Genomic DNA, 72,089 nt, shown 5'->3' on the forward strand with positions numbered 1-72,089 from the left:
CCACTTAATTCTTTCCATTAGAAGGCTATTTCCTAGGTTCCATGGATTTTATTTTTCCCATGTTTATAGGAAAGCTAACAGAGCTGCTAACATTCTTGCTTCCACCCAAGATTCGATGGGGTGTTTCGAGTTAGATAGTGGGTCCTTCTCCTATAACCTTGTTTTTATTATTGCTCAGTATTGCAAAGGCTTTCTCTAAGGTTGTAGCTAGTTTGGGTCTGTCTTAACCTTGTTGACCTTTCAAAAAAAATGCTCCACTCTCATCTTCAAGGCCAATTGAAGGCCTAGATCTCTCCTTCACTATTGAGAATTCAACTTCTGTAGTGTTAACATTACTCTTTTATTTAATAAGCTTGACCAATCTAAATTTAGTTGGGAATGGAATGTATGGTGAAATTCCAATAAACGGCTTTTGATGAGACTATCGTTGTTCTTCTCACTGGAGTTAATAATAATCTTACGTTTACCTTACTTGTGGGGCAGTAGGGGATCGAACCCAAGAGAAAGGAGGAATAGTAAGCTAAGAAGATAAAATTCAAATTAACTAAAAGGAATTAAAACTGTTTTTCTTTGTATTTTTAAACTTATAAGAAAATGTAAAATTACTAGAAAAGAGACTAAAGTAAATGAAATTAAAAGCAAGTAAACTTATGAAATTAAAACACCATTAGAGGTGGATCTACCTAGAACATGTTGATGAGCAATTCTTAGTTTCAAGCCTTTTTGTAACTCAATCGTAAGGGCTTGGTGTTAGCTCCTTAGATCGGAAAGTTTTGCAAATGAAATGAAATAAGGGAACATAAACAAAGTAGAATTCTTTGAAAACTTTCTACTACCAATTATCTAGTTTAAGCATACTTTATCTTGATCTAATCTAAGCATAAAGTATCTATATTAAGAATAATAGGTGCAAGAAACTTAAAGAGAATTCATAAGCATTTTAAATAAAAGAAAGGCATGAAATTAAAAATAACACAAGAACTTGCTCTAGGTTTTTCCACTCTCCAATGGAGGGGAACTTAGCCTAATGTCATTGCAAGAGAGGGAAGATAAGAGATAAAAGAACTTTTCTTCATTTCATGGAGAAAATTACAACTTCTTCTTCTTCTACTTCTTACAAGACTAATTAGCCAAAAGGAAATAACTAGAAAATGAAAATACAAAAAATAAGAGAATAGGCAAAGAGCCTTAGATTAAAGGAGTCTTGGATAAGAGAACCAAGATGGGCCCCTTTCTCTAGAAATGAAGGTTCTATTTATAGAGAAAAATGTGTGTAGAAGAGTCTAAAAGTAGCCTCCACTTTTCTTTGCACAAAAAGACAAAAGAGGAGAATATGAGTTAAGGATTAGGGCATTCCAAAGGATTAGGGCATTCCAAAGTGTTAGGGCATTCCAAAGTGGGCCCAAATGCTTTTGTCTTGAGATTTTGATTCCAAATTGTTGATTTTCTGCACAAGAAACACACGTAATTAGATTTATCTAGTAATTAATTTATTTATATATAATTAAGCCTAATTAACATGCAACGTGGTGGTTTGAGGCTTATCATGATTATTATCTTAATATAGAGAAATAGGTACAAAAATCAAGATAAATATCCGAAAAATGTGCATATAATTGAGTGTTTGGAGAAACTCATCACACCCCCAAACTTACCTTTTTCTAATCCCTAGAAAATAAAACTGCCACTTTCGCAGGCACCTCGACTGCATTTAACGAATGCAGCAAGCCCTTGAACCGTTAGGTTACCCCTAGTGGACGAGTTTGACTCGTGAAGGTTTGCAGAAAATATACCCACAAAATTTGAAAACAACTTTGAAGTAAAAATAGTCAAAATCAAAACTTATATTGAAAAGCACAAGTCTTTTTTTTTTGTTTTGTCAATCAATTAGAAGCACTGCTTGGTATAGAGTCCCAACCCTTATTTCTCTACGACAAAACTTAGACTTAAATTGACCTTTGAGCGATAGTGATTCTAACTTAGAAATTTAAGAGATTCGATTTCCCAAAATGAGTTTCAACCTTCTAACTACTCAAGAATAACTGGAGTAACTTAGGGTTTAATTCTAAACTTAGCATCCTGTCTGGGGTAGTGAGAAGTGTGGATATTCACTTTAATACCTCTAAGGGGCTTTATCTGTGATATTCCAGTATACTCACATTTTTACACTTGATGGCTTTCACCCTACTAAAACTTTACATAAACTTTTGGATCTTTGACTTTTCTTTTTTTTTATATTACTTCTTCACTAAAAATTAGACAGCCCTTTTCAAGGTACCCAGTCTAATTCAATGGTTGCTGTACAAGGTGTATACAATCCAGTTCTGTTTTTCTTCTAATCAACCAACCAATTGAACAAGGAAGTCAAAGTTCATCAAACCTAGTTTTTCCTTAAACTCTAGGTAGAAAGAAGGTAACAAGCTCTTTTAATATAATCTAGACTCTTGGTAACCTTATTAGAAGTGACTATAAACCAAAAGATAACTTTGCTTTAATTTTTGCCTAAGAGAAACATAAATGAGGACTCCAGATCATAGCTTCCAATGAAAGACTGATTAAATATTTTCACTAAGTGCTTAAAAGATACAAGCTAAGACTTTGAGAAAAATACAACAAAGTTGCCAACCAAATATTTTTCAATTTTTTTTTTTTTGTATAAAAGAAGAAAATAATAAGTGGAAATCCAACCCATACACCCCCAAACTTAAACATTATATTGTCCTCAATATTTCAACATATACATGTAAAGGTAAAATTGAAATTGACAAAATGAAATGAAGTGGGTTAGATAGCACCTAAGAAAGACCTTATAGTCCTGTTGATATTTAACACAATGTCCCTTGAAGTGCATGAATTGCCTCCCAGAAGCGCTAAGTTTAACGTCTTTAGCTAGACGAAAACATAGTTAATTTTGATAGACGGGATCATCGAGAAAAAAAACTTCCTCCTACGGAACATACTCGAGAAACGGTTTGAGACGTTGGCTATTCACTTTGAAAGTGGATCCGTCCTTAGGATTAAGGACTTCAACAGCACCATGGGGATAGACTGTTTGGATAATATATGGGCCAGTCCATCGAGACTTAAGTTTTCCTGGAAAAAGGTGGAGTTTATTATCATACAATAAAACTCTTTGATTAGGAATGAAATTCCTCCTAAGAATGTGCCTATCGTGAAAGAATTTGGTACGCTCTTTGTACCTTTTGGCACAATCATACGAGTCATTTCTAATCTCTTCTAACTCGTCTAGTTGTAACTTTCGCTTCTCACCGGCTTTATCAAAATCAAAGTTGAGGCACTTGATCGCCCAATATGCACGATGTTCTAATTCTACAGGGAGATGACAGGCCTTGCCAAAAACTAACTTGTAAGGAGACATCCTTATGGGTGTCTTGAATGCAGTCCTATACGCCCAGAGTGAATCACTCAATCTCAAAGACCAATCTTTCCTTAAAGGATTGACTGTTTTTTCTAAGATAGTCTTTATTTCCCTATTAGAAATCTCTACTTGCCCACTTGTTTGTGGGTGGTAAGGTGTGGCAACCTTATGCGTTATGAGGTATTTCTTCATCAACGCAGCAAATATCTTGTTGCAAAAATGCGAGCCACCATCACTTATGATAGCTCGTAGAGTACCAAATCTTGAAAAAATCGTCTCCTTGATGAATTTTATCACAACTTTGTGATCGTTAGTTCTACATGCCACAGCTTCGACCCATTTTGACACATAGTCAACGGCAAGTAGGATGTATTGGTAACCCTGGGAGATAGGAAAGGGTCCCATGAAGTCTATACCCCACACATCAAAAATTTCGATGATCAGGATAGGATTTTGAGGCATTTCATTTCTCTTAGAGATTTTTCCTAATCTATGACATCTATCACAAGATTTGCTAAACTCGTGGGCATCACGAAAAATACTAGGCCAGAAAAAACCGCATTGTAAGATTTTAATGGCGGTTTTCTTACCACTGAAGTGCCCTCCGTAGGCATGATTATGGCAAAACTCTAGGATACTGACTTGCTCATAGGTTGAAATACAACGTCTAATGATTTGATCGGGACAATACTTAAATAAGTATGGTTCATCCCAGAAATACCATTTTATTTTTGACGGAAGACGAAGTTTCTCTTGACTAGTCATTTTGACTGGGAATTGACCTGTAACTAGGTAGTTGACAATGTCCGCATACCATGGAGCATTGGCTTAAGAGATTTGCATAAGTTGCTCATCGGGAAAGGATTCAGAGATGGGTAAGGATTCCTCGGATGGCTTGTTAACTGTGACGCCCCGCCAAACGCTAACACAAATCCCAAGGCCAAATCCCAAGGTACTAGGTGGCACATCGAAATTTCGGCATGGTCTCCTCTATTTATGTTAGCGTTTCATGGAACTCAAACCTGATAAACCAATTTATAACAAAACCTGTATATAAAAATGTAGATAAAGAAAAATAACAGCGGAAGACTAATTACATCTAACATGTAAGTAGATCAGAGTGCGGAAGATTTATCAATATACAGGCTTACCAAAACACTCTCACTCTAACAGAGGCCTAAACTCTCAAATCCAAAAACTACATACATCTTGGATGAAACTGACAACACTAAATGATGTGGCCCTAGTGCTCACCAGGCAATAAAATCTGATCGTCGATCTGATCGACCAGATACTCCTAAATTACTGCCTCTACGCCTGCCTCGACAGCTGCAAGTGCTGAAACTAAAAAAAATAGGAAGGAAAGGGTGAGTAACAATGGTTACCCAGTAAGTCCACAGCCAATTCCTACTAATAACCCTATCTAAGCATGATCGAATAAAGCATACTGAACATTTTAATACATGCAAGGTCTTACAAGATAAAATATGATCAACTGGTACATATAGCTAGGGATGAGCAACTAAACAGTTTAAAAATTACACATAACATCAATCATCCATACTCATTATACATTTTCCATTTTATGCAAATAATGTTGACAACATTAAAATAATAGACATGCTTCTCAGTTTGTAATTCGAAATATAACAACAGATACATAATACAAGTGGTGGAGTATTGGAATTAAAGAGTTGGGATTCATGACTGGATCGCTCCCAGTCAGGACATGATATTCCCCAATAACATCGTAGTTCCTGATTTTGTGGCTGGTCGTGTCTACCACGCTTGCGGAACCATTTATCCGGCTCAGGCTGGCCGTTTGACGTGACCGCAAGCAATGGGTCTCTTTTCGATGTGTCAGAACGTTCGACTACTACTAGATTGTTAGTGATCACTGACTAATCATCTTCGTCTATGCCTATCAGGCGTGCATGTGATTCCCAAATGACACTCCACTCGTATACGACCACCTTTACAATACACGTTCACTGGTAAAGATAAGAAAGGAATGGACCTGGATTCCAGTTGTGACTCCACTCTCATACGCGTCCCATACCACGTATGAGTTTGGTGGTCCCTACCGTACATCCCAGGATAGTGTACCCCTCCGGATGATGTGACACACTATCCCTTTAGGCATTCACAAACCCTTTAACAACTCACAAAATAGCTACGTACATATATGATTTTTCATTTTAAAACAAAAGAGAGAAATTAACAGAACAGGGTTGAGAACGGATATCCAGTTCCTACCATGCAACCGTGGCCACTCGGCCTAAAATAAATAACAGTACTCAGCGCACGCGCTAACATAATCGAAAATAAACATGCAACCCTTTCATTAATAACCTGGATATCCTTTCACCAACCTACATATAACATACAATGTAAAATGCAGACATCACCCCTCGGGTGTGATTCTGACAATTTACCGTTTCATCCCTTTCCCATTCTTTCAACATTTTCATTTTTCATCTTTTCAAATCAACCATCCATTTCCAATCTTTCAAGGTCATTATTTCGGTCTTTCCATTGAAAATCTTCAAAGTTTATTCACAAACAAGGTCCCGATGATGCACGGGGCAAAAGCTGTTAAAAATAATGAAAGCTGGTGAAAATTTAGCTAAGTGTCGGAAACTCAATTTTTCAAATTTTTTCGAAATTGAAAATGGATTTTTCTAAATGAAAGTCTCGCTTACGAGATTCGACACCATATAGTTTTTGTAATCTAATTCAAAGTAATGTGAAAATTATTATATTTTGAAAACTTGTCGAAATTTACGTTTTGTTCTTAAAACCAAAATTTGGATTTTGATCCTTTGAGATTTTGATCTTAAAACCATTCCCATTGTTCCGAAATGGGGGGTAAAACCATAATTTCATTAAAGAACTTAAAGTAAATGGAAAATAAAAATTAAAGAGGACATTTACTACAGAATGCCTTCGGTAGGTTCCGGTGGCACCGACCCTTCCCACCTACAGCCTGAACCTCACTCGCGATTTTTGGGTTTTTCGATCCCTTTTTTCGATTTCTTCTTCCATTTTTCGAACCATTCGACCCACCCACGATTTTGTTATCAAAATTCGATAAAGCATAAACAAAACACCTACTTCTACCATGAATTTGAAATCAAACACCAATTTCTACGATTTAAATGCAAACAATAAGTTTTGTTTCAAAATCCTAAATGCACATTTCGGAAATCTAAAGCTACCAATAAGAATTAGAAGTCCCTTACTTGGTTGTAAACGCTAAGGGTACAAGCTAACACTACAACTCAAGGTTGGATGGCTCAAGAGTCAAGGTTGGGCTGACTTGGATGCGAAATAAGCAAGGGTTTGCAAGGTATCCGACAATGACATTCTCCTTCGCTTCTACAATGAAGTATATACCTAGCTCCTAACTCGATGAAGCCCTCGGATGGAATGTGTTGAGGTTTACTCGAGCTACCCGACTGGTTTTGATGGAGGATGGGGAAAACGAACAAGAATGAACAACCAAAGGTGGTGAAGTTGTAGCCCTCGTCGTGGCCGACAACTTTGCCTTCTTCGTTGAGGTTCAACTCGGCTTCGTTTGCGCACAAACTTGATGACAATGGGTCGAAACCCTTGGATTGAAAGTGGCTGTCGTTTGGGTTTCTTAGAGAATGAGAGAAAAATGAAATAAAAAAAAATCAGATTTTTCTTTTATAACACAGCTAAGGGCATACTTGTAATTTTTCTCTTATTTCTAGTTTCGATCGTAACTTAACTCTTCGGACTCGGAAAACGACAAACGAATATACCATTTCGAATAATTTTTCGATTCGGATCTAATGGTGTCATCAAATCTTTTCGATTCTCACTCTAACGAAATTCCACTATTTTGGGTCCCACTTAACACGAAATTCGAGGATTCTATAACTTCTCTATCCGAATTCGAATTCGGACTTGCTTACAGGCTAATGTATATATTTCGATCCTTTTGAATCTAATGGCGAAGTTGATTTGCCTCGAAATTAATCATAACAAAATCCGAGTATTTTACTCTAAGTCTCTCCTTCGATATTTTCTTCCAAATCTCACCATTTAATTTTCTTGAGATATGAGTTGAAAATCCGGGGTGTTACATTAACTATCCTAGACAAGTGATCAGCTACGACATTTTCTGCCCCTTTTTTGTCTCGAATCTCGATATCAAACTCTTGTAGAAGTAGAATCCAACGGATTAATCTTACTTTAGCATCTTTCTTTGATAGAAGGTACTTCAATGCTGCGTGGTCTGTGTAGATCACAACTTTAGATCCTATAAGGTAGGGACAGAATTTTTCAACGGTATAGACCACTGCTAGCATTTCCTTCTCCGTTGTAGAGTAGTTAAGCTGAGCATCGTTAAGGGTTTTACTAGCATATTGGATAACATGAGGTTGTTTTTTAATTCGCTGACCCAAAACAGCGCCTATTGCATAATCTGAAACGTCGCACATAACTTCGAATGAAATGCTCTAGTTTGGAGGTTGAATAATGGGTGCCGAGGTTAACTCGGACTTGAGCTTGTTGAACGCAGAGAGACATGACTTTGAAAAGTCGAAAGGAACATCCTTTCCCAATAGCTCACATAAAGGCTTCGAGATTTTCCCGAAATCTTTAATGAATCTACGATAAAAACCCGCATGGCCTAGGAATGACCTAATTTCTTTGACCGTTCTAGGAGGTGGTAATTTTTCAATTAGACCTACCTTTGCCTTATCTACCTCAATCCCTTTAGCAGAAACAATGTGCTCTAGCACAATCCCCGATGTTACCATGAAATGGCATTTTTCCCAATTGAGGACTAGATTGACCTCTTTGCAACGTTGAAGGACCAAAGTCAAGTGATGGAGACATTCCTCAAAACTTGATCCGAAAATTGAAAAATCGTCCATGAACACTTCGAGATATCTTTCTAGCATGTCGAAAAATATACTCATCATGCACCGTTGAAAAGTAGCGGGTGCATATAAAAGAAAGGCATGAAATTAAAAATAACACAAGAACTTGCTCTAGGCTTTTCCACTCTCCAATGGAGGGGAACTTAGCCTAATGTCATTGCAAGAGAGGTAAGATAAGAGATAAAAGAAATTTTCTTCATTTCATGGAGAAAATTACAACTTCTTCTTCTTCTACTTCTTACAAGACTAATTAGCCAAAAGGAAATAATTAGAAAATGAAAATACAAAAAATAAGAAAATAGGAAAAGAGCCTTAGATTAAAGGAGTCTTGGATAAAAGAACCAAGATGGGCCCCTTTCTCTAGAAATGAAGGCTCTATTTATAGAGAAAAATGTGTGTAGAAGAGTCTAAAAGTAGCCTTCACTTTTCTTTGCACAAAAAGACAAAAGAGGAGAATATGAGTTAAGGATTAGGGCATTCCAAAGTGTTAGGGCATTCCAAAGTGGGCCCAAATACTTTTGCCTTGAGATTTTGATTCCAAATTGTTGATTTTCTGCACAAGAAACACACGTAATTAGATTTATCTAGTAAATGAATTTATTTATATATAATTAAGCCTAATTAACATGCAACGTGGTGGTTTGAGGCTTATCATGATTATTATCTTAATATAGAGAAATAGGTACAAAAATCAAGATAAATATCTGGAAAATGTGCATATAATTGAGTGTTTGGAGACACTCATCAGCTTTCTCAATCTAACTAGGTTGGTGTTCCTCAGCTTGAGTTATAATAGATTTAGTGGTTCCATTCCTTCTCAAATATTTGGCCTTAAAAGTCTAGAATTCATTTAAGTACGAAATCACTAAGTGGAAATCTAAGTGGTGCAATAGAAGATCTTTTAAACTCGAGGGAGTTGGATGTGTCCTCTAACCAACTATTTAGAAAGATCCCTATGGAGATCGGAAATCTCAACCAATTACAGAATTTGGACTTCCATAATAATGACTTTTCTAGTGGAATCCCAACATCATTTGGCAACTTGTCGAAACTTGTTTCTTTGGACCTTAGTAGCAATAAAATACTGAGTGAATCCCAAAATCAATTGTGCATCTAAGGGAACTGAAACACTTGAACCTTCAAAACAATTCTCTATCATTAGAAAATCCAATTTAAATTGACAACTTGTCCAACCTTACTGAATTAGACCTCAGTGACAACAACTTAATCGGTGAACTTCTAACATCTTTTGGGAATTTTGCCCAACCTTGTTGATTTACTCAATAACAACAAATTATCATGTAAAAATTCAATAACTCTTTATTAACATGGAAATCAATTTCTTGATTTAACAATTAATTTTATTTTTTTTACATTCCTAAAAAAATTATTTTTACAGGAGGAATTCCAGTAGAGTTTTTTGTTTTGTTTTGAAATTAAGCGATTTGAGCAACTATCTCTTGGAGGAAACAAACTCTATTTGAGTGGTAACTCAAATATCTAACCCAAATTTTCTTTGAATAGTGTATACTTGGGATCTTGTGGCATCGTCAGAAATTTTCTTGTCCAATTGGTTGTCCAACCAAAAGATCTTTCTTCATCAAATCTAAGTGATAATGAATTAGAAGGGACAATCCTTCAATGGCTCGATTTGAATATCATGGATATTTTTTTCCACAACAATAAGCTCATAGGTTCTCTCCCACCTCATTTTTTCCAACCTTACTTAGATATGATTGATATTTCAAACAACAACTTTATCGACCAACATCCAAAGAATATTGTTGATGCGACCAATCTTCAAATCCTTTGGCTAAGTCAGAATAATTTTTTTGGTTCATTGCTACATTCCATGATGAAGATGCCTAAGAATACCTAGACTTGTCCAATAACGAATTTTCAAGTTACAAAAGCCTTAAATTTCATTATTTGAGGTACATAAACCTCTACTCCAACAACTTCTCTAGTGAAGTTCCAATGAACATTGGAAGGCATCTATGTACAATCAAGTTTGTCCGAAACATATTCTCATCAACCAAGAACTTGACTATAATGGAAAACCTCCAATACCTTGATCTCCATAGCAATAAATTTCATGTGAGGTACCAAACTTCCTCTCTTGAATCTTAGGTTTAAAAATTCTAATCTTAAGAGAAAATTATTTACATGAGTCAATCTCTCATCTACTATCTAATCTATCTTACCTTCAAATCATCGACATTTTTGGCAACAATCTCAATGAAGAAATCCCACGGATGTTTGGAAATCTCATTAGGATGATTAAGGCCTTTGATCTTTTTGATCTTGTAGCAGAAGTCACCTTCGACACAAGCCTACCATATTTTATGACAAGAAGTCACATGAACATAAATTGGAAGAGCACAATTCAAAATCTACCTAGCAAGAACCTCAGTATGTATAGCTTGTTGGACTTGTCAATTAATTAGTTGTCTGGTGAGATCTCATCTTCTTTAGGTTTTCTTAGAGGTCTTAAATCATTTAACATTTCGTATAACATACTCTTTGGGAGCATCCCTACGGAATTTTGGACTTAGAAAATCTTGAGAGTTTAGACTTTCATAACAACTCACTAAACTGAATGTAAGCAATAACGAACTTGAGGGTCAGATTCTAGAGGGTGGTCAGATGAATTCGGTAAACGGTCTTAATGCTTGTGTTAACAAACAGGAGTTGTGTGGAAAACTAATTCGGATTCCATGTCACACTATAATCAATCCACCAAGTTATAAAGAGAAGAAGGAGGAGAAGGAATCATGATCTTTGTGGGAAGGTTCATGGGTCAAATTTATAGTTGGATTTTTTTGCACAATAATAATTTAATCTTCCACTTAATCAAAATTTTCACCCAAAATTCATAGAGGCATTGTAGACACCCCATTTTTGCACTTGCCTGATTAATCAACTTGTCAACCCGATTGCAACGGTTCCCAATGATGGATGATTATTCCAATGCTTTATTTTGTTACCACATATGTTTTAGAAATCCGGATGAGGTATCTCAAATTAATAAAATTGTAGAAATCACGCTATACTAGGAAAATATAATCCCAAAAGCTTAGAAATCATCATTTTTCAGACAAAAATAAGCTTCACGATAAAAATCACTAAAAATGACCAAATTACCAAAATACTCCTAATCTTAAAATATCCCTAGAGCCTACGTTACACTTAGAAAAACCCATTCAAACACATAAAATAACAAATCGAAATTAAATAAATCATTTCGTCAATTTTCACAGAATTTGACAAAATTACGAAAATGCCTCTCATAAAGTTCACGACCATTTCACACAAAAAATTTCATAAATGACACAAACCAATATTTTCATTGAATTCCTTACAAAAAATCGATTCTAAAACATCCTAGAACATAAAAAATCGACTTAAAACGCAAAAGTCATCTCCGAGGGCAAAACAGTATTTCATAATATTTATAATTAAAAATTTTTGAAATTAATAAATAAAATATTAAATAATTAAAGTGAAACATTAATAAAATTAATTAAAAATTTTTAACTAAAAAAATCGATCAATCAGGCTCTCAGGCAAAATTGTTGAGGGTTGCTAAGATATTTCTTCAAGGACCTCCATTTGGGGGTCCAAAGAATTAAAGATATAATAGAAGGGGGTTCTCCAAAAAATTAAAGTCAATCAAGCAAGACTAAATTCAAGGTATTAAAGTCAATCAAGTAAGACTAAAGTCAAAATAAAAGTCAATTAAGTAAGACTAAAGTCAAGATATTAAAAGTCAACCAAGTAAGATTAAAGTCAAAATCTTAAAGTCAATCAAATAAGACAAAAATTCAAAATCCTAATAGAGTTCTAATTAAATAATAACTCTATTTAATATAATTCTAATTAAAATATAACTCTACCTAAAACAATTCTAATTAAAATACAACTCTACCTAATAGAATTCTAACTAAAATACAACTCTAACTAAAAGAATTCTAATTAAATACTAATTCTATCTAAACAAACCCTTAAAAAATCTATAAATAGAGGTCCTCACACCCTATTTTCGTATCTAAGAATAAATCATGGGAAAAGTAGGTCAAGAAGCCTCCCCAACCTTCCCAAAACCCTAATTTTGAAGCCCTAACTCCTTACCTAACATCCATACCTCAACTTTAGCTCAAAAAACACCCAAAAACCCTTTCAAAATACCTTCAAATCCATAAGAAAAATCAGAAAACTCACAGATCCAAGAAGAAGATACCTTAACTCGGAGATCAGAAATCAGATCCAGCAACAGAACGAAGTGAGGAATACTGTACAAGGAATTGTTCTATCAGATCTGAGGGAACAAAACTGTTGCGTTCGGAAAAGGTAACTATTTTTGTTTTTCTTATTTATTATTATTTAGATCTTGTTAGCAATGTAATTTTATTTGGGAATTAGTAGAGACCGGCGTTTGCCGGGCGGGGTTGGTGCCTAACACTTTCCAACCCCGTAACTTGATCCCCGGACTCAGTATTTTTTTAGTAGATTAGTCGTTTTTATCCATTTTGAGTCTATATTCGATTCGTAGACCGTAATAACTAGGTAGCGACTCCCAAACCTCAAAGGTTAAAAGCGGATCCGCGCATCCCGCGGATCGAGGGTGCTTTTAGGCATCGACTGGGCAATCAATGCTTCTAGCAACATAATGGGATAATGATTTTCGCAAATTTATTTAGTAAGTATAATGTGTAATGTGTTTGTTAATATGATAAAGAACAAGAAATTGTGAACTTATGTTCTGCTTGGTATATATTATAGTATATAAATGTTTAGATTTCAATATTTTGTCTTATACTACAAAAATAAATTAAGTGGTCCGTATGCCAAGGTGTAACATTGCCTAAGCTATGTGATCACTCAAAAAAAAATTTATTATTTTTATTAGGGATATTAAATTACTCATCAAATTTAACAATCAAATAAAAGGTTTTCATAAAAATTGCAAACCTCAATATAGGTAAAAAAAGGTTTGTAAGTGCGGACCACCAAAGGTATTGGGGGAACATGTTTTGTGGGAAGCGAAATATTGAAGCAAATAAATAGTGTAAAATCTACACTACTAAGGTTAACATCTTTTACAAGATGTACCATTAATAGGGGTGACATGCATTCCTCTAGACAATAGGGATCCTTAAACACTCGTCCTTTCAATCCCATAGTCCTGATTGTGATTTTGATTCACTGATCTTTTTACAATTTTATTGCAACCAACTAACAAAATTTTAATATAATTGAAGGTTATAAGACCACTTAGAGATCAATTAAAAATATTAATTAATTAATATTTTAATTAAATAAGCATCTTACAATCTTACACATACATATAGGGTTTTTTTATTGTTCATCAGTGCTTTTAGATTAAATTAGGACCAAAAACTTATCAAATTTGTTGAACCATGGTTGGATCCTCTTTCAATATGGTCAAACTGAGTTATTTTAATAAAAAAAATTAAAATTTATGTGATTAGTTTGGTTGTGGAATAATTAATTATTAAATCTTCTATCATATGGTAATTCTAAGATATGAAGATATATCCTACCAACTCAGCCATCTAGTTTCAATACAAGTAGAAATTATTCTATATTCATAGAAGAAAAAAAATGTTATAACAATATTATAAAGATTTAATTAATAAAGATTCTTCTCAAGGAATTATATCGTCTTTCTCACAAATTTTATCTTGAAAGTTAAAATAGTCAAAAAAAAAAATTTTACAGTGATTGTCGTTAAAGGAAAATCCACAGGGCTTTCCGATATAGTCTAATTCTATCTAAAGCAAACAAATTTCTTAGAGAATCCAATCATTGAAAAAAAAATGTCTGAAAACTTGAATTCATCTTTGGGTCAGGTTTGACTACCAACGTTTGGGAGTCAACATTGAAAGCCAAAATTTGTCCTATGAGTTAAAAGTGTCAAATTGGGCTGATTTTTGTGAGGATGATCTCCTCACCATAGAGATCATATCCACCAAAAAATCAGCCCTATCCGAAACTCTTGACCCATGTAAGAAATTTTTTGGCTCCCAATGTTGGCTGTCGAACGAGACCTTCCTCTTTTGTTATCCAAGATACCAATCTCTTGAGAAATGCTCCTAATTCTATATATGTATGAGAATCTCATGGATCTCCCTCATATATAAATTTGTGGGGGTATATCTTTAATTAATACATATATACATACATGCATGATATAAAATGTATAAATACCAAACCTTTTAAGAGAGAATAATAATAATAATAATAAGATATTTTGATCAATGAAAATAAAGCTATTTTAATTTTTTATCATTTTCAAAATTAAAATGAGCAATGTGCTATTTTGGTATATGTGGGGGATTTTTTGGATCTCCAACTCCTCGAGATCCATATTACAATTAATGTGATTCTTTGATCTTTTTCTCCAATTATCGTCTAAGTTTTCGGTTGTCTTCTTCAATGAACCTTCATTTTCTGAATCATCTTCTCTATTGATTTTTACCTAAAAAGACATCGATGTGACGACGATTAAGTTAGTACTTGATGAAAAGTACAGAGCAATGAGTATAAAATAAGAGTAAAATAATTTTGTGTGACTTGTGTCTTGAGTGTAAGAAGTCTTCATATTTATAGATTAAACTTATTAAAGAAGGTAGTAAACTCAATTGTAACTACTCACTCATGTTCTCTAGTATTTATGGTAATAAAAGCCTATGATGTTTTGATGATAATGAAGACCTACTCCTTATAGTTCTTGTAACCTACATGAGAAGTGGTCTTAAATATATAATTATCTTAACTTGGTGGCTACTCCGTTCTTAAGTTGACTCGGTCAAATTATGTAGTGGTTTTTTCGAGTACCATGTGTAATTTGTGCTACTTTGATAGCTTGGCATAATGTTGCTTCTTTAGTTATTGTGTGGGTTTCTCCTTAGCCTAGGTGGTTGTACCATGCAATGTATAATATTGAGAAGATAAGTCGACATTGATGGCCAAACCTTTTAGTGTTTGTGGAGCTTGTCAAGGGGATGGGTTGGCTTTGGTGGCTAAACCACTTAATATGAGTGGACTCATTGATCGAGCCTCTTAAGGGTCAATAGGCTCGTTTGTCAAACCATGTAGTATGAAAGGGCATGTTGGTTGAACCTTCTAGTATGGAGGGACACATTTGGTCGAACCTTGTAATGTGAAGGAGCACATTGGCTGAACCATGTATCATGAAACATGTTGAGAGGAGAAAGACACCCTAGTTGGCCGTTACTTTTCATGGAGTACATTAAGGAGAGGGGTCGGTCAAGGGGGCCGAACCTTTTAGTGCATGATGAAGGATCGGCTAAGAGGGTCGAACATTTTTTAGGGAAGATACAGAAGGGTTGACCTTGGGGTCAGAACCTCATTGAGGGAATACATAGAGGACTTGTCTTCGAAGCCAAACGTTTTTAAGGGAACGCGTAAAGGGGTCAAACCACCTAAGAGAGCGAGGGGGGTCTGCCATATCAGTTGAACCTCCTAGAAGGAACAAGAAAGGGGTCGACAAGTTGGCCGAGCCACCTGGTGGAAATAAGAAAGGGGTCAACCAAGTTGGTCGAACCAGCTAGAGGGAGCAAGAGAGGGGTCACCAAGTTGGCCAAACTACCTAGAGGGGTTGGCCAAGTTGGCCAACCATCTAAAGAGAACAATAAAGGGGTTGAATGATGTGGCAAGGGGTCGACTCCTTGGGAGGTCGAATCTCCTTCGAATGAAATAGCAAGGGTTCAGCTCCTTGAGGAGGCTAAACCTTCTTTGGATGAAAATAGTAAGGTGGGACGGACTAAAATGTCAAACCTCATGGTGATACATTATAAAGAGAGACGAACTAAGAAGCCGAACCTTTTGGTGGTGCATTATAAGGAGGGACGAACTTAAGAGACCGAACCTCTTGGTGTACGTCATAAGGAGGGACGGACTCTAGGCCGTACCTCTTGGTGTGCATTATAAGGAGTGACAAACTTAAGAGACTGAACCTTTTGGTATACATCATAAGGAAGGACGGACTATAGGCCGTACCTCTGGGTGTGCATTATAAGGAGGGATGAACTAAGAGGTTGAATCTCTTGGTGAGGCATTCTAAGGAGAGATAGACTTACGAGACTGAACCTCTTAGCGTACATCATAAGGAGAGACGGATTATAGGCCAAACCTCTTGATGATAGGGGGTTCTACCAAATTGGCCAAACCTCCACTTGCCTTTTTTAAATCGGATCCTTAGGGTCGGATTTGATTTGGTAATATTTGATTACCTTGATTTGGTAATTTTTGTTAATCCCTAAGAAGAAATATTTTTTGTTCCTACAATATATTTTCAATTTTACTTACCGATTTGATAATTTGCTCTTAAAAAGAAAAATGTTTATATGCTGGAGATAAAATATGTAACACAGCTAAAATATTTTTAATATTAAAAACCAAAAAATACCCTTGATTTTTAATTGGATCATTACCATTGCAATATTTGTATTTTGCAAACCTTAAAATCAAAGTACAATTGCATTTTTTTTTTAATCTTAGTTTCCTTTTAAACAGATGACTCTAAAATAACAAAACAAGAGACTAAGTAGATTACATCCTACCTAATTTTAATTATTAACCATATAAATTATATATTTGAAAAACATATTACTCAAAAATATCAACATAAAAAAAAATTTCTGTAATTTTGTTTGTTACTTGAGAATCTAACCACTGAAAAAGGTAATAAATTGAAATTATTATGCAATATTTCAACTTTTTTTCTTCTTGTGTGTGTACAATACCAGTGCTCATTATAATTGTTCTTTATTTTTATGGTAAATTATACTTTGACCCTTTATAGTTTGGCATAATTTCATTTTGACCTCTTAACATTTTGATAATTACACTTACCTTCCCTTTTATTGACAGGGTTAAAATTTAGATATTATTTTACAATTTTACTCTCTTATTTTATGTTAATTTTTATTAGAAAAATCAAATTCTAAAACAATAATTAAAATTCCCCCACCTAGCCGTTCATTGAACCCATTTTTTTCACTGGCATATTCTTGTTTATAAAATAGCATAACATTTTAAGAAGGTCAAAATGGTATTTATCAAAGGAATTTAACTGTTAAGTTGATGGAAGGAGGTAAGTGAACCCCTTAGGTAATTATAAGGGAGGTAAGTGTAATTATCAAAATATTAAAAGTTAAAATAGAATTATACCGGACTAAGGGGGGGTCAAAGTGTGATTACCCTTATTTTTATCTACAAAGATATTTTAGCTTGTTCATGTAAATGAGGGTAAGTTTTGTCTTGTAAAAGTATAATATTTAATGGTGTAAGATTTATTCATCCATCAAACACTGTTTAACAATATAATTATGAGTGCTGATTTTGTAACTCAACCTACCACGATAACTCAAAAATTCACCGACGTGGCATGTGCAAAGAATCATAGATTTTTTGCTTTGGGATACACAGCTGCACATGTTTATAGGGATGTGCGTTTATGTATTCCGAGGTAAAAAATCTACGATTCTTTGCACATGACATGTCGGTGAGTTTTTGAGTTATCCTGTCAAGTTAAGTTATAAAATCATTACACTATAATTAACGTCAATGTGCCCCCGTTAGAATCTTTTTCCCTCCTAATATCCATCAAATTAACTCTTTTGAAAATTATATTATATCATTTGAAGTCGATAAAAATAGTGTGTAAATTCTTCATTTGCTCTTGAAATTTCTTTTTTAGCTAAGAAAATACCATTGATAATCATCCTAACATAAAGCTAACAATAGCGGCAATAATATATTCATTGTTCTAACAAACAAAGGCCGAATAGCTATATATTGACACCAAAATTTGATCTATCAAAAATGCCCTCACGTTCGCATTTAACCTTATTACAATCAAAGTCATTTTAATTTCTCTCTTATTATTCCTATAATCACTTTAGTTAGTTTTTTAAAAATTATATAAAAAATATCATTTTCTAAGGTTATCTTCATTATTTCCTTAATCAATATTTTAAATTACAAAAGGACACATATGACGTTAGTATTTTAAAATTACAAAATACCATTTTATTTTATTATCTTCAAAATCAATATTAACACAATTATAAAAATGTCATTTGTTATTTTATCTTTAAAATCACTTTAATTAATATTTAAAATTATAAAATGTCCACACATTTAAATTTAACTTTACTATTATTAAGGTCATTTTCATCAAAATAAATAAAATTATAATCCCACTACCTTGTAACCAATTAATTTTCTAAAATTATCAAAATATCCTTTTATTATATTAAATAATAAAATTTATCCATTTAAAATAACTTTATAAATTAATTATAAAAAGGTAAATCTTAATTTTTGTACTATATGTACCTTTGTAAACTCCACCCACTATTGTGTTATTTAATGAGAGAGTGGATGCCAATAGATCAACTCTGGTACAAATACTAAAGAGTTGTGCAGGAGTGACCTCAAGATTGAACCTCATATCGCACACTCTAACGTGAAAGTGTCATCTAAGATTCCAGGCCCATACACTTTCAGATCAGGGTGTGCGACGTGAGGTTCAATCTTGAGGTCACTCCATCATTATTCAAGATTAAATACACATTGTTTTTATGTCTTCTTAATTTTAATTTTAATTAAATTTGTATGAAATTAAATCTATTAGACATACATAATGGTTTCCATTAAAAAATAAATTGACCAAGAATTAGGATAATTGGTTCTTGGCTCAATTTAAATGTGAATACAAAGAAGATAATGGACCCATACTCTTGGACACATAATTAAGGAGTTATGATTCACTCATCCCATAATGTAAAGTATACGCATCCATGTTTATGATTTATGATCTTTTGATGGGTAGGTCAACTCTTCGAGTCTGAGAACTCACTTATACTCTGAGAACAGTATAAATGGCATAAATCATAAGCAAAAGCATTAAAGGTTGGTGAATATTTGAGCTACCCTTTTATTGTATTTTCAAACTGATGATACAACTCTAGACCATAGTCTTCTATGAGAGATTTTTAAAAATGACCAAAATACGGGATCTTCAACTTATTGCCAAAAAATCCTTCATTTTTCCATAAACGTCCCTGGTATCTAACTTCTTGTATTATTTTCCCCCCTCAAAATCCATCTTCTTCAACCCTTAATTTATCTGACAAAGTCTTATAAGATAAAATATTTTTTAGTTTCATCTCATTGATTTAAAAGACGGAAAAAAAAAAAAAAATGAATTTGAGTAACTCAATCGTGTGGACGGCAAGTGGTGATCTGGCAACCAAAACCCAAGGTTGAAGATGAAGGGATTTGGAGGAAATCAAGGACTTTTGAAAAGTTATTATTGCAAGGGTATCTCAAATATTTATCAAAATCCAGTGGGGTATCTCCGAATTATCAAGTTTGAAATATTGACTCACTCATTAGTAATCCAGTCGAGAGATGGTGGTCCCCACTCCTAAATCTTAACCGTGTTGGCAGTCGAGATCTCTGTCTCCCGATATCTGAGTCTCCACTCGAGAGTCATCCAACCAAGCCATTTTATTTTAGGAGAAATTACTTAATCCACTGAGAGGGATGTCTTCCTAAATTTTCTTATTTTTGAGGGATGTCTCTCTGAATCCCCTTAGTTTTGGACTAATTAAGTCGTACATGATCTGTACACGAACATTATTTTTTTTTCCTTGCATATCCCTAAAAAAGATTTAGGATTCTGTGCCCTTGCCACATCAGCCTTATATAGACTGAGAACGATATAACACGTCATTTTATCATGACTCTTATTTTTTTTGCATGGTTTTAGAGCTGCTATTGGCACCCCAACTTCTAAATTATCTATCACACTCCAACTAAAGATTAAATGACAATCTTCCAATATTACTAAGGTTTGACTCAAATTATAATCTCAATATTATAACATTACTTTAAACAATTATAATTAGGCTCATATAAAATCCTAAACTCAAAAAGTAAAATCTATTAAAAAGTGAGAGAGAGTTTCTATTGGCACCCAACTTTTACTTATTCTCAACCGTTCATTTATTTTCTTTATTTTTTATAATTGGGGTGTAATAAGTAAAAAATTATGGTGCTAATAGCAATTATCTATTTTTCCTTTCTTAATGCCCCTCACCTTAGCAAAAGTTTCAAATTACCGAAGCTACTTGTTTCTCACCTTTTTAACATACTTGAGTTTTTCAACAAGGATCATGATCCATTCCAACGGTTTACAGTTGCGAAGGACAAATGTAGAACGATATACTCATAATTTCAAAGATTGAGATATAATTTTAATTATATTTCGATAATTTGTGACAATGGTTGATGAACGAAAAACAATATATTTGAAATTTTGAAAATTAAGTCATGACACTTGATCCAAATGACTGCTTTGCTATTATAATATATGCATTTTGGGTATTTCGGGAAAATCTAATCTGCGATGAGTCTGGATATTCAACAAAAAAATGAGAATGTTTAATCATTGAGATTAAAGTTTGAATCCTCGACTTTGATAATTTTGAATATCTTTTGTTTCATCTTCTTCAAACTCAATGTTAAATATACCTTTTTGAAATACAAAAGTTACATATTTGATAATGACGAAATAGACATTCAGATCAAATATTACAATTTGATTAAGATTAGAGGTAATTCTCAAAACATAACCAACTTTTGATGAAATTTCTCATTCTGACGCACTGATCATTTTAATTTTGAAAATACATCTAGAGAAATCGCAAGTATTTTAATGTGACGATCTAGTTGACAAAAAATAGTGAAATTGCTGGTATTTTTCGAAAAACAACAATCTTGTTGGTTTATAAAAAATGAGGATTTCACTAAAAAAGTAGTAAGATTGTTACTTTAAAAAGGTTGTGATATCACTAGGCATGTTTTCGAAATTAAAATGAATAGTACTCTGAAATGGGAATTTTCCCATAGTCATGTCATGTTCTCATTGGTGCACCACTAGTCGGATGTGGAAAGTGTGAAACCATGATGTAGTAACGAGAACAAAAAAATAATCAAGGATTTACATGGTTCGACAGTATGCCTACGTCCACAAATTAGAATTATTAAAAAATCAAAAAAGAACAATACGATAAAAACACCTAAGGTTTTAATCACAAACTCAAGAAAATCCTCACTAATTCCCTTTTTACCCATGCTTTAAATTCCAAATCTCCCCTACCAAGGACCTTTTAGTAATCCTCTTATTCTCCTAAACTTGACCAAAGGTTTTGCTTGGTCTCCACCCAAGAATAATTACCCTCCTCTAACCTTGATTTGTTGAGACTCATCAAAGATAAATCCCTCTTTTACCCTTCTAATCTTTTTCAAAGATAAAAAAGATTTCATGGTATTCAAGGTAAATTGATCACTTTCCAAATCTTATGACCACTTTGCCAACCCTAGAAAAGTCTCTAGAATTTGTACCCAATGACCTTTGTATTCCTAATTTGTTAGAGAGCTAACCTAAGAAAGTGACCGAAGAAGACAAAAAGCCTCCACTTAATTACATGTCATTTGACTTAGATATCTCACAATTGACCTAAATTATAATGTCTATGACCATTTTACCCTCCTCAAAGAATTCTCTAAAATTTTGGTGCAAAGACTATCATAATCCTTAATGATCAAGATTGGTGTGACTCTACCATTAAGGCTAAGGTTAAAAGGTGAAATTGATATTTTTCATGAAGATTTTTCCTAAAATATTTAGGTGATTAAGGTTTTAAGACAAGTTTACCCCAAAAAGTCTCCCAAAATCCTATAAATAAAAGACATTTCCAAAGTAAAAAAAAGAAGGAGCTCATTTAGTAATTCAAAATTCTTCCCAAATCTCTCTAAGCCTTTTTATTTTCTCAAAACCTCTATCAAAATCCCTAGAAGTCAAATTCAAGAAGAAGAAGGAGTAAGGAGAAGACCAGGGTAAGGTTAAACCCTTTATCATCCCCTTCAATCCTACTATTATCATTTCCACATTCTTATTTTTTTAGTATTATATTCCTTGCTAGCTTTCCTTTATGCTTTTAGTAATGTAGATCTCTTAATTCCTAGTTAGAGATTTGTGGATAGAGAGTAATCCCTTTTAGAGGTGATCTCCCCCTTTAAGTCCTCAATAAACTCTTTGAGAGTATTAGAATATATTATTTACTTATGTGATTTAAATTCATAGTGTAGATGTTTTATTTTATTTACTTTTTTGCATTTAAGTTTCCTAGAATAATAGTTCTTTATTTTATCATTCTTTAATGACAATAAAGTTAGAGAGTAACTCCTCTTAGAATGTAATTTTCTCTTGATGAGTCCATCACATGCACACACTTTGCATGCACTCACTTTTAAAATGGCTACAAATAAGAATGTAGTCCCTATGGACCTATATTCAACCTTTAGAGCCAACAAAAATAATTTTAAATTTTTACAAAAATTTCATACATAAGGTTTGGTTCCAACATGATTTTATTCAATCCATGAATATCACTTAAGAACAAAACTAACAAATAAAATCTCTCAATAGAACACATGAATTTGTTTTGAAGCTTTGAGACTCAAAATGTTAAAATCCAAGTGAATTCTCGCCAAAGTCCTTGACTCACAAAAAAATCCAGTAAGCACCTACTTTTAGTAGGGGCTTACTCATCATCTTAATTTGTCCATTTTCTAGAAATAAATTATAGTTAATTTTCCTTATTTCTCTATAATTCTCTCTATCTTCAAAAATTCAAAAAATAGTTTTAATGCTTATTTTATGGTCATATTAGTAACCATCTTAGGATGGGAGGGACAAAGTATCTAACATCTTCCTTGTCCTTCAATCGAACTCCCTTACTTAAAACTCTAGGTAGACCTTACCTATTTATTTGAATATGAAAATCACTACAAGCCTAAAAGTAATTTAAAAATCTATTTCAGTGGTATATATTCACACCCAAACTTTTTACATGGTGGCGACTTTTAGATGAGCTTAAACTTCCCCAAAAGTTTCGAAGTCCACGTATCTACAACAATTACTTAACAATCTCCACCTTGACTTGTATTTTGTTACATTGGAAAGAAAAAAATCTCATGTATCTCGCACAATAAATTAACACATGTGCCCGATATGCAATTCCAACTCAAACGTAATCAACCCAACTTAGTCACTTGTCTATTAATACCACAAATAATCATTGGTCTTCTTGATTCACCAGTTACATACTATCGAATCATCATAGTCCATCTTGACTAGATGACATGGCCAATGTACATGTGTAGCTGCCCAAGCCGACTACCTAGTCAAATCGAGAGAGGGACCTTGACTCGTCCTCTCAAATCATAGGAAACACCTCATGATCATCTGCAACTTGAAAACTCAAATTTGTTTCTACTCCATCTGTGAAAGATACTCTATGTAGACGTCTTCTACTTTATACACTTCGTTCCAACCTTTTGTCGAGGTTATGTAAATACCATACATTAGTGTATTTCCTTCCAAATGATATAACTTACCAGACTTTTCTCCCCTCATTAGGACTATGCAACCATATATGATTTTCATAATTCCTCCAGTTGAATACTTACAACCTATGAAGTCCAACTTGCCAAGTGATATTAGATTCTTTCGCATCTTTAAGACAAAAGTCATATCACCTAAAGAACATACCGTTTTATCAAACATTTTTATTTTTACTGTACCAACTCCTTTAACATCACAAATCGCTCCATCACCCAAGAAAACTACACATGTCTTCTTTCTTGGAAAATAGCAAAATATTTCCTTCTAAAGCATATATGGACTGAACAACCTAAGTCTAATATCCAATCTTTCTTAAGAAAATTGTGCATATCTTTGGAGATTGTGAAAATATTTTCGTAGTCATCATCACTTAATACTGCAACAATTGTGCTAACAAAACTATCTCCATTTTTTTTGTTTCTTTTTCGTACGAGTAGGACAATCCCTTTTGATGTGACCATATTCTTTGCAATAATAGCACTGCATGTTGCCCTTCCTCTTTGTTTTAAATCTATTCCTATTATTTTTAGGTCTTCTATCCGAAGTCCTTTATTGCTAATTCCATTCACAAATGATCAATCCTTGAGCATTATCTTCAAGATTGGGTCTTCTTTTAATATCGTTTGATATGAACATTGTTTTGATATAAATGTTATTTTGATATTTTTCAATTTCATCGTATCTTTCCCATATAAAAGTGTAGTCACCAAAATGTAGTATAAATTCGAAAGTGAGGTAAAAAACATAAGAGTTTTGTTTTCTTTTTCCAACTTTTATTAATTTTGTGCAATTGATCTAAGATCTGTTTGAACACATTCATGTGCTAAAAAAGATTCGCACCTCCGTCATCTTCAAGGCATATAATTACTTTTTCAAAAATAACTTATTAGTTAAGCTCTTATCAATAACTTATTACTTTTTCAAAAATAACTTATTATTTTTTCAAAAATAACTTATTCGGAAGTGTCATTTGTGCCAAATCTATGCCAATAAAATCAATGCACCACCTTCAGAATTGCACAATATGACTTCTCCTTGGCCCTTCTCACTCTAGGGCATGGATGTCATTGGACAAATCAATCCTCAAGCTTCCAATGGGCATCGCTTCATCTTGGTTGCCATCAACTACTTTACGAAATGGGTAGAAGCAGCATCTTACGCCAATGTTACAAGGAGCAATGTCTTGAAGTTTGTGAAGAACAACATCATATGTCGATACGGCCTTCCAAGCGGAATAGTAACTGATAACGCCAAAATTCTTAAGAACAAAGACATGTCTAAGATGTGCAAGGATTTTCAGATCACTCATCACAACTCAGTCATTTACAGACCAAAGATGAATGGAGCAGTCGAAGCCGCTAACAAAAATATCAAAAAGATCATCGAAAAAATGGCCGTTACTTACAAGGATTGGCACGAGATGTTACCCTTCGCCCTACATGCTTATCGAACGTCAATCTGAATTTCGACTGGGGCAACGCCTTATTCATTGGTTTATGGAATGGAACCAGTCCTGCCTGTTGAGGTCAAGATTCTCTCCCTTCGGATCTTAAAAGAAGTTGAATTGGATAAGGCAGAATGGGTCCAAGTCCGGTTCGACCAGTTAAATTTAATAGAGGAGAAACGACTTTCAGCAATCTGTTATGAGCAAACTTATCAACGAAGAATAGCACGTGCATATAACAAGAAGGTTCGACCTCGAGAATTCGTACCAGGAGACCTAGTTCTGAAGAAAATTCTACCAATACAAGAAGATGCGAGAGGGAAGTTTCGTCCAAATTACGAGGGACCATTCGTTGTCCAAAAGTTATTGTCCGGAGGAGCGCTGATTCTCATAGAGATGGACGGGGAAGTCTTTCCACAACCGATCAATGCTGACACCGTTAAAAAATATTACGCCTGAAGTCATCCTTTGAAATGAAGAGATGCCATCTTTCTACTACCTGAACAACTATCTACCCTTAGTTAACCCTTTTTGAGCCATCACATTCATTTCTTAACCTAGGACCGGGACAAGTCACTGCTATCAAGAGAATAAAAAAAAAAAAAATCAAAAGTCAAAACAAAAATATCAAAGTATACTCTTGGCCCGCATGAGGATAAACTGTGAACGACTAAAAGTACAAAAAATTAAAAAAGTCAAAAACCTCAAATGTCTGATCTCAAGTTTTCGACCCAAATCTTTTACCTAAACAAGTTCGTATGACGGTGGGAGGAGACATAGATCATATTTTCGAAACAAAAACAAACAAATCCCATGTCCAATCTACTCCTAAATAAATTTAGATTCAGCCTTTCTTATCCTTCCATAACCCTAACCTAAGCCTACGTTTCGTCCTATTTAAAGTACTCTCAGATCAGGGAATGATTCAAGGTAACTCAATCATGGTGGAAGCACATCATGAGGAATATTATTAAGGGTAGTCAATCTCGCCACTCGAATCAGATTCCAAGCCGCCAAAGTCGTTGGAAGACCCGAGAGGGGAGGTCAGATCGAATATTTGAAAAAAAAGAGCGACTCAAAGTGTAGAATCATCAATCTTGAAGTTCAACTTGAGTCACCGCACCATGAAAATCGTCGGAGGAACTCGAGAGGGGAATCCAGAAATGTTACTCAAGAAAGAGCGCCACTAGAAGAGTAGAGTGTTCGATCTCGCAGATCAACTTGAGTCACCAAGCCACAAGGGGCACACCGAAATCGAGAAAATATCTATAAAGTAAGCATAAACTGAAAGGGCATGGTGAAAACCCGTTAGGGCATTATGAGTAAAAAAATCAGTCTATGGCAAGATCAAAACCACCAGTACGATGAAAACCCAAAAAGGGCGTCGATGCGCAAAAATGTGGAAATCGGGTCTGGTGAAAATCGTAATTGGCACCAGGGGAAAAAAATGAAAATAAATAAATAAATAAAAACAAAAAAACAAAAAAAATTATTAAAAAAAAAAAACAACTCCTGCCCCGCAAGAGTATAAACTGTGAACGGTAAAAATCTCGAAGTCTTCAATGTTCCAACAGATGCAACTAAGGTAACTCAGTCAAAATTCTCAGTCTCGGGGATGACTCTAAAGAGGCTAAGGATTAGCTGGCACTTGTATCCTCGACATTTGGCAAAGGCACCATGATCGTTAACTTTCAGAGTTTTCAAAATACAGTCTGTCACAGATTATTCGACAAAGACAATCTTTTAAAACCTAAAACGAAAAAAAAAAAAAAAACAAAAAAAAAAAATGCATCATCAAAATTACTATTTTTGACTTATGACGAAGAATCTAGGACTTTTCTTAAAATCAAGAGTTTTCGAAAGCAGTAGATATATCTGAGGCCACTACGTAAAAAACCTATTTTTTCATTTCATTTATTTCAAATAATACTACACAGCTCTTCTTGAAAGTAAAGTACGAAAGGGGACAATGGGGGAAGAACTATTGAAACATTTCCATACAAAGCATAATAAGCATCAAGTCTCTCCTCTGAGGCTTTGATTTGAGCAGCTTGGTCAATGATGATTCTCCACGCATTCGAGGCAAGATGACTCATCGAATACTCAAATATCAGGTCGTCATGCAAAGCAAGCCTCTCTCAAGAACGGCCACGATACGCTAAGCCCTCTCAAGACAATCCTGTAACTTTCATGAAAAGAGAAGAAGGAAGTTCGAAATTTGGAATTAACAAGGAAAAAGAAGAATATCTCAAAATTGCATTGCATGGTTTAAAACGTCAGTCACTTAAAAAAAATTTCAAAAAATCAATCCAAGACTTCAAACGAGCTCCATGCCGCGAAGTCAAGGGTTTCAAAAAAGCTAACCCTGTCAGACCCCGTGCTTGGGTAGCTACAATCTACGAAAAATCCTCAATCCATCCGACGTTTTAATCATCATGCAATACATTATTTTAGATTCATACAAATAAATGGTCTAATTTATTCTTTGCAGTTTTTTGCAAACAACTCCTGCAAAGAGGGGCAGCTATAGACACCCCAATTTGCACGAACCCATTAGGAAAATCCAAATTTTCTTGAATTGATTCTGATTTAGAGCTCAAGCTCTTTGGCGGACCCACATTGCCACTTGGCATCATTATTCATGCATACATGTATACATACATCATGTCATATAGTTTGCATGCTCAACCTTGTCCCTAATCCGTAACCATTCTCCATTCACCGCTCCATCACCCATACCATAACCAAGGTCCATTTCCTCCTCCAACCTAACCCAAGTCCAAAACCCAAGTCCATATCCTAAATCCAAAGTCAAGTCCATTCTAAGTCCAAAACCCAAGTCCATATCCTAAATCCAAAGCCAAGTCCATTCTAAGCTCAAACCCAAGTCCATATCCAAACCCAAACCCAAACCCAAGCCAACACCAAGCCCACTCCAAGTCCATTCTCTCACCCCTCCATAAGATGACACATGTTGATACCTCATAAGCCCCCCAATACCCAATGCATCATCTAATTGGAGGGTCAACTTTCCTTTTGTGAAAATTCAAGAATGCCCTTCTCAAAAAATTTAGTCAAACCAAAAAGATTATTTGATCTTTGGTAATAGTCCATAAAGGTGAGAGAACTTCCCATTATACTCTCAAAAGGTGGGAATCTTCAAGTACATACATGGAGTTCTCCCATTGGTCCATTTCAAAAATACACTTTCACCCTTACTTTATGAGTTATTTACAAATGAACCAAGGGCTACTTTTCACCTACCACTTCACCTTTACACATGTCATTCTCCCATTCACCCTCCCAAAAGTACTTTTATTATCCCATTGGTCCATTTCAAAAATACACTTCTACCCTTGCTTTATGAGTTATTTATAAATAAACCAAGATTTACTTTTTACCTATCACTCCACCTTTACACATGTCACTTCCCTATTCATCCTCCCAAAAGTACTCTTATTCTCTCACCTCTATTTACCAAAAAATCAAAGATCAAAGAATGCTTTTAGTGTTTCTTCACAAATGTCATCTTTACCCTCATACAAATGAAAAATTCAAAAAGAAATAACCTAAACCCCATGTCCCTTTTCTTTATTTTTAGGGTTGGACCACTTTATCCCCAAAAGTTCTTCAAAAACTCTATAAATACCCTCATTTTCTATGAACAACTCATGCTCTCAAGCCCCCATCTTTCAACCTAAAACTCTACCAAAATTTCTACTCATCTCTCATATCTCAACCTCCAACACTCTCAACCCTCAACTACATCCTTCAATTCTCAAGTTCATTCAAGACCTCCAAGGGGATAAGGTGGGTATAGTAGTTGTTATTTATTTTTTTAACTTGCATCTTCTTCTTCTATCCTTATCTTTTCTTTTTAGAAACCTCTAGGATGTAATAGAGAACCCTCCTTCATCCCGAGTAGATTGAACATCAACCTTGGGCATGGAATGCTTGAGGCGGTTTGGTCTAAATGATGGAAGTTGAAGCCCTTTTTGACCCATTCTCATATCATGCATCATAATGTACACTATGCACACACATCACACATGTTTGGCCATGATGAAAAATTGTGTAGCTCTCTTGATGGGGCTAAAACACTAAGTTTCTAGCTAAGCATGGATGCATTAAGGTTGTGGATCTAAAAGGAACTTCATTCATGGAACTTCTCTAAAATCCTAAACTAACATTCCAATTCATGTAAAAATGTGATGACTTTACGAGATATCCTCTCCTATAGGATATTTCTCATGTCTACGCAAACATTAAATCCTCTTTCAAAAAGGGTACATACACACTATGTGCACCCACCCATGTCATGCATCTCATGAATTTTACTTGTTATGTTAATCTTTAAAAAATGGCCAAATCTAAAGGTAACCACCATAGGTGGAGTGAATGGGGTGCTTAAGACCTTCCCCATTCTCTAACCGAATCCCCTTACCTATATCTTAGGTAGACCATACATTTTTCATGATTGAGAGTCACTACAATGCCATAAAAAATGATTTTCAAAAGAATCGATTCGGGTGTCCATTCACACCCATCTCCTAAAAAGAATGGTGGCGACTCCAAACAACGTAGCATTGAGGTTCAAGGATGAACATTCTCATGTCTACACTAACAAATCAAAGGAAAATAGTACAATAAAAACACTAAAAGTTTTAATTTCAAACCAAATTCTTGAAACCCTTCTAGACCCCTCTCATTTTCTTTCTAAAATCTTAGAAAAAAATTCCTTGTAATTTTTTGAGCCCTAGAAATCTTTATTTATAAATAGGGAGTTTCTAAATGTATCAATCTCCCCAAAGATTGAAAACCTCAAAAAAGAAAATACCACTTAAGAAAATATTTCATAATTCCTTTTTATTAACCCTCAAAATAGAAATCCCTAAAATTAAAATACAGAAATAATTACTTTACAGAATAGGCAACGAAGATCAAGATGTCAAAGTGGAGTTGTCATGTTGTTGGGTAGAATGACAGGGGGGAGTGTGATTAGTCCCACATTGACAGGAGAACATTCAAAACCTAGGCTATAAAGACAAATCATGACCTATATAGTATAATGTATTTTAAAGTAATGTGAGCTTCGGCCCAAAACGGACAATATATACTATTGTGGCTTGAGATATTACAAATGATATTACAATTGAAGAAAACTCTTCCTGTTTATTGGGGAGATTGTCACGACTTCGTTGGTGTGCCACTGGCCAGATGCGGAAATGGTTGCGGAGACCAAGATGTCGAAGTGGAATCGTCACGTTGCTGGTTGGAATGGTAGGGGGAGTGTGATTAGTCCCACATCAGATAAGAAAATGTTTAGAACATGTGTTCTAAGTACAAATCAAATCCTACATAGTACAACACATTTTGAAGCAGTGTGCTTCGATCAAAAAAAAATAATATTGTACTATTGTGAGGTTGGGATGTTAAAATTCAACTTATAAATGGTAAATTACCCTTAGGATTATCTAACTCCAATCTTAATTAGAGTGTAAGATTTGATCTGAGTGTTCATTTTGCCACTTGGATAAACGTATTCTAGAAAAATCTATTTAGCGTTGAGTTTGAAATAAAATGTCAAAAGCGACGATTCAAATTTTTTTTTTTTTTTTTTTTTAATTTTCAAGGTTAACAATGGATAAATCTTTCCAAAATGCCTAAAATACTTAAATTATTTACAAAACAAACATGTAGATTGAACATTATGACTAAGGGTGTATTTGAAAATTGCTTATTGATATTGAGAATTGACAACTATGGAAGACTACTTAAATTTGTGCGTCTGAAACTGTTAATTCTATATTTTGTCAATTACAAGATATATGTTGAGTGTCGGATTGATTTACCATTAAAGACTACTGAAGACTCGGTAAAACTGTTCAACCGCATGTGCCTCGACAAAAACCTCCAATATGTGTACAAGAAGCCCAAAAGGTAATGAGACCACCAAAACCTTTGTCCAACATATAGATGAGTGATAGACCGACTCATAGTGATTAGAAAAACTCATTTTCCGACCCGTTCTCTCATCGGAATTTTTGGGAATAAAAAATGATCACAGAGGGGACATTAGAGATTTGACCACCCTAAACCCATTTTCTGTCCTTGGTGTTTTATAAGTGACATTATATAGATAATATCTAGCACACCTTCGAATCGTTTCGACATCAACCTTCCCAAAAGCTAGATTTGACCCGAAAAGATAAAAAAGATATTTTGATCATTTCACCCATTTATTCCATAATCCAACCCTTATTGAAAGTTTGGGGATGTTCTACATGGTAAGATCTATCATCTCCCCTAATGGCAGCAACTGTTATTTCGACATGGTAGGAGACTTTTGAAGTACGGTCCCATCATTATAGTCGTTGGAGCTTCGAAAATGACTTTAAAAATAGGGTTTTAGCTCATTTCTCTCATTTTTTCCCTTAGAGAAAGCTCACACATCATTTCCACTTTCCCATACTTTCTCTAAGCTTGAATAGGCTCTACACTTAGTTAAACAACCTTCAACATAAGCCTCTTCAATGGGGAACCTCTTTATCTAATATCATTCTTACTTGTGCACACATTGGTGAATCCAAAGAAGCTTGAAGCATCTATTTGAAGCAAAGAGTACATCAAGATGAAGATGTCTCTCTCAAAAATATGAAGAACTCAAAGTAACAACTTAGTAGATCGATCCATTGAATCTAGTCCTTGTAAGTATTTCTTTTGTTAAATTTCTTTTTTCTTTAACAAAAAGGAGTTTCTTGGTTTCATCTCAAAACAAGCTCTTGAGAAGAGTTGAGGACTCTTCTCAAGAGAACAATGTTCTAAGTTTTTCAAAAAATAAAACTTAGAGTTTGAATGAAGTGGTATCTTATTTGAGAAAATTTTCATTTCAAGAGAAAGTCATTCTCTCGATCTTAAGATTTAGAATTTGTCCTAGACTTAAAAATTTTGTGTAAGATTTCGAGGTGAATCATGAATCTCCATTTTGATAGTGGAACCCAAGACTCGAGAGTAGGGTACTTGGTAGTGGATGTAGGCAAGTTGTCGAACCACTATAAATCTTGTGTCTTTTTTACGATTATGCACTATGCCTGAATTTACATGAATGCCCCCTCTAGGTTTAAACACGGTACAAAGCCCTTAATTTCAGAAATAATAATCATACATAAGATATACCAACTCCCCCAACTTGCTAAAAAGAGACTTTTCAACTTTTACTTTGGTAGGTGAAAGTTGGCAACATTCTCGTGCGAAGTCCTATGCCACCCTTGTGACGCCCTGCCAAACGCTAATACAAATCCCAATGCCAAATCCCAAGGTACTAGGTGGCACCTCGAAATTTCGGCAAGGTCTCATCTGTTTATGTTAGCGTTTCACGGAACTCAAACCTGATAAACCAATTTATAACAAAACCTGTATATAAAAATGTAGATACAGGAAAATAACATCGGCAGACTAATTACATCTAACATGTAAGTAGATCAGAGTGCAGAAGATTTATCAATATACAAGCTTACCAAAACACTCTCACTCTAACATAGGCCTAAACTCTCAATCCAAAAAATACATACACCCTGGGTGAAACTGACAACACTAAGGGATGTGGCCCTAGTGCTCACCAAGCAATAAACTCTGATCGTCGATCTGATCGACCAGATACTCCTCAATTACTGACTCTACAACTGTCTCGGTAGCTGCAAATGCTGAAACTAAAAAAAAAAATAGGAAGGAAAGGGTGAGTAACAATGGTTACCTAGTAAGTCCACAACCAATTCCTACTAATAACCCTTCCTAAGCATGATCAAATAAAGCATACTGAACATTTTAATACATGCAAGGTTTTACAAGATAAAATACGATCAACTGGTACATATAGCCAGGGATGAGCAACTAAACAGTTGTAAAAATTACACATAACATCAATCATCCATACTCATTATACATTTTCCATTTTATGCAAATAATGTTGACAACATTGAAATAATAGACATGCTTCTCAGTTTGTAATTCAAAATATAACAACAGATATATAATACAAATGGTGGAGTATTGGAATTAAAGAGTTGGGATTCACGACTGGATCGCTCCCAGTCGGAACATGATATTCCTCAATAACATCGTAGTTCCTGATTTTGTGGCTAGTCGTGTCTACCACGTTTGCGGGACCATTTATCCGGCTCAGGCTGACCGTTTGACGTGACCGTAAGCAATGGGTCTCTTTTCGATGTGTCAAAACATTCGACTACTACTAGATTGTTAGTGATCACTGACTAATCATCTTCGTCTATGCCTATCAGGCGTGCATGTGATTCCCAAATGACACTCCACTTGTATACGACCACCTTTACAATACACGTTCACTGGTAAAGATAAGAAAGGAATGAACCCGGATTCCAGTTGTGACTTCACTCTCATACGCGTCCCATACCACGTATGAGTTTGGTGGTCCCTACTGTACATCCCAGGATAGTGCACCCCTCCGGATGATGTGACGCACTATCCCTTCAGGTATTCACAAACCCTTTAACAGCTCACAAAATAGTTACGTATATATATATAGTTTTTCATTTAAAGCAAAAGAGAAATTAACAAAACAGGGTTGAGAATGGATATCCAGTTCTTACCATGCAACTGTGGCCACCCGGCCTAAAAATAAACAATAGTACTCAACGCACGCGCTAACATAATCGAAAATAAACATGCAACCCTTTCATTAATAACCTGGATATCCTTTCACCAACCTATACACAACATACAATGTAAAATGCAGACATCACCCCTCGGGTGTGATTCTGACATTTTACCGTTCATTCCCTTTTCCCACTCTCTCGACATTCTCACTTTTCATCTTTTCGAATCAACCATCCATTTCCAATCTTTCAAAGTCATTCTTTTGGTTTTTCCATTGAAAATCACCAAAGTTTATTAAAAAACAAGGTCCCAGTGATACTCGGGACCAAAGCTGTTAAAAATAGAGAAAGTTGGTGAAAATTTGGCTAAGTTTCGAAAACTTAAATTTTCAAAATTCTCGAAATTGAAAACGGGTTTTTCGAAATGAAAGTCTCGATCACGAGATTCGCAATCATATAGTTTTTGTAATCAAATTCAAAGTAATGTGAAAGTTATTACACTTTGAAAACTTTTCGAAAACGTCAAAATTTACATTTTGTTCTTGAAACCAAAATTTGGATTTGGATCCTTTGAGATTTGGATCTTGAAACCACTTCTATTGTTCCGAAATGGGGGGTAAAATTTAATTTCATTAAAGAACTTAAAGTAAATGGAAAGTAAAAATTAAAGAGGACATTTACTTAAATATTTTTAATGAAATGAAGGGTGGGAAATCCAGTATATGCAATGGGGAGGTCAAGGCAAGAGTCAGAACTCAGTTCTGATGAAAACTATGGCTGTCGATGGCTGTCGGCGGCAGAATCAACATGTTGTCGGTGGAACCGACAGAATACACATCTGCAGATGTCGGTGGGACCGACGGTCCTGCCGACAGTGTAAAATTTCTCGAGCTGTTTAGCTTCATCGGTGGCAGAAGCTTCATTCTGTCAGTGGGACCGACAGAATGCCTTCGGTAGGTGCCGGTGGTACCAACCCTACCCACCTACAGCCTGAACCTTACTCTAACCTTCGAGTTTTCGATCCATGTTTCGGATTCTTCTTCCGTTCTTCGAATCATTCAACCCACCCATGAGTTTATGGTTAAAACTTGTTAAAACACATTCAAAACGTCTACTTCTACAATGAATTTGAAATCAAACAACAACTTTCTACGATTTAAAAGCAAACAATAAATTTTGTTAAAAATAACCTAAATGCACATTTTGAGAAATTTAAAGTTACCAATAGGAATTGAAAGTCCCTTACTTGGTTGTAGACGCCAAAGATACAAGCTAGCACTACAAATTAAGGTTGGATGGCTCGAGAGTCGAGGTTGGGCTGACTTGGATGCCAATCGAGCGCGGGTTCGCAAAGTATCCGACAATGACGTTCTCTTTCTCCTCTATAATGAAGGATAGACCTAGCTCCTAACTCGATGAAGTCCTTGGATGGAATGTGTTAAGGTTTACTCGAGCTACCCGGCTGGTTTTGATGGAGGATGGGAAAAACGAACAAGAATGAACAACCAAAGGTGGTGAAGTTGTAGCCCTCGTCGTGGTCGACAATTTTGTCTTCTTCGTCAAGGTTCAACTCAGCTTCGTTTGCGCACAAACTTGATGGCAATGGGTCGAAACCCTAGGGTGGAGAAGTGGCTGTCGTTTGGGGTTTCTTAGAAAAGAAGAGAAAAATGAAATAAAAGAAATCAGATTTTTCTTTTATAACACAGCTGAGGGCATACTTGTAATTTCCCCCTTATTTCTAGTTTCGACCGTAACTTAACTATTCGGACTCGGAAAGCGACAAAAGAATATACCATTTCGAATAATTTTTCGCTACGGATCTAATGGTGTCATCAAATCTTTCCGATTCTCGTTCTAACAAAATTTCACTATTTTGGATCCCACTTAACGTGAAATTCGAGAATTCTATAACTTTTTTCTCCGAACTCGAATTCGAACTTGCTTACAGGCTAATGTATATATTTCGATCGTTTTGAATCTAATGGTGAAGTTGATTTTCCTCGAAATTAATCATAGTAATATTCGAGTATATACTCTAAGTATCTCCTTCGATATTTCCCTCCAAATCTCACCATTTAATTTTCTCGATATATGAGTTGAAAATCCAGGGTGTTACAACCCTCAACTCTTCTTTTTTCCATTGTGAAGCAAAGGTAACCTCCCTTCTCTTTCTCTCTCTCTCTCTCTCGATTTCGAGACCAACAAACTCGAAACCCTATATTAATGGCAATCTTTCAAACTTTCATCCAACTCTTAGATGGAAAAATTGCAAACCCTAAGGTTTTCTTCTATAAATTCGCCCAAATCAAGCTATCTAATTTAAATTCAAGTTTTCCACAACAAAATCCACCAGATGAATTAGAGATTGATGTGCAAATCGAGAGTGAAATAACTTCAATTTTTATCTCAATTGGTTTTATGAGGTACGAAAAGATATATTTTTTCTTATTCTAGAGAGAGACTATCTAAGATTTTTATGGTTCTTATTGTTTCATTGAGATAAAGTATTCAACTTACAATTTTCAGGATTTTTATTTATTTCATTGAGATTTTTTTAAAGGTTTTATTTCCATTTTTTTTTTCTTTCAAATGTTTGATCTTTAATGAAGAGACAGTTCCTATGCAACAAAACACCAGCATTATAATTAACTTTCGGTCTCAACTTTCAAAAAATAAAATTTAAGAATTTGAAATCTTTAGGATCAACTCTAAGTGTGTGTTTGGTAACACTTCTGAAGTCTGAATAGAGGTGAACCACCTTTAAAACCCAGACTTTAGAAGTTTTTATTTCCGTTTGTTTTGGTTTAGATTTCAGACTTCAGAATCAAAATTCAGAAGTTTTGAACCAGCAATGGAGGGATGCTGGATGAAACTTCTGAAATCTAATTTTTTTTTTAATTTCTAAAATACCCTAAAACCTTGATTTCTATCACTTATCATTTCTTTATACAAACCCTAAAACCCTTATTTTTAACTTTTCTACATCTCCTTTTTTTTTTTACAACTGTGTTGTTAAGGTCTTTCCTCTTTCTCTCATTTCGTATTCGAAAGCCCTATATTTTTCTGCGAACCCTAAAATCCTATATTTTTCAATTAGAAAATGAATGCTTATTTATTGTTTGAGTATTACTTTGTTGAAATATAATTTCTTAAGTATGAATTCAATTTGAAAACAATACTTTTGGGATGTTTGATTTGTTAGAAATCAAAATTAAATGTATGAATGATTTTATTATACATAACATGTTATATTTTTCGATTAACAATTTATTAGAATTATAAAAGGGTAATATTGTCAAAATGATCATATGTTTTGAAATTCTATTTGTAATAAGTTTTTTTTTAAAAATGATAAACAAACAACTTTTTCAGATTTTAAAAAACAAACTTCAGACTTCAAAAGTGTTACCAAACAAATCCTAAGTGATAACTCTCCTTTTTCAATCACACCCTAAATATTCAAAATTACGAATACGCTACTATTTATTTGTTAATCTTTGTCACAAATCATTGAAATAAATACAAAATTACATCTAAATCTTTAAAATTATGAATATATTATTCCATATTCGTTATTCACTCCCATAAATCGTTGGAAAGAATCAAAGTGCTGATGAAATATATGATAAAGAGGTGAGAGAGGAGTATTTGGCTATTTGTCCTACTTTAAAATTTTGTTAAAGGGAGGGGCATTATGAAAGAACTATCAAACTATCCCAAAAGTAAAGGGAATTCAGAAAGAAGCCCCTCTCGCAGGTGCATTAAGTAATTTCCTTTTCATTTTATTTTTAAATTAAAGTGCAAGAGTGGACTTTATTTTTAAATTAAGAATTTTCTACGAAATCGAAGCACTTTCACCGCATCTCTCCCTTCATCGTCGCCGAGCACCTTCTATCTTGTTTCTCATTCTACGCTATCTCCATGTGAGATCTTCTTGGACTAAGAGCTTCTCTCTCTCTCTCTCTCTCTCTCTCTCTCTCTCTCTCTCTCTCCTCTTTAATGGCGAAATCTACAAAGCTTCTCGCCTCTCTTCACACTCTCTCCTCTCAAAGAACAGTAAGAAAAATCTCTCTCTCTCTCTGAATCGCTCATTCGTTCTTTGTTTGGTTTCTGATTTCTCTGAGCTAATTTCTAGGGCTTCTGTTGTTTCTCTTCTTTGATTTCTGTGTCTCTTAACCATCACATTGATTTTCTTACTCTTCTGCATCAATTCCGATTTCATCTATTTCTTTTCTTGTTTAATTCTTTTTTTTTTTTTTTCTTTCTTGATTTTGATTTATTGGGTTTCAATTCTTCTGCTTAAATGCTCTCTTCGTCCATTATCTCAACTAATATCTCAATTTTTGTTCTTGTAGGATGCTCTGTGTGGAGCATCTCTCCATCAAGAACGATGGGATGCACTTCTTCCATCTCGAAGAAGATTCACAATGCTGGGAGGAAGAAAAGGTTGATCATTCCGGAAGTAGTTGTTTTTTTTCCAACTATGCGAATTCCTTCACAATCAGATCTTCAAAGAGCTCTTAGAGGCCTAGTTCCTCGAGATCTGGTTGATAGACTATCATCACTTCGAAGTCAGATTGTGTTAGTGGCTGAGGATACTGGTCTGCTCTTATAATCTCACCGAATTATTTATTTTTCTAAATTATGTCCATTTTCCTTAAAAATTGAAGCTAAATCTTGTAGGTGGATCCGCTTTTCCCGAACTACAGCGAGCTCTCGAAGAATACTTGCCACTTCTTCTTGGGTTGACGAAAAAAGGTTTTGGAACTCTTGCTTTGTAATGGATGCACAAAGTTTTTTTTTTTTTTTGGATTTGTTTAATTCGGACAAAAATAATAAATCATAAAAGTAATTCAATAAAAGTCAAAAAGTCGCGAATTTTACAAGGATTTGAATTGGACGGAAGTTTAAATAATTTCTTGTATCATTCGTAATATTTCGGTGCAATTTGTGGCTTATTTGGAGAATTACGAACTATGGATATCAAAGATGTTCCTCCCTCTAAGTATTAATTTGTTATATGAAACAGAATATGGTCTCGAACAAATGGTGGAGTTCAAGTGGAAAAATTTACAAGATGGGCGGCCGGTAAAAATATCAAAAGATCGCTCATGTGTTGTCCTTCGATGTTTCTTCCCATCAGTCTCATTTGATGATAGAATGTGAATTTGATGTGCAGGAAAGCTGTATGGCAAGTTCATGGTTTGAATTGTTATCTGTCGTACACATGATGGCTATTCTGTTACTATCAGAGGCTAACTCGTTGCTTGTTCCGAAGGTGGATCCAATGGATGCTAGCCAAAGGAATGTATCAAAGGGTCTGTTTTTATTATCTCTATTGTTGTAGCCAAATTGAAATGATTATCGAAATCTTGACTAGTTACTGTTCATTGGTTAATTATATTATCAGATTGCAAGAAGGATGCTATTGATCTATTGATAAAGGCATCCGGGTACTTGGAATTTTGTGTTCGATGTATTATGGGTAACCTGCCACCTGATATTAAGTAAGTCACCAGAGTTTATTGGTTTCTTAGGTTCCTTTAATGGTATTTTGAATGTAATGAAAACCATATTTCTAGGATGAAGTTGCCGAGAGATCTGCAGGAGGGAGTTTTGGAGGCTATTTCCATCCAAGCACTCGGTCAGGTACATCTTTAAAAGTGGTTCAACACCAACATTTTGATCTCCTAAATGCCCCCACTTTTACATTTAAATTTAATATAATCAGAGTCATTTTGGTAAAAAATCAGGAAAAAACAAATCTCACTGCCCCATAATCACGTCCGTTAGTTTTTATAATTACAAAAATATCCTTTTTTAGTATGTAATCTTAAAACCCCTTTAATTTATATTTTAAATTACAAATAAGCCCTTTTGATACATGTGTGTTCGCACATGCCACCTTCTAGTTAATTTTTAAGTCTTTATAATTGTTGTGTGGGTGGGGAATTAGTGACAAATAATATAGATGTTGATTGATGAATTTCAGAAACAATTTTTGAGATGTGAAACTTTTTGAAGTTGGAAAGTTACTTTCACCAAGTCCTTTGTATTGGGTTTGTGGAGGGTCTTTTTGTAATTTCAATCGTCCGTGCATAGAGAGTATGTGGATATTTCCTTGAATAAAATTTTATTGCTTCCGTAAAGTCTTTCTCAGACCCGGTGTGTACAAGTGGAAGAGAGGGAAATGGTGAATGCACTGATGGGGAGGAAACCAGATACCCAGTTTGACAATAAGTAATTGAAATTGAAATGTGTTAATTTAGTGAACAGATGAACATGTTTCACTATTGGCCATTCTGGTGTTAATTAATTTACTTTTGATCTACGTATCGTAACTTCTTTCACCCACCTAAAGGAAAAAATTCATCGTGCATTGTGATAAGTTTGGCTAAGCTCCTGCTTCAATTGTTTGATCTTCTGCACTGTAATAATGAGGTTGCTAATTGAATCTCACCTTATGCACCAAATCAGGAAAAACAAAATTTTTAGTTGCTATAACTGTTTGTATCTTTTAGACCTTCTTTTTGATTGTTAGTTTACTTCTTGTATCATATTGAAATATATTGAAGAATATCTACCATTATATCTTTGGAACCAACCTCTTTTTTTTTTTGGTGGGTAGGGGTATCTCTGTACATACTCTGGTGTGGTGTACAATACAAATGATGACCATGTGGAGGGATTGTCACCTACCATTAATTACTCATTCATAGATATAATCATCCCCATTTTCATCAGCAACAAAACCTTATCCCAAGAACTAGGGTTTGTGTGATCTAGTCCTGTTCCTCCATTCAATTCTATCTAAAGTTACATATTCTAGCAATTCAAGTGTGTCCATATCTGCTCTCACTACCTCAGTCCATGTCCTTTTTGCAAAGAAGACCTCATAGGCTGAAAATAGACCTGATATGATGGTATTAATTTTCTGACTTAATGAGTTTTCTCCGTATTAATGCGCACAAGATGTTCTTTAGCATTTTACCTGAGATCGCTGATGTTTATTGATACTGATTGTGCTACTGAATGCAGGGAACAGAAATGCAGCTAGGGTTGGCTGTTGAAAGTCAAAAGGCTACATTGTCTGTAAAGAGGAGGTTGGCTTGTGAACAACTTTCTTATTTTGCTCAGGTTAGTAACTTGGTATTCTATAGAGTTTAAATTATGCTTCCCATTGAAGATAGAAAATCATTGTTGTATTTTCTTTGTGATGCTATGTATACTAGAGTTTAAATTATGCCTTAGAAATTTGTCTTCAACATCCCCTATTTATTTATTTATTTTTTGATAGATATATCCCCTATTTATTTTTAGAGGGTTAAGCTCCTGTTTATTACAAAATTACTTAATCAGCTAACACATCTGATGGATTCTAAAGTTACTTTACAAAAACGAATGTTTGTTGAGAACAAGCCTAGTTTTTACAGCAGTAATCTGCAACCCAGGGATTCTCTTTTTCACAACAGTAATCATGGTGGAAGTAATGACCACAAAAGTATACTATTCAAAGATTTAATCACTACAATGGGACTATGGACCCAATGGAACACTTGTACCATTTCTGGCAGGTGATGGGTCTAGAAGAAGGGAGAAAGGTTTTCTTCTATGAAGCCTTTCTGATGAACTTTCATGGTGCGATGCTCACATGGTTTCACTGGGTTCCACCCAGATTTATTGATGGTTTTCTAATTTGTGACAGATTTTCCTTTCCTAGTTCATGTGCAATCGAGAACAATAGAAACATGTCCATTTTTTGTTCAACGTGAAGAAAGAAGTTGAACCTCTTTGGGACTACACTCAGAGATTCAGAGCCAAACTATTGCAGATTGGTGATGGTGATGACTTGACAACCAACATCAGTTTCGGAAAAGGCCTGGCTTCTGGATCAAGGCTGTATGATCCTTAGTAAAGAGTTGATCTAAAAGAATGTAGGTTCTACTTCGAAGGACTAAGATATATGCCAAACTAGAAAATGATTGATATGACAATCTCTAACTGCTTGTGGTAGGGTGTTAGGGCTTGGATAAGGTTACTTGGATTGACCAAAAAAGGATGCAGCGTGCTGACCCCAAGAAATGGAGAAGAAGAAGAAGAAGGCCAGGTAGCAACATTTGTAACACGTTCGTATCTTCACAACCCTAAACACAGTTCAAGAGTAGATTATGGTCCTCATAAAGGACTTGAAATGACTACAACCATTGAGTGGTGATCATGGAACTTGAGATTTGAATGAATTCTATGTCTTTCACAAGAACCATGGACACTAAAACGTAGAATGCATAGTTTTGACGCATAGAATTGAAGATTTGATCAAGCAAGGCGTCCTCCATGAGTTGACAGGTCGGTTGTTGATTTCATGACTCTGAAAGGTGGGAAACCTTCTTCCCCCCACACCTTAACAAGTGGAGAGAAAAACCATGTAATGATATTGTGACAATGATTCACTATGACTCATAACGGGTCTGTCAGATGATCAAACAGATGAGCACAGCTCGGCAGAGGAATCTTGTTCAAAAAGCCATCTAGGTTCTAGAGGGGTTCTAAATTACACTAAATCTACAATGGTCCAAGTTGACCAGGTTGACTTTAGAGAACTCCTAGGTAACATTTTTTGGTCGAGATCTAAAAGGCGTTCACTACTCTGATGATGACACTTTAGTTATTACCTTACTAAATGGGAACCACAATATCCGTCGAGTACTGATAGATGAGGGCAGCTTAGCGGGCATCCTCTTTGCAGAAATGTAGGGAGGATGGAAAATCCATTGAGCCAGAAAATGCTCATTTAGTCAAATTCAATGGGGAATTCACACCGATTTGGGGAAATACTCTACCAGTCATCATTGGTCAAAACATTATGTTAACAAGACTGCTAGCAGTATTCCCCCTTACTGTAATCTTATCCTTAAACGAATATGGATTCATCGGGATGAAAGCGGTGCCTTATCATCAATTGATTAGGTCCCCCCTTTTCTCCACGTGGATGGCATCTAGGAAATCAAGAGAGATCAGGTAATAGCTTGGCATTTCTAAAACACCACTTTCAATGTCAAAGACAGTAAGTCACAAGGCAAGTGGACCTCTTTGCCCGAAATCAATAAGCTCTTAAAGGCCAACTTTATTCGAGAAGCCAATGTTCGAATTGCATAGCAAACGTTGTGGCTGTCCAAAGTAAAATGGAAAGATCCATGTCTGCATCAACTTTACAAGTTTAAATACATCATGCCCATTAGAGCATTGATCTTAAGTAGCGTAATAAAGGTGTACTGCAATACACCGAATCATATTGATAGAGATTTAGATAAGATCTTATTAGATTGTGTATACTAAATTAGTCAGGATTTACTTTATTTCTATATAAACCCACCCTTTTAAGGTTATGTAATTGATTATTTAGAATAAATTCAATTCCAGATTTTCACATGGTATCAGAGGTAACACTGCGTGCCGGACCAATGTCCAATGGACTGCCACTGATTTATTTTGCCTATTTGGTATTTTATCATTTAGTTTATAGGTATCTTTATTCTATCTGTTCATTCCTCTCATTTACTATTTTCCAAGTTCCATGCTTAGCATCAGAATATTTCATGCTCCTAAAATCATTTTTATTCCACCGCCTCCTTGGCTTCCTATCCTGCTCACAAGATATTTACCAAATAGAGGGTATGCACAGGGAACAATCAACACATTGAAAGGCATGAAGTACTACATCTCATCTAATGAACATCAAAAGCAACATGAATTTCAATCTTCATTTCCTTATAGAATGGATATAGGGTTCACGCTTTTGAGATGAAATCGGAACCAGATCTGAACATAATCCTTTTGTTATTGGGTTTGTACCTCTGAGAACTAACTACACAATAATGAAAGGAAGGCTTTTCACTTGTAGGGTTGGGGAACACATAATCTTTTCGAAGAAATGCTTAATAGACAAAATAAAAGAGTGGCTGTCCGCCTGCAGTGTTTCCACCGCTGGCAGAAGGATGACGTAGTAGGATGGGTGTGCTTTATGGAACTTGTGCTCTGATACATGTGAAATAATCTGATTTGATTATTCTTGGATAATAATTACAGGAACCCAATGGGATATATGAAATAACTTATCAAACCTTAATTAGAGATAAACTTTATCTCTAACAAATCCTAACTGATTGGCTAAAACACAATTGGATGGATCCCAACTAAATCTAATCCTAAACAGAGTCAAGATCATAATCTTCTACTGTTGTTGAGATTTGTGTTTAATGTATTACACTATATTACACTGCTTCAGATCAACACTCTAACAATGCCCAAAGAATGACTTTCCTTTTCCATGGATGGATTAGCTCATTGATGTCACCCATAATGACAAAGTTGGGGTTAGGGAAACTTGGGAAAAAATAATTGGCAAAAGCTTGCAAAATCCGGAAAACATCGAAAAAGTAAAAAATACATAAAATAAATTTTATTAATTATATAAAACTTAAAATATGTATTTCGTATATATATATTTTGAAAGGTAAAAACAAACTTGTAACGTTGCCCAAGAGATTTGATCTCTTCTAATATATATTTCTTATATTAAATGATAAACAAAACATTAAACAAAATTATAAAATTTATAATAGCTAGATAAATAGGTAGTTGAAGAGCAACTCATACTGCTTAGTCTATTACTAAGCTAAAACAAGTAGCTAAGAACTCATACTTGCAAAACTATAATATCGTTCAATTTCATTATTCAAAACTATTAAAAATAAAAGGTGGTAGTACCATAGTTTGAACACATTTTCAAGAACAGTAGACGTGGCTCTAAATAGGGAGTGAAATGGTGGAACAGGATTCATAGAGTTAATACATATCCGACACAAAAAGTCACTTAGTATGGTTTCCTTTTTAATTGGTGTGCAGACATCCTGTTCGATCAATTCTCTGTGTTGAGAGAGTAAGTCTCTGGTTTGAGTCTCTTTGCTGATCTAGTTACTTGGAACTGATTTGGTGAAGCGATTTCTTTTCCAAATTGATTGATTCTATTTTAAGTGTAAAAGAAAAAATTGTTCATCATACATGGGCCATTGTATGCTACTCAAAAGATACACTCTTTGTGCATGAGCACCCATCTACACTGTAAACTGTCCAGAGATTATTCCTGTACCCAGTCCCTTGTTTTGTTAATTTTGTTCTTCTTTTTTGTTGATCAGGCTCACTACTGCTTGTCAGGGTGTAATATCAATCATGGATATGGAAAGAAGCATCTCTTGTTCATCAAATGGAAGTATATAGAAGCAAAGGTTCCAAACAATCCATCATTCTCTAACATGATTGCTCTCCTTTCCTGCATTTTGGGTTTATTTTACTATTCAGATCCTCATTCTGTGATGATGTCATCATCAGGCTGCAGCTTATTACTACCATGGTCTAATCCTTGACAAGGGTAATGAGCCATCCAGTCACGTTAATGCTGTTTGTTGTTTTCTTGCGGCGGACGAACTTCTTAGTGATGGCAAGAAAGCCTGCCTAAGTTTTTGCCTTGCCAGCCCTATAACCAGGTAGCTTTTTAGTTTCATTTCTCTCTATGCATGGTGATAATCTTGTTCGGATAGGTTTTCTTTTGAGAGCAGCTATTGGCACCCCAAGTTTTACTTGTTACACTTGAATTAAAAATAAAGAAAGTAAGTAAATAGTCGAGAATAAGTAAAAGTTGGGGTGCCTATAGAAGCTTTTTCTCATTTTTTTGTGTGTGTGCCAGATTTCTGTCTTTTGGGTTTAAGATTTATATGAGCCTGATCATAATTGTAATGTTGAGATAATAATTTTTGCCAAACCTTTGTAATGTTTTGAATGGTGTGTTTTAATCTTGAATTAGGTTGTGATAATTAATTTAAGAAATTGAGGTGTAATAAGTAAAAGTTGGGGTGCCAATAGTAGCTCTGATCTTTCTTTCTCCAGGTCTCCTCCAGTATGGGGTGTTATGAAGCATTTACATCAGAAAATTCCTGAAGTGGCATCAAGGAAGTCTCAGATGTACGGTTACCTCTTAGAACAAGAAAAGTAAGGAGGGTTCTTGTTTTTCTAAATCTATCAATTCAGATTCATTCGGGCATTCTCTTTAAAACGTAGTATTGGTTCAAAGATAAGCAAACGTTATTAGTAAATACGTAGCCTTGTCTGTACTGCAGGGTTCTCCAATCATTACCAGACCTTCCCGATTTTCCCTTGTCCTTGAGACCCGACGACTACAAGTTGCCAGAAATGGATCCAGTATGGGATCGTGAAAAATGGGAAACCGAGTTTCAGACACTTAAGGAGCACCTCAAAGATTGTGAAGATGAGCCAGAAACCAAATGAGATTGTACGGTCTTGTTTTCTTTACCCCTATGTTTTTCGCCTCGTGTAATTTGCATCTCTAGATTCATCTTGTGAGTATGTTTGTGTATTGAAAAGACTTCATATTCCTAAATACAATATTAAAGTGATCACTATCTACTTAAGAGACTTCATATCTGCTTTTATTGTAGGGCTGTCAATGGGTTGGTTGGGCTTTGAGGTTTCTCCTTAAACAGATTTTGGTTAAGACACTAGAGGAAAAAACACAAATTCTTGGAGATCAATACTTGTTTTTAAAGGATTTAATATAATTTTTTTGGGGGCGGCTCAAGGGACACATGTAAAAACAATGGTTTTTCAAAATATGGGTTAGAGATTTTGGATTGAGCTGATTTTTTGCAAGGATGGTCGCTATGATGAGAAGATCATCCTTACAAAAAATCAGTTCAATCTGAAACTTCTAAATCCATCAAAAGTGATTTACAAATTAGTGGCAAAAATTGGCAAAAAGTCGACGGTCCACATTCTAAATCACTTTTAATGGGGTTAGAAGTTTCAGATTGGACTTATTTTTTTTTTTTTTCGAATAATCTTTCCATCATAGAGATCATCCTCACAAAAAATCAGTTCAATCTGAAACTTTTAACCCATATTTTGAAAATTTATTAATGTTACATTGTTTTTACATATGTTTTTTGGGTAGCGATCCATGGCCAACAGTTTGGCAAACATTTTGGCAAACACATTTTTCAAAACATGGGTTAGAGGTCTTGGAATGGGCTGATTTTTGGTGAGGATGATCTCTACGGTGAGGAGATCATCATCACCAAAAATCAGCTCATTCCAAAACTTCTAACCTCATCAAAAATGGTTTACAAAAAATGGACGGTTCACGATTTTTCAACTTGTAAAATGGGGCTAGAAGTTTTGGAATGAGCTGATTTTTGGTGAGGATGATCTCCTCACCGTAGAGATCATCCTCACCAAAAATCAGCCCATTCCAAGACCTCTAACCCATGTTTTGAAAAAGTGTTTGCCAAAATGTTTGCCAAACTGTTGGCCACGGATAGGGACCCATGTTTTTTCATATGTCCCTTGAACCTGGCCCAATTTTTTTAGTGATACATTATTTTGCCTAATCCTTAGGGGGTATTTTACCATCTCAACTAATTATTTAATGGAGACCCTCAAACAATTGACTCTATTTTCTAGTTATTGATATAAATTTTTTTGAGGATGTATTTAAAAAAATAAAAATAAAAATAAATCATTAGGGTATTCTCCCATCTCAACTACTTGTTTAATGAAGGCCCGCAAAAGGATTGATAGGGACTTGACTTGTTTCATTTCAAGCCATGTTTGAGATTCTCCATTATATGGGTAGTTGAGATAAGAGGCAAAATACAAACTTTTAAAATACTTGAGAGTTTGCACGTGCCTACCACATAACCATCCTCTTTTGTGTTAAGAGGGGATTAGAAGAGGAAAGATAATAAAGTTGGGGGAATATTATTAAAAAAGGCATAGTGGAGGAAAGACAATAAAATTAGAGGGTACTTTTGTAAAAAGAAGTAAAAGAGGATAATAAAATTAGATTTGTATTTTTGAAAAGGAAGAAAAAAGTTAAAAATTCTCTTCGAGATTCATGATGAGATTAAATCTTTAACCCCTCCTCTTATGTGGGGACAAGAGAGTGGAGGTCCACCATTTGTATTATATGGATATTACCAAATATCAAAATCATTATTATTTCAAGAGGTTTCTTTTTAAATATCTTTATTTTCCTATCATTTAAACCTAAATTTGGAAGGATAAAAAGTAGCCCAAATTTTACATTTAACCTCGTTATTATAAGGGAGAATTACTTAAATTACCTTGATGGAGGGACTTTTTTCTAAATAGTTTGTAAGTTTTGAGCGACTTCTTATTTCAATGATTTATTTAAAAAAAATGAAAAACGAAGTTGAGTTTCTAATTTTTTTTAATGATTATGTTGTAATTTTTTATTTGCAATTATAATTTATGCATTTTGAGTATTTCAAGGAGATTTACCTAGTATTGAACTAAAAAAAAAAAAAATCTCAATCACATTTTTACAGTATCGAGTTCGTCACTTTTAATTGTCCTTAAATATTTTTATTGTCAAACTCACTACTTAGAGTAGAACTCATCACTTTTTATTGTCTAGTTTACTATTTAATTAATGTCGAGTTTGATATTTTTTTTATGAAAATATTGTCGAATTCAACAATAATTAAATGTTGACGTAGACAATAAAGAATGGTGAATTCGACACTTAAGTGGTGAGTTCGACAATAAAAAAGATGGACTAGACAATAAGAAGTGGTGAACTTGACACTCTAATGTGAAGTAAGATTTTCATCTTTTCATTTTTTTTTTTTTTTGACTTGTATACTTGGTAAATCTCCTTGAAATACTCAAAATACATATATTATAGTTGCAAATAAAAAATTACCATGTAATAATAAAAAATTTAAAATCTCAATCGTTATTCATTTTTTTAATGAAACATCGAAAGAAAAGAAAAGAAAAGAAAAGAAAAAAAAAAAAAACACATCTAAATGTTCAAAATTAAGAGAATATCATTCTCCATTCATCATTGGTTTTTTAAAATTCAATGGTTTTTTAAAACAAATGATCAATCCCAGGTTCGACCGATGTTTAATACGATCCGACCAATTTACATTTATTAATTAATTTATTATATATAAAAAGTAAGAACCAAAAAAAAAAAAAATCTGGAGTCTTCCAAGAATCAACAAAAAACACACAAGAATTAAAGATTTTCGTGAAAATTTTCTATTTTCCTCAAATCTACAATGTTTTCAACTTCCTTTCTTGAAAAAATCATAATAAAAATGTTTTTTTTAAAATAATAATAATAACATTTTAGATTTCATAGTAAAAAAAAAATCATTCCAATCTGACATTTCTAAATACATCAAAAGTGATTTACAAATTATCGGTAAAAAATAAATGGTCCAAAATTCTAATTACTTTTGATGTGGTTAGAAGGTTCAGATTGGGATGATTTTTTGTGATGATGATCTCCTCATCATAGAGATCATCCTAAAAAAAATTAGCTCAATCCGAAACTTTTAATAATATTAAGAAAAAAATTAGAATTACTACACCTTAATGTTGAAAATTTTGATTTTCATTGGTTTATCGTGCCACGTGTCGATTTGATCGATTGATCTTGTTTGCTACGTAGAAAAAATTCTTGATCATTTGATATGATTTGATCTTGATCTTGCCACAAAGAAAAATATTGATCACTTGATGATCAAATTAATTGAGAATAAATTTCAATTTAATCTCAATTTAATAGAGATTGTAGAGAATTTACTATAAAATTATGAAAATAAATAAAAGAGCTTGAGAGAATTTGGAGTAATGAATAATAGAAACGATTTTGAGGTATTTATAAAAATAAAACATTAATATTTCCTCTCACCCCCTCCCAATAATTTAATTAAAAATGATAATAACTCCGTTGGGGGTGGATAAAAAAATTTCGAATTTTTTTAACTGTTTTTTTTTTTTTTGTTGAAAAATCGGGTTCAAGTCGAGTTTCAGGTTCACAATTGAGGAGGGGGGGGGGTAAAATTCAATTTTTTTTAATATTTTTCGAAAAAATCAGGTTTTTGATCCAGGGTAAGTCCGGGTTCGATTTAGGGTAACAATTTTAAAACTGGGTTCAGTCCAATCTGGGGGGTCAAATCAAACTCGAGCCAATTTTCATGGATTTGGTTTGGTCCAAACCCAAACGGATTCGCTTCGCGTTCGGTCTGATTAAAATATACATCCCTAAATCAAAGTTGTGAATGCCTTTTGTAGTAGGATGAGGTGATAACCTTGGAATACTAAGAAAAACACATCTAATAGGGAAAGGTGATTGGACGTGGGTTTCATCTAGTGAAAAATATGGAGAAAAAAATTCCTAAAGTTAAAAATCTCTTTAAAAATAAAAATAAAAAGATTTCAAAATATCTTTATTAAAAAAATTCTCGCACAATTCAACCAAGACACTTTCCAAAAATCCTCAAATAAATCTATTCAAACATTCAATTCAAGGAAAAAATTTAATAGAAAAAATAATTCAAAATCCAATTAAAACCTTAGGACTCACATAAAATAATGTTGGGAGGAGTTGGAGTTGTTTAAGGAAGAAAGGGGATAAGGGGAGAAGCGGTGAAGGACATAGGAAGATTCTCACACAATAACAAATACAAGAGAGGGATTGACAAAAGATATCAAAGAAAGAGGAAGGTCTGTGATCCTTCATAAATTAACAGAGAGATTATGTTGGATGAAAAAGAGTGGAAGGCTTAAGAAAGCAAAACAAAGGTAGAAAGAAGAGAGGCTCCATAATCAATTTTTGTTGAAGCTTCACCTCCAAGAAACTCCATTATTGATCTTATTTAGGTTTCGTCTTGAAGAATTCCATCACCATTGGTTGAGGTCTTCAAAACTCCATTATCTTTTTTTTATTTTTTATTGTGTGGGGAAGTATAAGGAAAATACATGCCTCAACGTTTGAGACTCCATCCAAAACTTGGCTTGGATGGAAATATATATCTGAGAATTCCTTATAAAATGAATCCCTAGAAATTGAGTAGGTCCTAGGAAAATTGTGTTTTTAGAAAGGTAAATTGCCATTTTGTGAGTTGAATATTACGAAATTTCAGATTCTTGGTTCACTCATCATTTTAATTCCCAAAACATGAAAAGCCAGATCACAAGTTTTCCAAAGTGAACGATCACGCTAGTTTAAAGTAGTGTGATCATTGTGAACCTACAAGATCATCACTTTTATAACCAACAAGATTATCACTTCGAAAAAAATCAACAATCTCACTACTTTTATCAAGTGAGATCGTCACTTTGAAAAACTTGCAATCTCGTTCTTCATGTTTGAGAATTAAAATGAACAATTATAGCCGGAATGGGAATTTCGTCAAAAGTTGATCACATTTTGGGAAATTTCTCTTTTTAGAGTGGATTGATGGGAGAAATAAAAATACAATTTTCTAGATCATATGGGTATTACTTTTCCTAGGAATGTGTATGATCAAGGAATTAATAAGACTATCTTCCCATCGCAGTCATACATCAAAAGTCATATGAGAGTACCACGTTCAAATAATTTTCTTATTGTTCTTGCGACTATTATGGAATATAGACAACAAATACTAATATTTCATAGAACCCAAAGAATATTTTCTGGACTTTTCTAGCGTTAATCCACAGTTGAGGCTCTCCATCAAACAAATGATTGAGATAAGAGAAAAAACATAGATTTCCTAGCCTCTAAGGATTAAGAGTCGTGTGTTGAAGTAACATTAAAATTGACATTCACTATGTGAAAACTGAAAATTTTGATAAGAAAATTCGACAAGTCAAAACCCACAAATTTTAGAAATCAAATTTTGATGGTCCATGACTGTTGAAATTTTTTATATTCCCCAATTCGACGGCTTAAATCCATCAAATTTATCCCATCCTCCATTAATTTGACGGTTTTAGTCTATTCAAAAAAAAAAAAAAAAAATTGACAATGAAAATTTCGACTCTATGTTCTGTCAAATTTTATGAAATTCGACGATGTTGGGCCATCAAATATAGGCATTTTTCATGTTATGATCGATTCTCACAATCCTGATGTGGAGGTGCACAGATAGCCATAGATGCTTTTCACTTGTATCTCAATGAAAAGCTTTATAGTTCCGTTCATACATCCATGTCAGCAATGTGAGAATCAATGTTAATTTTAATGTTATTTCAACATTTTCCAAGGATTAATACAGTTTATGGCGATAAATTTTGTTGGAAAATACTGGAGTGCCATTAAAATTGACATTGATTCATGCATTGCTGACATGGATACATGTGTACGGAACCACAAATGTTATTCATAGAGATACAAGTGAAAAGGGTCTATGGTCATGTAGGCACCTCCATGACAGCAATGTGTGAATCAATGTAAATTTCAATGTCACTACAGCACCACTCAATTTTTTATTTTTATTTTTGAAATGTCTAGCATCCCCATCACCGGTTTGATGGACACCTCAATACATGCATACATAAATGCATTAATACATATATCTTTCCACGTATTTCTTTGGGTAGATAACCATTTCTTGAGGTGAATATGATGAAATTCCGATTCCGACTCACTATGTATTTTAATTCTCAATATATGATGAGTGAGATCGCAGGTTTTTCAAAGTTACAATCCCGTTGATATAAAGTAGTGAGATCTTTGATTTTTTTTCAATGTGACCATCTCACTACTCTGTAGCGAATTTGTGAGATCATCACATTGAAAAACCTGTGATCTTGCTATTCATGTTTTAGGAATTAAAATGAGCAATGAATCAGAATCGGAATTTCTTCGAAAGTTGATCACATTATGGGAAATTTCTTTATTTCTTTTCGATTGTTTTGGCTCCAACTCACAGTTGAGACTATCATCAAACAGACTATTGAGATTAGACAAAAAATAAATTCTTAGCTAAAGATCAGTTGTTTTCTATTAAAGATGCAATATTCTTGGGAATCCTCAGCATCTCAACTGTTCTTTGGATAAAGCCTTTTTTTTTTCTTTCTCCAAAGATAAAATAATAGGGTAAATTACCATTTTGGAGTCGAATGTGATGAAATACCGATTCCAGCTCGCTGTTCATTTTAATTCCCAAAACTCTATGAGTGAGATTGTCACTTTAGACCTGCAAGATCATCACTTGAAAATCTGTGATGATCTCACACATTTACATTTTGGGAATTAAAATGAAATCGGAGCCAAAATCAATGTTTCGTCAAAGGTTGATCACATTCTTGAGAAATTTCTCAAAAGAAAAAACAAATTCTGACTGCACCCACCTTGTGGCATCCCAAAACACTATAGGATGCCATAAGGATGAAAAGAACAAAATTTTAAAGAGTTGTGCTGGGGTGACATCAGGATTTACTGCGATTTCACATTTCTGATGAGAGTGCGCACATAACCGTAGATTTTTTTTTTTACTCACAGGCACATCAGAAATGTGAAATCACATTAAATCCAATGTCACCTTAGCATTAGTGAATTTTAAAACCTTATATATATATATGGGTTGGGTTCACTAGACAGCGTGTTTTGTCCCATATGAGATAAAAGTTTCAGAATGGACTTATTTTTTGTGAAAATGATCTCTATGATGAGGGCATCATCCTTACAAAAAATCTTCTCATTCTGAAATTGGTAGTCCTATTTTACAAGTTGAAGAATCACGAACTATTCATTTTTACCATTAGTTTGTAACCACTTTTCATAGGATTAGAAGTTTTAGAATCGGCTGATTTTTTGTGAAGTTGATCTCCTCGCCATAAAGATCATCCTTACAAAAAATCAGCCCATTCTAAAACCTTTTTAGCATATAGGACAAAACGTTATGTGGAATGTTATCTACGAACCCTACCCTACACACAAATGAGTGCTGATTTTTTAATTCAACCTGACAGAGGGACTCAAAAACTCATAGACGTGGCATAGGCAAATTAAGAATAGTAAATTCTATCCCTTGGGATACACAATCGACCTGCCATCTGCAATTGGGTATCCCGAGGTACAATTGTGTATCCTGAGCGAAGGAATCTACGATTCTTTGCGCATGACACGTCAATAAGTTTTTTAATCCTCAGGTTGAGTTCAAAAATCATTATTCTCTCTCTCTCTCTCTCTCTCTCTCTCTCTCTCTCTCTCTCTCTCTCTCTCTCTATATATATATATATATATATATATATATATATATATATATATACATTTTTTAAATAAGTTATTTCTCACCATTGCATCGTCCATTTTCCAAAGTTGAAAAAAAGTTTTGTTTTAAATCTTTTTTATTTATTTTAGTTTTTTAAAATGTGGTTTCCAGCAAGGAAAGTAGGTGTCCATGCGGGCTCACCCTGCGACCTTTAGGTTTCAAATCTTAGTTAGATAACTTAAAGAATGAATGGAAACAATAGCCTTTTTCATCAAGAGTCGTAATAATCTGACTTACTTTTTGTGTACTCACTTTACCTCCCCTTCAGATCATGGTACATCTTTGTTTCGGGATACACAAGTTCAGATATTTATAGTTTTGTATGATGATGTGAAGTGGGAATCAAAGTGAGTTAAAAAAAAAAAAAAGAAGTCCCATTATCAAGACTCTTGCATCAAACATGCCATTGAGATGTTAGTGATTTTCAAGAAAATTGTATCTCTAAAAAGATGAGTTGAGCTAGAGTAATAATGAAATGTACATTGATTCTCACATTACTGATGTGGAGGTGCACAAATAACAATAGATACTTTTCACTTGTATCTTGATGAAAAGCATCTATGATTTCATACATACATTTATGTTAGTGATGTGAGAAGTGGTGTACATTTTAATGTTACTTTGAGCATTTTTCAGAAAAAAAATTGTGTTAATCACTTATTCTCCATTAGAGTCATGTTGGAGTAACATTGAAATGTACATCATAGTCATGCTGGAGTAACATTGAAATGTATATTGATTCTAACATTCTGATGTGGTGGTGTACACATAACCATAGATGCTTTTTACTATTATTTCTGATGTGGTGTGCACACATAACCATAGATGCCTTTTACTATTATCTCGATGAAAAGCATTTAGGGTTACGTGTGCAACACCACATTAGAATGTACATTTTAAAATTATAAAATTTGTTTTTCCTCTTATCTCAACTGTCTGTTTGAGGGAGAACCTCAACTCACTGTTGAGAATAGAAAACTTAGAATAAAAAATAGTAGGTAACATCCATGCATTATAATCCAAACATCTCCATTTCATCATCATCATCATCATCAACATTTGATAATATAAAAAAACTAAATCTCAAAACGCTCACTAATTAACTTAAGCCATGGACAAAGCAAGCTTAATTTACGCACCCTAAATTTCTAATACCAGATTCAAACTATCCACCCAAATATCTTCACCTCCTTAAAAGATGAGAGAGAGAGAGAGAGAGAGAGAAAAGACTGTTTTATAAGCGAAGAGTGAGATCGAGGTTTACGTTAGCATCAGCTTCAGAGGGTGCGGAGAGCGAATCAGGAAAGTAACTAAGTTGGGAAGCTAAAGGAGCCGATCCATAATAAGGATCAAAGCAGTGGTGGACATATGATGATGATGAAGCAGAAGGAGGAGGATCCGTAGAAGAAGAATCATCCACATGGTTCTGTCGCAATCGTTGTTCCGCGTATCTTTTATGATAGGCGGATCTCTGTCGCTTGTGTGCATTCTGATGTCCGCCTAGAGCCTGAGATGTGTAGAACTTTTTAGGACAGTAAAGGCAATTGAACATCTTCATTAACGTAGGAGGGTTTCCATTAGCGGTTCGGGATCTCAGTTTCTGCAAATCGTAGAAACTTGAATCCGCCATTTCACACACACATAGACTCTGTTCTTGTGGCCTTGTGGCCTTGTGGGTGAGAGAGGTTTTATGGGTTTAACTTCAACACTTTTTGACGTCTGAATGAAATACGATTAGGTAAGGTGTTCTGTTACACGTGGCACGTTTTGGTTGGAAATAAGATTTTCTGTTGTAAGCAACCCGATGCATTTGATCTCTAACGAAAACGTACCACTTACAGAGGAATATGATTGGCATCGCATGAAATGACGAAATTGCCCCTCTTGATAAAATTGGTTAAAAATACAAGTAAAGTAAAGTAAACTTCTTATGTACCAATAAATTCAAAGTCACAAGAGCTAAAGGTTGGTCAATGATTGTAATTGATTTCCTTTAACTTAATTAATGCTTTCTAAAAGGGTTTTTTTAGATCCATGAGAATCATATATGCAAATTTGATTCCATTGCTAGCTCCAAATACACATGCACACATATATGGTTCCATTGACTCAAAAAATAACACACAAAATTCAATGATTTGTAATTATAATTAAAGATAAGTATCAATACCACACATATAAAATAACAGTGTATTATTTTTTGAGTCTATGGAACTCACTCACATATGTACATGAAATTGTGCTTTGAGACTCTTTATCAAACATGTGATTGGGATAAGAAAAGAAAAAAAAAAACAGATTTCCTAAGTAATATTACTACTTTTCTAGGGATAAGTACATATTTTTTAGGAGTCGTGTTGGAATGATTGTGTTGTCATGGAAGTGCAGACAGAACCATAGGTGCTTTTCATTCATATCATGAGGAAACGCATATGTGACTCCATCCACACCTTCACATCAAAATGCAATGTCTAACACGACCACTTCAGTATTTTTTATTTTCGAGTTATACAATTTTTAACAATTAATCTTTACTATTATTCACTTGGTGAACATCCCAAGTGGTGATATCCAAAAGAACAGAACTCATATAAACCGTGATAAACCAACACGACAAAACATATGCGATATGTACGTTGCTGATGTGGCAAGGGCACAAAATCATAGAACTTTTTCTTCAGGATACACAGGGAAATAAATTAACGGTTATGTGCCCTTGTCACGTTAGACACGTATGGACTGCGAATGTTTTATTGCATTAATTTATCATTAGTCAAACAATATTCATTGAGTGCCTATGAGTAAAGGTCTTGATTTAAGGTTGAAAATTTAGTTTGTCTGATAATAATAATAATAATTTCATCTCGGGTTGCTGGTTGAAAAGTTGGTCTAACTAATATTAATACTTAGAATTGTTGGATAATTATTTTTAGAAATATGAATTATTATTTTGTTATTTATTAATTTTGATTTGTTTTTTTCATCATCGTGATGAGTACCTAATCCTATTTCATGGGGTCTGTCCTATTGTGTCATTCTAAGAGAAATGAACTGACGATTCCATACTTTTGAAGTATTGACTCCTATTCTTCTTTTTTAAGGGTTTAATTAATAATTAAATTATAACAAATATAAAATATGAATTTAATGCGGTTGAGAATTGAGATGCATGCATTCGACACACAAGATCTGGACAACAGAATCTAAGAATGAGATAAAAGTACCACAGTTCATAGACTTTTTTTTTGGCTAAATCTTTTGTTTACCCAATTCTTGGAAAAAGCGTCAGGCGAGCAAGCGTGATCATTGAAGAGGGGTGGGTGGCTATTGAAATACCACAACATTTCAAATTAAAGTCATACATTTTGGCAGAGATTTGAGATCTTTCTATGGGAAATTAACAGAAATTGACCAAACCATTTAAAAAAAAAAGAAAGATTTAAAAAAAACCTTGATTCTCTTTAGAGAGAAAAAAAAAGAGGAGAATGACTCTAAAGGACAATTTATTGAAAATATGTTTTGAATAGTCGTTGATAAAATATACGGATGATTTAAGTCTCACTTAATAAAATATTAATTTATTAAAAATCTTTAGAAGATTTTTTAAGAAAAATAATTGAAATCTTTTATCAAAATTATTTTTTCATAGTATAAAAAGATATATGAAATCTTTTTTTTTTCTTTGAAAGGTCAACAGCATTAAGGTAGACCCAAATCAGTTACAATCGAAGAATCAGGACACTATAGGCATCCTGATAAATAACAGAGACAAGGTCATTAGAGAGCAACTAACAATCTAGTTTAGTACAACCTATACTATTCTGATAGGAAGCAAGCATGTCAGTTTTGATGATTAAGCATGACAAGCCTCCCTTGACCTTGGCCTTATTAATAGATTAAGAGAAAAATACCTAAATTCCAATTTGAAGAATAGAGTTTTTGTAGAAGTATAATGTTAGAATCTTATGTAGAAAATTCTAGAGTTTTCTACCATGGGTTGGGGTAAGGTTAAAAAAAATGATGGATTGAAGATAAGGTTGAATATCTTGAGGATGTTTGGTTTTGGAAAAAAAATATATAAAATAAGACTTTTGGAAAAGTAAAATAATCTAAAGTTTACTATAAAGAATTAACGATGGGTTGAATTCAATGAATTGAAGATAAGATTAAGTAAATTGAAAAATACCATAGAGATTGAATAGCTTGAAGAAGAATGGTTTTTACGATAAAAGTGAAACAGTTTTAGATTGAAGTTAAAGATGAGAGTATTTGGATCTTTTTTTCCATTAGTCTATAAAGAAGACTCGAGTTCAAGGGAGGCACGCATCACTTTCAAAACAAGGAGAGGTGTTTTTATATCCATCAAAAACGTGTTGGCGTGGGGTAGGGTGGGGGATGTCTAGATCAAGCATTTATATATGGTTTGTGCTGAAATCAAATATAAATCAATTTGGGATCCATGTTGCTATAGGAACTTGTTTATTAGGGAATGAGAATTTTTCCGAAAATTGATTAAGAAAAATTGAAATTTATTAAAAAATTAAATTCCATTATTTGATTGCGGCGAGAAAAATTATTGAAAAAGTAAGTTGATTTCTTATTTGAGGATGGAACTAATCGAAAGAGAATATTATTAAGAGATGGGAAAATAATTTTCATGGGCATGGAGTGAAAAAAACATTTTCCAAACCTGATAGAAAATTAGTTTTGCACTAAAAATGAATTAGAAAAAAAAAAAAATGGAAACAAACACATGTTTGAAAGTTGTATGTTCTAAAACAAGATTAATCTTAAAGGAAAATTCTCCAAAAAGTAGAAAAATTGTGAAATTCCAATTTCATCACACTGTTTATTTTAATTCCAAAAAGTATAAACAATTATTTTCCAATATTTCAATTAAAACAGAGAAAAAATTATTTTTTTGAGAGATACTATTGTCACCCCATCTTTTGATTATTACATCCAATTTCTTAAATTATTTAACACACTCCAATTAAAGATTAAAATACATCATTCAAACATTACAAAGGTTTTGCTCAAATCATCATCTCTACATTATAACACTGGTTCAAACAATTTCAATAGTTGTTTACAATTGTGATCAGACTCATATAAAATCTTCAATCCAAAAAATAGACGTCTAAAATCTAAAGGAGAGAGAGAGAGAGAGATCTTCTATTGGCACCGAATATTTTCTTATTCTCAACCATTTATTTATTTTCATTATTTTTAATTGAGGTATGATAAGTAAGAGTCGGGGTGCCAATAACAGCCCTCTTTACTTTTCTCACTTAATTTTCAGTTAGAGGTGTCAATGGGTCAGTTCTAGCTCGGTTCTTAAGAAAATTAGAACGATAACTGCCATATATTTTCGATTTCGGTTCTTGTTGGTTCTAGTTCCATTTCTAACATATGTGGAACCTAAACCGGAGCCACCAAGAATCACGGGTACCCATCGGTTTTGGTTCTCAAGAATCGAATGGGAAAAAATTATATCGAAACCATTATAGATATTTTTTTCCTTTTTGAAATATTTTTTCCTTAAAAAAAATAACGTATTATCTATCAAATATAAATTTAATAACAATTTGTTTCAACTAAAAATTTGATTTAATGACTTTGTTTGCAAAAATTAAAATTCATCTTCTTTACAAGTAATAAACTCTAAGAAGATTTAAGCTCTAATATTTAGCTTATATGAAAATTTGAAGAATTTTATATAATAAATGTTAATTTTAAACTATAAGAAAATATTAAATTATGTATAATGTAAAAAAAATAGCTTTCGGGTACCCGTGGGTAATTATAAGATAGAACCTAATGGTTCTGGTTCCTATGAATTCGGTTCCATATTAGAATCGGCTCAAATAGATTCCAATAAAAAGGGTATCGGAACCGGGGATTTCAATTCTAGTTTCAGTTCGATTCTAGATAAATGGTTACCTTTGACACCCCTATTTCCCATAAATGGTTTAAAAAAATCTGCATTAATTTTGTAGTTACGAAATGATAATTTATCACTTTTGTATTGAAATTGAATAGTGGTATGAAATTGGAATTTTACCATTCAGTAAAGCAGTCTAATTTTAATGCACATTAATACAAACCTAATGAGATTTTGTTTATTTTTTCACAGATTTATAGTGCTGGACAGCAGAAAATTTGCTTGCAAGTGAATTTTTTTGAAAAGCACTTTCCTTAGTAAGATCTAACTCTAGTAAAAGGGTCTTTGAGCTCAAATGGAGATCACATGGGCAATCCAATAAGACAGCCCTCTACAATTCATAGAAAACTCATAAAAAAATAATAATAATAAAAAAAGCTTGATCCAAAACTATGAAAATGGCCAGACTACCAAATTTTCACTGAACTACTAAATTTAAATTTAAAGTTCAACAGTGAAAAATAACAATTTCTTTTAAAATTCATAGAATTTTATCTTCCACGACTCTATGACATTAGATCATGTTTTTAGAAGTCACAAGGTGAGTTAAACGACCCTTGATAAGAATTGAAATCTTACTAAGTTAGTAAAATTAACCATATTAAAAAAAATTGTCCCAAAGGATGACTCATAAAGTTAACCCAAGTTAAATTTAGTATTACTAATTAACCATTGTTTTGAAGGGTTAGCAACCCTAACTTTTTGAGGATGTATTAGGGTACGTAGTAAAAAGATAGAAAATATCCTGGCAGGACCATACTCTTGAAGATTACAAAGATTCGGAGCCAAATTTTGACGGTTGAAATGGACGACTTCTGCAATGGAAGTGATATCGATAGACACGTCCACTGTACAAATAGACGGAATGAGAAGGATCACAACACCGTCTTATCATGTTGCTAGGGGGTAGGAATAATTTTATTCCTGACAGCCGGACTCAAAACTCACCGACGTGTCATGCACAAAAAAAATCGTAGATTCTTTTGCTCGGGATACACAATTGCAGATGACTAATTGGTTGTGTATCCCAAGGGAGAGAATCTACGATTCCTTACCATACCACGTCAGCAAGTTTTTTAAGTTTCCCCGTCAGGCTCTGCACTCTAAAATCTTTTTGATTTAGTTTACGTTCTGCAGCAAGTGTGCTCGTGTCTATCAATTAAATCAGGATGACAAACTTGACCCGATTTGACCCGACAATATCAAGCCTCAGTCTCTGAAATATAGACAAAAATAATGGATCCAATTACTTAAATTTCGATCCGTTAAAATAAAATTATCAAAACAGTGTATTATTTTTGTCATGTTTTTTAAATTTTTATCAAAAGATGTTGAATTTAGTCTCACACTAGACACTCGTTGCCTTGTCTCTGTCATTGTAAGTTCTTAGACCACTCTACTCATTGCTAATTCATTTTGGGTTGGATTTTTAAATTTATCAGGATAATATAACGGGTCTTTCTCTCCTCCATGTCGTCCAATTCATATCTCACCACCATGTCGATCAATTCATATCTCCACGTGCTTTGGTCCAATCTGATCCACACGTGCAGGAGTTTATTACTACATTGGACACTTGCCTTGTCTCCTCCTAAGAAGTTTGCCAATTGGTTTTGAGCTAGACCCCCAAATTTATCAGGATTTACCTTACTAATTTATTTATTTTATCCAAATTCATACAAATGAACTATTTTTTTAAATTGCCCGTTCATTTGAATTAACCTTTACACCCTTAGTTTCACCCTAAAATAAATCTTAAATATAGTTAAAAAATAAAACCTTTTACTTGAGGTTCAAAATTAGACTAAAAGAGGAAAATACAAATTAGTACAAAAAATGGATAAAACATCAACCTGATTGATAGATAGGCCTGACCTGAGTTAATTAGAAGATAAGTTGAGCCTAGGTTAGAATATATCAACCTGACCTCAATTTGGGTTGAAGGTTCAAGCAACCCCACTCCACTCGATAATAGCAATATACTAATATAGAAATATATTTTTTATTACTCATATTTTTATTTATTTTTAAAGTATTTTTCAAACATTTTCTAGCCTACAAATATTTATAATAACTAAGGAAAAAAGTTCTTTTTTTTTTGTTGAGTCTATTGCTATGTATGTTTATATTTAGTATGAACAGATTTCTTTAAGTTGAAAAGTTAATTTTACATAAATTTTGAAAAGAAAATAAATGATAAATAAATAAATAATCAAGATTTTAAGAGTCACAACTTACAACTACGAAGGAAGAATTCTATTTATTCTCCCTTATTTATTATCTTTGCTTTTACTCTCTAAACCTTCTTTCAATAATAGATTTGGAGGTTGCATGCAATTTTATTTACTAGTAGTTTTATTTTTTATGTTATATTCTTGTTAAGATATAAAATGTATTTGTAGGCCAAAATGAAATTAAGGCTGTTCAACAAGTCTAACTTGTCCAACTCGTCCAAAATTACCTAATTCGGACTAACCCGATCTCAACCCAATTTTAGAAACTCAAGCTTGGGTTAATGTGATCAAGCCTAATGGTCGAGTTAAGTTGAGCTTAGGCTGAGGGTTTTGCCACTTGAGTTGTGCTTAAGTTTGTCCTCCAACCCACCCATGTTGCAATCCTAATATCAAGTGTGTGTGTGTGTGTGTGTGTATGATGTTCCGTTGACTCAAGAAATGATACAAGATCTTGACTATGTAAATACAAATTTGACAGTTGAGATTTTATTCCTATATCAACAATATATATCCCAATGAGACTCATCTCGAGAATAATTTTCAACCGCCAAAGTTTGTGTTTACATGATAAAGATTTTGTTATTTCTCTTGTCAAATAGCCGACTATTTGGCCAATGTGTTTTGCCTGATATGGGTTAGAAATTTTGGAATGAACTGATTTTTGGTGAAGATGATCTCTATGGTAAAGAAATCATCCTCACAAAAATCAGCCCATTGTGAAACTTCTAACCCCAACTTTACAAGGTGAAGAATCGTGGATCATCAAATATTTGTAAACAACTTTTGTGTTTACCCGATTCTTCACCTTGTAAAATTGGGGTTAGAATTTTCAGAATAAGCTAATATTTTATAATGATGATCTTTTCATCATAGAGATAATCCTTAAAAAAAAAAAAATCATCCAATTTTGAACTTCTAACTCATATAAAACAAATCACATTGGCCAAATACTTGGTTATCAAACAAAACCTATATATATATAAGAGACAAAGTTGGGAGATAAAAATTTTCTATATGGCTTAAAAGTTTCGGATTGGGGTAATTTTTTGTTTGGATGATCACTATGGTGAGCAGATCATCCTCACAAAAAATTAGTCCAATCTGAACTTCTAACCCCATCAAAAGTGATAACAAATTAATAGTTCACAATTCTAAACAATTCGGATTTATTCAAATAAAATCCGATTTTAGTGAACACAAAATGATTTTCTTATGATCTTAGTTAATAAGAGTTGAGATCCGAATATGGATAATTTTGTTTTGAGCCAAGTCCAGTTCATTTTAAATTTGACATTTTTGTTACGAGATTAAAACACATTAGTCTCCTAATCAAGAGTTATTTTTTGTTCACAAACTCTTCAATGCTTGTCACGTCAAGCATACAAGGGTAGTTTTGTAACTATTAACGATACTTTTGTAAATTAAGAATGCTATTAAATACATATAGGTACATGTGATTGGTGGATTTCAGATTTCTATGAGCAAAATTTTTTCTCTAATCAAACCATTTTCTAAATTGCATAGAGCCCAATTAATCTCCAACCAAAAAAGAGCCACGTAGACACTGTATCTTGCTGTAAGAATAAGAACAAGACACCATCCTGGTTAAATTAATCAATAAAACAGGACGTTGATTTTTAGTAAGAGGGCTAATCTAATCTGAAAATTATTTAAGGGGTGAGCAATGAACGTAGTACTATCAATTTTGCAGGGGTATTACTAAAATACCCTTGACTAAATTAAATAAGCAATTCCATTACTCAAAAATTAAATAACTATAATAATCGCATTAATATGAATCTCTTTTCTGGTTGAATCGAGTGTGATTATTATTAAGTTGGTCCCTGAATCCAAATCCGATCCATTGACAATGGATAAAAGGAGATGTTTTTAAGTCGAATCGCGTTGGGATGATACAAGGGTGACAAAATTCATGTTGTCATGCATATTACCGTAGATGCTTTTCTGCGAGATACGAATAAAAAGAATTTGTGGTTATGTGCACACCACCACATCATTTTTGTTTCCTTGGTGTCATTCTAGCATTTTCCTTTTAAGTCATCACGTAACCTTAGCCAAGCCAACCACTAAACGAGTTTAACAAAACGAAAAAAAAAAAAAAAGGGAGATATTCCTCGAGTCTCAGAAGATCATTTAGAGTGTACCACGTAAAAGAATTCTACCACATCTACAAGACGAGGTGATATGAGTTGTCAAAACGAAACAAAATGGGGCTCTGAACCCAACCAAGAGTAGTCAGTCATTGGGTACAAAATTTCGCTACTTGATAAATTATCAGTCACTACGATGTACTCTCTTCTCTTTTTCAATGATTCTTCTTGTAATGGGGCTGTCTTAGGTTTACAGTTCCAAGTCTTCCACAGCAACGTCTCCCTCTCTCATACCTTAGCATGTCCGCATAATTTCAATCACTTCTTTCTCTCTCTCTCTCTAGACTCTTTCTCTTTAGAGATTGGGACCGTTGGAATTTGACTTGGTTCAGAGCAGAGATTGAAAAAGAAGACCAATTATAACATTACCAATATGAAAATGCCTCGAGATGATTTGGTCATCAATTATGATTCTCAGAGGTGGCATTAATGCAATTTATTGATTGGTTCCAACGGGTCACTCATGACTAATGAGTAGTTTCTTGAATCCTGATATGGGCTTATGTGACATCGATATGGTGTTGGCAGACACCTTAAAGTGGATTTGTTTAACTCAAGATAGTGGGATTTGCACTTAACGTACTAAAGTTACAAATAGTTCTGCTTTCTTCACATGAGATTGGATGGGACCAGTTTGCTGACTTCATGTGACTTGATTTGTTTACTTTAATGAACAGAAGAAGAATAATCCATCTTTGACCATGGGTTATGGGCCAAAAAGAAGTGAAAATTACTCTCACATCTAAGGACCAAAAGGGTTTAAATTATTGGTTCTGAAGGTGAAACAAAGTGATGGGCCTAAATCTCATGGATTAATTGGCCAAAAGTGTAGCTAAAGGCCTAGAAATCATGAGTGAGGCTATTTTTCGGGGGACTAAAGTCAACTTAAGGGGTTGGCCAGAATCTTTTTAGGTTAATTGGCCGAGGTATCATGGCACATGCACATTTGAAGGGAAATCCTACATCCAACTTCGCTAGACCTAGGAAATGCTCACATCAAATTTACAAAGTATTATTCAGCCAAAAGTTGGAGATGGCACCCCTTGGGACTCTAAACCCATGATCGTGTGGCTCATGCTTTGGATGATCTACACATGAAGTAAGCCAGATCAATGATTCATATCCATTAGATTTGAGTATTATCATCGTGTACCAGACCATGTGTAGATAAGCACTAGGTCAGCCTTAGGTAGAGTTGTCAAAAGAATGTTTTTATTTTTTTTAATAGAAGTGTCATGTTCCTATAGAATAGGAATGGTGTCTACGTGACAAGATATGGTTGGTGTTTAAAATACATCAGGCTCTTAAACACCAGGGCATGCAGTCCTGTGCGATTTAAATTCAACCAAAACATGTCACATAGGAACCATATGTTGCTATAGGAATGAGAGTCCATTATGAACCACGGCTCTTTTTAATAATCATTCAGGGGCTGTTTGGTTATTAGTTATTATTAACTTATTTTTCTAGAATTGTTTTTGCCAAAAACTATTCTGAAAAAAAAAAATCATTTGGAAAGAAATGTTGCTTGATAGTTGAAATATTTCCCATGAAGAAAAAATGTTTATATGGGATAATATGGGTAGTGTAATTTTTTCTTCTATTCGGCTCAATGTTTGGTTTTGTATATGGCGCTTGAACCTGGCCCTCAAGTATCAAAGATTGATCAAGGAATATTTGAATCCTTTTATATATCCCCCCACCCACCCGGTCTCTTTTATATATATAGTGTGCGGGGAACATCTATAGGTGACAACTATTTTTACATCTAATGTATCCTATCAACTTTATAAGATCCAATGACATCCGGCGGTGTCATAGAAAACATTGAAAAATGAATGGCATCTGGGTGGTTGTGTAAAAATAATTTGTCAGTTTAGATGTCCCTCGAACACTCCCATATAAATGGGTAGCGTTTGGGGGACAACATTAGGGAGACAACGTTGGAAGATAAAATTTGTCTTATATGACTTAATAGTTTTGGATTGGATTGATTTTTTGTGTGAACGATCTCTAAGATGAGGTGATCATCCTCACAAAAAAATTAGCCAAATCTAAAAAGTTCTAACCCCATCAAAAGTGGTTTACAAATTAATAGTAAAAATTCGACAATTCACAATTCTCAACCACTTTTGATGGGTTAAAAGTTTCAGATTTTATTGATTTTTTGTGAGGATGATCTCCTCACCATAAGATCGTCCTCACAAAAATCGGCTTGGTCTGAAACTTTTAAATCATATAGGACAAATATTGTCTCCCAATGTTGTCTCCCTAATGTTGTCCCCCCCCCAAACAAGACCCTATATATATATACTAATATGCCCATTCCATTCATTAGTTTCCTTCTTCACTTCTTTTCTTATATTGTTCTCACAATCTTAGGGTTTCATGATTATCTACTTTATGGGTCCCATCTGTCAGCTACATTTCTAGATCGTTTTCTCATGTGTAGGACTACTCTAAATGGCATGTCACCAACCATCTATATCCTAGACGGTTGTTCCAATAGATGGGCATACATGAATAATTTATTATAAGATGGTCACGAAATGGCCCCTTAATACTCATATTCCAATTTTTAAAGGTTCTTTGTTTTCTAAAAAGCTAATGGATTTGTGTGTGTGTGTGTGTGTGTGTGTGTGTGTGGTGGTGGGGGGTGGGGGGAGGCTTATGGCAAACAACCTATTAGAAACAAGAACAACGATATGACCAAAGGCGGACCCAGAGAATTTCATTGGCAAGGCAAACTAGTACTATGAAAACAAAAAGAGTCGTGATGAATGCACGCGATTTTGGTACGTGATTGGGTATGTAGCTAATGTGGTTAGGACATAGAACTGTAGATCTTTTTCATCAGGATACACAAGAAAAAGATATGTGGTTCTGTGCCCTTGCCACATACCCAACCCCGTGCATTCATCATTATTCAAACAAAAAATAGAAAAACTATAAATAGTAATGTATAAATTTCTTTATAATATACTTTTTATTATATAGTCTTAGTGTAAAAGAAGAACTAATGTTAAATTATTCATAAACAAACGGTACTAATGCCAAAGTTGTCAAAGTCTTCTCTTGTAATATATTTGCTTATTATTCTAGATTGAACCCATATTTATAATATTAAATAACAACTCAACATCAACTCTATATAAGACTTACAATAGAGAGTACTTTGGAGTGAAACACTTCTTTGAATCTCAAACTTTTAGAATGAAAACAAAAAGAGCTTCTGGTGCCTTTGCTTCAATTCATTACATAGGAAAGAAAAATGAATGAAAATATAGAAATAAGCATAAAACTAAAGATTTAGAATTTTCATCATTTGATGATCGAAAGTAAATAATTATTTTCAATCAATCAAAATTATATATGTTACTATTGATAACAAAGTTCACAAATCTACCTTGAGATTTGTGAAACAAGATCGCAATTATTTTATATTGATTTTGATAAAAATGATAGTACAAATCTCAGTGTTTTCCTTCGATTAACAATCAAATACAAAAGTAAAAAAGGCGACATGTGCGTAACTTTCTTCTTTGCAGGCTTCGTGCATGATTGATTAAGAAAATTGTTTTGATAGTGACTTTGTTGAACTTAATTTTCTGTAGAGACTTTGTGTAGATTTTTTTCACTCCATGTTTTGCGTTTCATCTTGTGAGAAGGATTTCTTGACTTTTGAAAAAGGACTTTAGGCTTGATCTTCTCTTTAATCAGAGTTTGCATCCCTTGAAGAGCTTTGCTTCGTCTTTGGAAGAGGGCTTGAGAGTTTCTTCTTCTCTAGAGGGAGAATTTTTGTCTTCTAAAGAGGCTTTGGTATTTAAAAAGTTGGGGTAAGAAAATAATTTCAAATATGCCCCCAACTTAACCGAATTTTACAAAATTGATTTAAATGGTATTTAGTTATTGATCTAACCCACTTTAGTGGTCTTTGGACTTAACCATGGGCTAACCCATTTATGTCCCAAGTTTATGTAGTTTTTTTCTCTCCGAGTTCCGCGCATGATCAACTGAGAAGGTTGTTTTGATGGCAACTTTGTTGGTCTTGATTTTTTATAGAAGTTTTGTGTGGATTCTTCTCTCCATACTTCTCATTTTATCGACTGAGAATGATTTGTTGACTTTTGGAGAAGGACTTTAGGCTTAATATTCTCTTTAATTGTAATATACTTCTCTTGAAGAACTTTGCTTTGTCTTTGGAGGAGGGCTTGAGAGCTTCTTCTTCTTTAGAGTGAGAGCTTTTGTCTTCTAAGAGAAAATGATCCAGACCCCTCCAAATGAATGAGGCTTTGGTATTTATAGACTTAAGGTAAAAGAATATTTTCAAATAATGCCCCCAACTTAATCGGATTTTACAAAATCAATTTAAATGGTATTTGATTATTTATTCAACCCACTTTAGTGGGCTTTGGACTTAACCATGGGTGTATGAGCCGAATTCTTAATGCGAATCACTTGAAATTTGTTGGACCATGGGTTTTATCTACGAAAACTCAAACCATATGTATCCCATCCCAATTAACGGGCCCTAATTTAGACTTGTGAGCCCAATTTTTATTTAAGGGGCTTTCATTAATTTAGAAAGTGATGGAGACCCGTTTATATTGTAATGCCTACAGTTACAACTAGCATTCCTTAAATAGTCTGATCTCCACTTCTTAGTAATAGAGCTTCGAATTTACAATTAGAGATACAAACACAATCAATATCAAATTGAAATTTCACTAAACAAAATAAAGAAATAAATTCTTTATGACAATGAAAGAAAAATAATTAAAATGGGAATAGAGAGAAAGAAGAAGAAATCAATTGAAAAAGATCTAGAAGGCATACCTTTTATTTCTTTTCTTTCTCTTCTTGGATTCATCTCCTATTTTAATTTGACACTAGGGAATTACTATATTTTCGTTAGTAATTCAATTATAACAAGAAAAAAGATATTGGAATATGGTTAGGGTCTATTCTTTACAGAAGCCAACTTCAGTTTCAGAAGCCAGCTTATGGAAAAAGTAGAAGCCTAAAAAGCTACATCCAATAGAAGTTTGTTCGTTATAGAAGCATATAAATTAGAAATTGATGTTCGTTTGACAATTTTTTATTGCTGAATTTTATTTAAATGACTAGAATACCCTTAATGTTGATAATGCACCAAAAATGATCAAAATACTTTAATAAATATATAATTACAAAATATATATATATATATATAAAATAAATTTATATTAAAAAATTATAAAAATAATTATTTTCAATTTAAATAAATTTATAAATTTTATAATTCTATCGAAATTTCAACAACAACTTTTCTTTAAAATGGACATACAAATTTTTTTTGATAAAGAAAATACCTACATAATACACAATCCAACATCCACATAAAAATGAAGGGTGTTTTGATAATAAAGTAGTGATGATGAAGTACTTTTAGTCTTGGTAGTAAAGATGAAGGTTATTTTGGTAATCTCCTTTTATTTTTAAGATTAAGTTAGATTGAAAATTTGATTAAAGATGATGGGTATTTTGATAATTGCCTTTTATTTTTTAAGATTAAGTTTGGTTAGAAATTTAATTGAAGATGGAACGTATTTTGATAATCTTCTTTTTTAAAATTTGATTAAAGATGAAGGGTATTTTGGTAATTCTCTTTTATTTTTTAAGATTAAGTTTGATTGAAATTTTGATTAAAAATAAAGGGTATTTTGATAATTCTCTTTTATTTTTTAACATAAAGTTTGGTTGAAAATTTGATTAAAGATGAAAGGTATGTTGGTAAAGATGAATGGTATTTTTGAAGATGATGAGTATTTTGGTAAAGATGAAGGATATTTTGATAATCTCCTTTTATTTTTTAAGGTTAAGTTTGGTAGGAAATTTAATTAAAGATAAAGGGTATTTTGGTAAAGATTAAGGGTATTTTAAAAGATGAGGGGTATTTTGTTAATCTACTTTTTAAAATTTTGATCAAAGATGAAGGGTATTTTGATAATCTCCTTTTATTTTTTAAGGTTAAGTTTGGTTGAAAATTTGATTAAAGATGAAGGGTATTTTAGTAATCTTCTTTCATTTTTTTCAAGGTTAAGTTTGATTGGAAATTTGATTAAAGATGAAGAGTATTTTGGTAACTACACTTAAGTTGTTTTATGTTTTTGACTTCTTGCAAAAACCATTTGAAAAAATCTCCCTTAAGTAGCTTCCCTTAGAAACGACTTTTGGGCTTCAGTTAAAATCCGCAGGAGCAAAAGCTAAAAAGAACATTATTTGTCTGGTTTTTTTGGTTTAAAAGCAAAAAAAATTGGCTCCTAAAGCTCAAACGAATAGACCCTTAGGGGCTGTTCGTTTCAATTTTAGAAACCGGCTCTTATTACTTTTTTGGCTTAAAAGCCAAATAAGCTATATAAGTACCGTTCGTTTCAGTTTTTTCAGCTCAAACGAATATAAAAAAAAACCCAAAATTAACTCTTTTCAAGAGTCGTTTAAATGGGGCTTCGTTGTTTTGCTTCTGCGCGAAGTCGATCATCGAAAACGGTTTAAGTTGAATGACCGAAATACCCCAAACCATCTTTCGTTCTCAACTTTCAACGATGCAGCTCGTCTCTGTTTAAACCCTATTTTGTTCTCAACCTTCAACGAATTGTTGCAGCTCGTCTCTGTCGTTACAACTCCCAACCGAACCCTTCCTCGTCTCTGTCCTCACAACTCTGTGATCTTTTTCCTACTTATTTCTTTTCACCAACATAGAGATCGATTATTTAAGGAAAAACGAAAAGAGGGAAAAAGAAACAAATCGAAATCAAAACAAAAGAATTAATTTTTCCCAGCATTTTCGTTCTCTCTATAGTAAAGAACAACAGATCTAGGATTTCTAGATCAGTTTTTTCGAAACTATTTGCAGCTGCCACTGTTGCAGAAACCTATTGAAGGTTGGGAAAGGTAAGTTTTCCAACCTTTTGAAATCCTAGTTTATTTCTTCATTTTTTTTTTTTTTTTTGCTTGTGTAATTGCTTTGATGGGATTGTTAATGTGAAGAAAGTTTTATCAATGGTGATGAAATTGATGTCATTTTAAGGTTCTGTAAATGTTTGGATCTTATTATCAATTTTTTTTTAAATTTTGTTTACTAGTATCTTTGATTCTTGGATCATATAAGTTTTCTTTTGAAATCAGAGTTTGATTGCTAGGAAATGTAGAAATTTTTTTTACCTTATTTTTGTTCGAATTTTATGGCTAAAGTTTCGAGTGAAATACATGTAAATGTAGGATTCTTGTGACAATAGTGTTGTGAGATTCTCCAAAATAGTTTTTTAATAAGAGATAGCAAGAACATATATGAACAACACTAACACCAACATGATTTTGAGTAAATGGGTATCATTGACACCCCTAATGAAGCTCAAAAGAAATTGTTTATTGAAATAAAATTTTGAATCTTAATTTTTCGATGAAACTAAAAAGGGCTATGGTATTGGATTGATGCTTAGATAATTCATTTGAGAAAACTGATCCATAATAAGACAATTTGAGTTGTTTTTTTATTTATTGTTTTAACTTGATTTTAGTTGGGTTCCCTTGGAATGTTTTCTCCGCCTCTAATAATATCCCTGTATCGTACAGCGGGGGCACCCTCAACCTATTAATCATTCTTGGCAATAAAACATCTCAAAGTATACATTGGTGGGTATTATCATCATA

At 33.8% G+C, this 72,089-nt stretch overlaps 1 protein-coding gene across 1 annotated transcript; it reads left to right on the forward strand.

Annotated features, from left to right (window-relative positions):
* Nucleotides 1-37,745: 37,745 nt before the first annotated feature.
* Nucleotides 37,746-46,431, forward strand: LOC147398409 (Endosomal targeting BRO1-like domain-containing protein). Its single transcript, XM_086447594.1, has 12 exons — nucleotides 37,746-37,951; nucleotides 38,251-38,496; nucleotides 38,579-38,653; nucleotides 38,925-38,983; nucleotides 39,075-39,213; nucleotides 39,306-39,402; nucleotides 39,478-39,544; nucleotides 40,934-41,032; nucleotides 45,091-45,180; nucleotides 45,284-45,438; nucleotides 45,839-45,940; nucleotides 46,069-46,431. The coding sequence occupies exons 2-12, from the start codon at nucleotides 38,286-38,288 to the stop codon at nucleotides 46,235-46,237; spliced, it is 1,263 nt and encodes a 420-aa protein (XP_086303720.1). The 5' UTR covers nucleotides 37,746-37,951; nucleotides 38,251-38,285; the 3' UTR covers nucleotides 46,238-46,431.
* The last annotated feature ends 25,658 nt before the right edge of the window (nucleotides 46,432-72,089 follow it).

The sequence above is a fragment of the Akebia trifoliata genome, chromosome 7 (assembly GCF_017979445.1).
Source record: "Akebia trifoliata isolate Shusen 1 chromosome 7, ASM1797944v1, whole genome shotgun sequence".
Taxonomy (NCBI): Eukaryota; Viridiplantae; Streptophyta; class Magnoliopsida; order Ranunculales; family Lardizabalaceae; genus Akebia; species Akebia trifoliata.

Excerpts from the sequence above, each read along its gene's own strand:
- LOC147398409 (XM_086447594.1), top strand. The coding sequence starts at position 38,286 with ATGGGATGCACTTCTTCCATCTCGAAGAAGATTCACAATGCTGGGAGG. Across the intron at positions 38,497-38,578 it reads GTTAGTGGCTGAGGATACTG|GTGGATCCGCTTTTCCCGAA; the intron begins GTCTGCTCTTAT and ends TAAATCTTGTAG. Across the intron at positions 39,545-40,933 it reads CCATCCAAGCACTCGGTCAG|GGAACAGAAATGCAGCTAGG; the intron begins GTACATCTTTAA and ends TACTGAATGCAG.